The 56,537-nt window shown below is 43.6% G+C and overlaps 2 long non-coding RNA genes across 2 annotated transcripts; one reads left to right on the forward strand and one right to left on the reverse strand.

Moving 5' to 3' along the window:
* Positions 1 to 31,107: 31,107 nt before the first annotated feature.
* On the reverse strand, positions 31,108 to 44,330 carry LOC135176454 (uncharacterized). Its single transcript, XR_010302659.1, has 4 exons — positions 44,165 to 44,330; positions 41,149 to 41,208; positions 40,429 to 40,471; positions 31,108 to 31,251 (listed from the first exon to the last, which is right to left on the reverse strand). It is a non-coding gene; the product is annotated as an uncharacterized LOC135176454 (long non-coding RNA).
* Positions 44,331 to 46,155: 1,825 nt separating this feature from the next.
* On the forward strand, positions 46,156 to 46,882 carry LOC135176455 (uncharacterized). The gene is made up of 3 exons (XR_010302660.1): positions 46,156 to 46,240; positions 46,425 to 46,527; positions 46,670 to 46,882. It is a non-coding gene; the product is annotated as an uncharacterized LOC135176455 (long non-coding RNA).
* Positions 46,883 to 56,537: the final 9,655 nt, after the last annotated feature.

Genomic DNA, 56,537 nt, shown 5'->3' on the forward strand with positions numbered 1-56,537 from the left:
CTGGCAACAAATGCATCTTGGAAAGAGCTAATTAGTAAAATGCTATTATACTAGATTTCAGCAGCATCTATGTCAGAACAGTTCATGCCAGGGAGGGAAAGATAAATAAGTAACTCAGGTTTTCAGAAGATCTACATAGATTGAATGTACCAAATGAAATGTTAACCTTTAAAAAGGGGAACTACACAAAAGTGAGGAATTTAATTGAAAGTCAGCAGGTAAAACCAGTAAAGCACTTGTAGATGACATGTTTGTTTAAAGGCTCTCTACAGCAGGCTCAGCATCAAATAAAAGACATTCAAAGGAAAAGAAAAAGTAAGCCAACACAATTAAACTGTGCTGCACTTCTGAGATGTAAAAATGAATTCTTCAAACAACGTGGAGTTAAGGGAGATGGAAAGGAGCACAAAATCTGACAAAGTGGACTTGAAATGGAAAGGAGCACAAAATCTGACAAAGTGGACATGAATTGGCAATAAAGTACAAGAAAATGAAAAGCAGCTTGCTAAAGGTATAAAAAGGAATGATAGTACTTTTTCAAGCACAGCAAAAGGAGGAGGCTGACAGAGAGTTTGAGGGGCCCACAGATACCTGTATTTAAAAGGAACACTTGGGAGAGAACTACAGATTTTCCCAGGAGAAAGTCTGATGAGGGACTTCAAGACTGGGAGCTGTGGAGAGAAGAGCCATCAGCTGGAAGCTTAGGCCAACATGCAATAACAAAAAGACACTACCAAGATGGGTTCAAAGTTTAGACATTCGTGTAAATATGTTCCCAGATCTCCTCCTTGCCAGAAAATGGGCATGTGTCAGGGGAACAAATCTCACCTCACTGAACACAGGGCCAGTGCAGCCCAGCAGGTTTCCTCACCATGCTGTCTCTGGGTGACACTCAGCAAACAAGGAAGGGCAGTGTGTTGAGGATGCAAATGTGCCATTTCTGATCTGTGTCGCTGAAAGACAAAGCAGGTGGACATTAGGCAGCCCACTGAGGTGATTCATGGGGACTGGTAAGGACTGACATCCTTTACCTGACACAGAACTAACACAAAGGAGAACATTCACCAGCCATGCCCCATTGAGCTCCTCTATGAATTAGGATCATACCCACTTCGTGTGGTTGCTTCACAAATTAATTGGTATGGCCAAAGCTTTGAGAGTCTTACATGCACACACAAAGTATTTAAACAGCTTTTAAGCAGTTCTCTTTTAAATGTGAACAGACACGGTTACGTCAAGGTCTTTTCAATTGGATATGTGACCAAGATGAAAGTGGGGGTCTGGAGCTGATCATCTTCAAAGAGAGAGCACCTGGAGTGGCTGCTCTGTGTGGATGCCAAGCACTACACAGGTGCTGGAGGTTCAAAACATTCCATCTGCTGATTTGTTACACCGACCTTTTTCATCTAAGATGGATCAGGCACAGACTTCCTGCACTGGACAGAACCATGCTGCAGTCATTTTAAGTAGTAGCATGCTCCAGTTGTAACCTTTTAATTTCTGAGTATTTCTGCTTATCCAGTAATTAAGCAATTAACTTTCATTTCTCCCATAAACACCTATCACAAACAATTACATTAGCTGTGTCTTGATAATTTATATTTTTTTTAATGGTAGCTCTCCAAAACTTTGCTTAGAACCATACTGTGCTATTTGAAGGAGAAAGACTTTGTACTTTACCCAGACCCAAGAATAGGATTTTCCTAACACAGCTAGAACTGCAAATAGGTAATATCACAATACCTGACATGCTAATACTAATTGCAACAATTAAGATAACAAGACTTTGAAAATTGCTTCTTTTCTTTAATTTTGGTTATTTGTGATTTCCTAGCCACATAGATCTTCCAGCCTGAAAATCCAAGTGTTCCTTTTCTTCTCCAAGTGTGAGCATACTCTGTCGGAGGGCACTAAAGGGCACTTTCTCAGGGAGGTGTGGTTGGAAACACTTTCTCCTATCTGTCGCATCCAAGCTCCTGAGCCACACTGGTATGGAAGGCAGACAGGACTGATGTTCAGATTCTTTTGAGTGAAGCTGGAAATCCTAGAAAATGCTGTGGATGTGCAGGTGCTTTATTCCTGACATCCCTCCCTGATACATCGCACAATCTAGTCATGCTATATAGTCTAACAAGCTTAAGGTTTAGGTTGCTGTTGCTTTTTCACCCAGACCTTAGGTTAGCATCCGTTGGGCCTTAGGCACTTTGAAGCTCATGCATGCCATTAAATCCAGTTAAATAAAGGCTAAGATCCACCTTGTCTTTATACCATCTTGAGGGCTGAAATAAGTCGATGTTCTCTGTACTCTTCAGCACTCCACAGTGGAGATCAAACATGTTGCATTTCTCATGCTGGGATTAATAATTGACTGTTGGCTAACTGAACCTCTCAGCATCCATGATACCCACACATCCAACAGACTCATTTCCAAATAGTTTAGTCACTTGCATGGTTGCCATTACTGAGGTCTCTGATCAGTCCCATAGTCTCAAGTACATATATACCAATCACATCTCTGTAACTGACAGCTGCACTCTTGCTGTGAGTACAGATTGACATCCTCAGGGCAGAAAAGAGAATATGCCCCACACCATGGCAGACACCTTCCATCTCCTCAGAGTTCTCAGAAGCCAGCAAAATCACAGCACCACCTTTTCTTTCCTGTTTTCCTTCTAGCAAGAGGTGTGGGCCAAATCCCAATGGCATCTGTAAGCATCTTACCGTGGACTTCACAGACCTTCTGCTGAATTCAGCAAACTTGGCTCAAACCTAATTGCTCCTGCCATCCTTCCTGTGTTCCTGGATTTCACAGGGTAATCACTAAAGACAGAAATAAATGCTTTGTTTACCCTGGTAACTGGAGAGTTGCTTTAACCTCTGGCTAAAAACAGGTGCATTTTCCTATCAGGTTCATGAGTCACTCATCCCAGGAAAGACTGGTGAACTTGGAAAGCCCAGCACCCACTGAACAACAGGAAAGGATGACTTTCTAATTGAATGGTGGCAAATTTAATCATCCTGGGAGGCTTTTTTCCTTTTTAAGTTGTGTCAAGTCATTGGTTTAATACAGCTTAGGCCTGTTCTTTGGAAATTCCTTTTCTGTGCAGAATTTTAGCATCATACCCAGTTTGGGATGGAAAACACTCCTGGCATTAGACTCCTATGGGGAATAGCAGGTATAGTGTGTGACTACATAAACAGTGCAGGCAATTAATACCTCTGGAATAGATTTTGTGCTTGGTCCAGAATAATCAGACCTTTCAGCACAGGGACTTAGAACTCTGTGTGTGTGTGTAAAAACAAATTGCTCCCTTGTCACAGAACTGCTTTCACAGAATATAGTGTTGCTTCTCACATACCATCCAGTCACAAACAGCCAAGGAGTTCTTAGAAGGTGACCTTCAAAGATGGCTTCTTTTTGATGAGTTAAAAACACAAGCCCACTTGCAAGATTTTTCCTCTCCAATTTGAACACTAGAAATTCAGGTCTTGTGACTTTGTTTTTGCAGAACCAAAGACTTATGACAACATCTAAGAAGCAGCTCTGGGATTATTTCTCCACTGCAGGGTTAACTCATGCCCTGACTCAAATTAACATCAGTGGCTCTTGTCTGGTGTGCTCCCAGTCTCAACCAGCTTACTTGGTTGGCTGCAGAGGGTAGAACCTGGGACTGAAGCTTGTTTTGCAGTGTGGCTGCAGACAGGAATATTAATTGATAATCACTTGAATTCTGTTGGTTCTCCAGTGTACCTCCTCTGGCTCCTCCTGTGGTAGCCAGGTGGCTCTGAAAGAATCCTCAGCCTCTGAACACCAGAAAAGTCTGGCTTTGTGGTCAGATACAGAAAGATTAGTACAGCATAAACAAAGTCACAGCAAATATGGGCAAATCTCTACTTGAGACTGGGCCAGCTTAACTGTGCAGTGAAAATGAAGTTCAGTGGAGGAAATAGGTTATGTGTTAAATCTCTGATGGTTTTGCTAGTGCCTCACTAAGTTAAGTGTCTTTCAAATAAGGAGAAGCCACCTGGCCATTCCATAGCAGGAATGTTCAAAAGAGTCTTCTCTTCACGATGGTGTCCTTTGAGGAAGATCAGTACACCAGAATGAAGAGGAGGGTTGATATTCTTGGCACTGGAAACAAAACAGGTAAGTATGTGTTTGATGTCATGGAGGAAAATATATATAAATCCCTCCCAACAGAGCTATGCAGAAGAACACGAGCAAAGCATCTCCTTCTCTACAAAAATCAAAAGCTTTCTTCTTTGTTTTATATCATAAACCACAAATAGTTCCAGTTGCTGCCCATTCCCACACATTTCTTCCTCTCCCCCTGCCCTGCCCCTCTTCAGATCACTTTGAATGACACTGGCACTACATACAAAAACACTAAAGTCAATTAATCCACCTACATTATGGCAAGGTTAATTTTCAACCTCTTCTTGCTGCCTCAGGAAGATGTGTTCCTCCAGACAGTGATTAAGTAACAGCTTTCCATTCCTGTTACACATGATCTGGGGGATGCCACATGAAGGCAGAGTCCTGCTTGCAGACCTGCATGCTCACCTCCCTGTCCTGAGCCCATACCAGCACAAGAGAAAGAGGCCAAAGGTCTGCAGAAACCACACGTGTCCAGACGGCTGTAGGGATGGATGTGAGAAGGAAGATGATCTGAGGATGACACGTTCATCTGAGAAAAATGAAGTTAATTTGGGTCACTATGAGTCTGAGAGATCTACAAGATGGGTGTCAGTATCACCACCAGTGCTTACTCACTGTGATGAAAGGCAGTGTCAACAAGTGATCAGAACACTGGTCAGTATCTGTCCACGAGTTCTTCAGGGAGGCAACAGACACCAGGCTTGGAGGGGCAGATGCCAGCACACACAATAAACCTGTTCCTTGCTGTCAGAGAGAGGAACTGTAGAGCATAACATTGCTCACCTCACACAGGGACCCACAGCCTTACAGCTGCACAGAGCTTGCCACGGCATGAAGATGAGCATCCTGTGGGAGCCTGCAGTGTGGGGTGAGCCCAAACAGAAAGGATCCTACTCTTATCTCATGCTTCCTGCAGCATCAGTGCCCAGTCGAACCAGCTTCCTAGACTGCAAGACACTCATCTTAGAAAAGAGTAAAATAACACCCCCCACAAAACATAGAAGACAGAAGTAGATATGTTCTAGCATAGCAAATTTAACCAGCTCATCCAAAGCATTCGAGGAGCACCAGAGTTGTAGATAGTAGGAGAAGGTTGCAAAGATGAGGATTATGAGGGAAGAATATTTTCTCTCTGGTCATGGGTAGCTGCTAAAATCCCTTGCACCACAACAAGAGCCTTTAGGCTGTGCCGAGAAAACAGCTTTTTGAAACTACAGGTATCTAAGCTGAAGTGCGACAGGCAGTGCCTGCCCTTTTCCTTGCTGCCTCCTTTAACTTTTCCATGCAGTGGTACCCTGTGTGCCCATGGCCACAGAGCTGCACCACTACTAGTGCTGGCATAGGAGAGGACAGATTTACACCAGATCCAAGTGCCTGTGTGGTCATTGAAGGAAACACAGAATCAGAGTCACAGAAATATTTAGGCTGGAAAAGACCCTCAGGATCACCAAGTCCAACCAGTATCCCTACTCTACAAGGTTCACCCTAAACCATATCCTCAAGCATCACATCCAAACAACTTTTAAACACATTTGGCATTGGTGACTCAACCACATCCCTGGGCAGCCCATTCCAAAGCCTGACCACTTTGCTGTGAATTTTTTTTTCCTAATAGCTAGTCTAAACCTATCCAGTCACAGCTTGAGGCCATTGCCTCTTGTTCTATCACCATTTACTTGTGAGAAGAGTCTTAGCAGCAATAAGGAAGAAAAAAAATACATCTGGCTGAGAAACAATCTATAAAAAGTGTGAAGTTTTGTAAAGCCTCCTTTTGGAGCTACATCCATGGATTTTTCACTTTAAAAGCAATTTTCTGCTTCTCATTTGAAGAGGAGGTATGAGCAGTTCAGTGAAACACACCTACCTGAGGAAAGCCCCAAGTATAGATATTTTTTCCCATAGGTGCAGTTTAGTACAGAAGAGGATTGGGAAAACGTCTGAAAAAAGTTTCAAAACAATTTGGTGATGCCTGTGCAGTCAGAGAAGCCTCAGCCTCCAGCCCTACTTCCAGCAGCCAAACTCAGGCATGAAGAGTAATGCCAATAGGCAGATAGGGCCAGAAGGTGAGGTTTTAACAATTAACCTGCCTAAACAACAGCAACAGCCACTGCTAGTCAAGCTGTGTGAGAAATCAAGAACAAAATTCAGCAGAGTGGGTGAAACAGAAGCAGTGATGGAAGCACACTCTGACAGAAAAATGACCATATGTTCTACTTCAAAAGAATTATTCAGCTGTCCTTAACAGGGCTAGTAAAGAAGCTCCTTTACATTATTATGTTTGTCTTTGGTTAAAAAAAATCACTCCTGCTGAAAATATCCTTACCTCTAATTTAATCAAGGCTTCTCAGTTTTCCTCACTCCTGAGCCCCATGTGAGTTGACCATCTTTAGGGCAGCCAGTGTAACGCACCATGTGAGCACTAACTCACTTACTTCTGGTTGCCTGCTTTGAGGACAGTGGGCTCAGAAGCCAGCCCAGCCTGCTCTGAATCCATCCACCCCAGACACTAACCCAGCAGTGAGAATCCAGTTCGGCATCCACCACCTTCCCTGTTAAGCTAGCACCCTCTCTTTTAGAATCATAGAATGGTTTAGGTTGGAAGGGACCTCAAAGTTCATCTAGATCCAACCACCCACCATAGGCAGGAACACCTCCCACTAGAACAGGTTGCTCAAGGCCTCATCCAGCCTGGCCTTGAACACCTCCAGGGAGGGAGAATCCACAACCTCCCTGGGCAACCTGTTCCAGTGTTTCACCACTCTCACTGTAAAGAACTTCATCCTAACATCTAGTTGAAATCTCCCCTCTGCCAGTTTAAACCCATTACCCTTGGTCCTGTCATTACAAGACCTTGTAAATAGTCTCTCTCCACCCCTCCTGCAGGCCCCTTCAGATACTGGAAGGCCACTACAAGGTCTTCTCAAAGCCTTCTCTTCTCCAGGCTGAAAAGCCCCACTTCTTGTAACCTGTCATCATAGCAGAGCTGCTGCAGCCCTCTGATCATTTTTGTCGCCTCCTTGGGACTTGCTCCAGCAGTTCCATGTCCTTCTTGTGTTGGGGGCTCCAGAACTGCACACAGTATTCCAGGTGGGGTCTCATAAGAACAGAGTAAAGGGGAAGAATCACATCCCTTGCTCTGCTGGCCACACTTATTTTGATACAGCCCAGGACACAGCTGACTGGAGTTTTAATGGAAGAGAAGAGGGACTGGTCAAAACAGAGTGAAAGGGGAGCTTTCTGCCCTGCCAGTGTAATAGATGGAAGCACCAGGGCATGGGAAAGTGATGGTTCAATGTGTTTTCACAGCAGAGGGGGGAAGAACGTCAGTGATACAGGAAAATGTGCCCTGTAGCTCTTGTGGTACCAGTGCTGTAACACACATGCATTTCTGGGCCACCTAATAATAGCAGAGTATTGATAGATAGAGAGCTGGGACTAGGGTGGACAGTGTGTGGGGAAAGCAGTGACCACAGAGGGAAAGCTGACTGAGGAGGAGTCAGGAATTGATTAATATGAGGAAATTAGGACCATGTAGTCAGCTTCATTATTGACTGGGCAGGCTGGCCAAGGTGACAGCCTGGCTACAGGAGGTATGGGTTGTTCAGCACCACACAGGTGATAGTGTCAGATGAGGGACTGCAGTGTGTTGGGACACGGTGGTTTTTGGATTTGCACTGCTCAATTTAACCCAAAACAGTCCAGAACAGTGCAGTCTCACGCACCCATCAGTTGGTGGGCTGCAATGCAGACCAACCTGATGCTCTGGGATCCAGCCCCCAGCAGAGAGGAGACAGCTCACCTCCTACCCCTCACACAGAATGATGGCCAGGGCCAAGATGTTACACAAGTGCTGACCTGACAGGATTCTCCACCTTTAGCAGGATCCCATCCTTAAGAGGTCCACAGGGTGAGGTCATGACAAAAGGGAGAGAAAATCCCAAGGTGAAGGAGAGAAAATCCCAAGGTGGAGAATCCCTTCCACCCCAGCCAGGAGAAGTGACATGGCCTCTCTGCACACCTGTAAGTGCTGCTTTCTGGGAATTAAATTGCAAGTAAATAAACCAACACATAGGTCAAGGCCTGGTTTGATTTTCCCCAACCTTTTCAAGCACTTGGCAGCAATGAACAGGGATGGGTGGATCTAGTTTTGGTAAGGGATTAGTGAAACTTTACAGTTCTTGTTTATGTGTCAGGTTTTGAGGAGCCAGGGCTAAGCTCAGGCTGTGCACAGCCATCAGCAGTCCATGAGCAAGCCACGACTTAACCACCACAGGGGAGACTGAGTTGGAAAGAAAATCCCTTGTGGATTCTCATAACAGCCACTGGCTGATATGGTCCTGAGGTGACTAATAATAATTTGTACTGATTTGACACTGTGGCTTTACTGGAAAGTTACCTTTTTTTATCCCTTCCTTTTTCACTTGTTTTTAAATTTATTTCCCAGCATGAAGAGGCTCCCTCCCCTTGCTGGGTTGCAGGGAAATACAGAGGAAGATCAAACCAAATAATTTGAATCACAGACTCATAGAATGGTTTAGGTTGGAAGGGACCTCAAAGTTCATCTAGATCCAACCACCCACCATAGGCAGGAACACCTCCCACTAGAACAGGTTGCTCAAGGCCTCATCCAGCCTGGCCTTGAACACCTCCAGGGAGGGAGAATCCACAACCTCCCTGGGCAACCTGTGCCAGTGTCTCACCAACCTCACTGTAAAGAGCCCTTTCCTAACATCTAGTTTGAATCTCCCCTCTGCCAGTTTAAACCCATTACCCTTGGTCCTGTCATTACAAGACCCTGTCAATAGTCCCTCTCCAGCTTTCCTGTAGATCCCCTTCAGATACTGGAAGGCCACTATAAGGTCTCCTCAAAGCTTTCTCGTCTGCAGGCTGAAGAGTTCCAACTCTTGTAGCCTGCCCTCATAGCAGAGGTGCTCCAGCACTCTGATCATCTTTGTGACCCTCCTCTGGACTCACTCCAACAGTTTGATGTCCTTGTATTTGAGTTTACTTCAATACTCTAAATGTCATGGTGATGCTTATGGGAGGGAAGCAGGGAATTTTGATCCATGCTACAGTGTCCTTACTATATCATATTCAGATTTCAAACAGGCCCCACAAGAAGCAGGGCCAGTAGCAGTGAACAAAACACACACTGAAGAGTAAAAATGTAAGCCAGTGTCTGTCAAAACACAGTGTGACTTGGGCTTCAGAATGCCTTGCTCTTGTTCAGCTATGCTAATTATATCACGGTATCACAGTATCACACAGTATCATCAGGGTTGGAAGAGACCTCACAGATCATCAAGTCTAACCCTTTACCACAGAGCTCAAGGCTAGACCATGGCACCAAGTGCCACGTCCAACCTTGCCTTGAACAGCTCCAGGGACGGCGACTCCACCACCTCCCCGGGCAGCCCATTCCAGTGTCCAGTGACTCTCTCAGTATCCTTCCTGGGTCAGTCATTTTTTTTGCTTGGCTTTAAAATACTACTTCCCAGATCTCTGAATGAAACCTAATATGCCTCCTCCCCAAGATTCTTAGAAGAATAATCAGCTTTCAAAACCTCCTACATTTACAGAATCACAGAAACATTCAGGTTGGAAAAGACACTCAGGATCATTAGGTCCAATCAATATCCAGTCAACTCTACAAGGTTCAGCCTTGTGCTGCTTTGAGGCTAATAGAATATTTTAATGAGAGAAAGTAGATAGTTGGTTGTGGAAAGAAAATAATGATGAAGTCTGTATCAGTCATTGATTTGCTGAGATGGATAAAAAGACAGAATGTAAATAGTCTCCCCCACTCTGGTCTGTGTTGCTGGATCTATTTGCTTCCTCTTAACTCCACTCTATTAACTCTCCACTAATAAATAAGTAAGCTTTGTTGATTGATTGTTTTGGTTTCTGGCTGGGAAGGTAAATATAGAAGGGTAGCTTTGAGGCCCTTTTGGGCAGTTTCTTTTCCCAGAAGGGAGTTTGGATTTCTGTGTTATTTCTGATTTGTATATAACTGTAAATACACATAAATCTATTGTGTATATGTGCTTGTGAATTTTGCTTTGTTGTAAATATGGCTTTATCTTACTTCCAAGCCACCTGAGCTAGTCTGGTAAATTCCAATAGTGTGTGTGTGGGAAAGTTCCTAACTCATGTCAACCCTAAACCATATCCCCAAGCACCACATCCAAATGACATTTAAAAACATTCAGGGTTGGTGACTCAGTCACCTCCCTGGGCACTCCAATGCCTGGTCACTCTTTCTTTTCTGTGAAAAAAAAGTTCCTAGCATCTAGTCTAAACCTATCCAGTCACAGCATGAGGCCCTCCACTCTTGTTCTATTCCCTAATTACCTGTGAGAAGAGACCAGCACCAACCTCTCCACAACATCCTTTCAGGTGGCTGTAGACACAATGAGGTCTCCTTTCAGCCTCCTCTTTTTTAAACTAACTGTCCCCAGCTCCTTCAGTCTCTCTTCATAAGATTTATCCTCCAGGCCCTTCCTCAGCTTCATTGTCCTCCTCTGCACTTGCTCCAGCACCTCCACATCCCTCTTGTAGTGAGGTGCCCAGAACTGAGCCCTGAACTCAAGGTGTGGCCTGACCAGTGCTGAGTACAAGGGAAGAATAACATCCCTTGTCCTACTGACTACACTGTTCCTGTCCCCTTGTACTCTGCTCTGGTGAGGCCACATCTTGAGTACTGTGTCCAGTTCTGGACTCCTCAATTCAAAAGAGATGTTGAGATACTGGAATGTGTCCAGAGAAGGGCAACGAAGCTGGTGAGAGTCCTGGAACACAGCCCTACGAGGAGAGGCTGAGGGAGCTGGGGTTGTTTAGCCTGGAAGACAGAAGGCTCAGCGGTGGCCTCGTTGCTGTCTACAACTACCTGAAGGGAGGCTGTAGCCAGGTAGGGGTTGTGTCTTCTCCCAGGCAACCAGCAACAGAACAAGGGGACACAGTCTCAAGTTGTGCCAGGGGAGGTCTAGGCTGTATATTAGGAGGAAGTTCTGCATGGAGAGAGTGATTTGCTGCCCAGGGAGGCAGTGGAGTCATCATCCCTGCAGGCGTTCAAGAAAAGCCTGGATGAGGCACTTAGTGCCATGGTCTAATTGGTTGGATAGGGCTGGGCGATAGGTTGGACTGGATGACCTTGGACGTCTCTTCCAACCTGGTTGATTCTATGATTCTATGACAATCACCTCTCTGCTCCTGCTGGGCACAGCATTTCTAATCCAAGACAGGATGCCATTGGCTTTCTTTGCCACCTGGGCACACTGTTTGCTCATAGTCAGTTGCTTGTCAATTACAACCCCCAAGCCCCTTTCTGCTAGATAGCTTTCCTCCTTCATGCTCCTGTTCCTGCATCAGACCATCCTTCACCAGACCAGAGGCATCAATTACAGGATGATCCCAGAGCACTCATATGATGCCATCAAAAAGCCATCGTTGCCACCTCCACACACCACTTCCTCAGCACCCTGTCCTACAATTCCCTTGTTGCTGGAAGGGAGGAGCAAGAAAACAAATGTGACCTGTACTTCTTCAGGACAGCTCTTGCAGCAGCTCTTTCTGTCAAATTAAGTAAAAGGAACTGGCATCAAGGAGCCTGTTATTCCAGTTCTGCTGGCCACCTGATGACTGAGGCAATTGATCCCAAATGCAAATAGAAATGTTATGAAATGAGTAAGAGTCAGTTGTCCTTTAAAAAAGTTTGCAACCAGAAAACTGCATTTTTTTCTTTCCTTAGTCACAGGGTCAGGAGCAGAAATAAATACATCAGCTGAATTATCCAGAGGTGCTTAGTCTGCAGATTTCTCCAAACAATAGCGAAGGATGAGATTTTTAATAGTTGAAGAAGAGGAATACAATCAAGTTGCCCCCTTCTTCCCCTTTCCTAAGATCAAGTTGTGAATTTTCCAACATGAGTCTTTTCAAGTAGGGTGAAGAGAAATGTTTGGGGTTTTTTTTCCCTTAAATAACAAAAACACAAGGCACCTACAAAGCCTAACACCACAAGCCATCCAAGTCTGGTTTCAAAGTGAGCAGTCCATGTTCAAATGTCTAGTTCAGTAAAATTGCTCCTGAGGAAACCTCTAAGCCACAAATAACTCAATTACAACGTATTCAGACCTGAAGTTGTCAAGATTCATACTGCTTATGGGCATTTGCATTTCTCCCTCCCTCCTTTCCCACTTTGCTATAGCAAATACTTCAGGGAAGTGTTTAAATGCAAGTAGAAATCTACTTTCAGTGTTGACTGTAATTTTCAACTACACAGCACTGAATAGGGAAGGGAGGAGGATCTATCTTGATTTTTTTGTGTGTCTTTGTCCTGAATCACAAAGACCAGATGGGTAATTTCAAGCAGAATGATTTTTATGTCTGAATGGGAAACACACAGAACAAATAAAAGCAAAAGCCAAACCTCCTGTGTAGCAGGTTCCTCCTAGTGCAGTGCTCAGAATGAAACAGGAAAAGCAGCACCCCTGCACCTGCAGACCCCTCAAAGCTTCAGAGTACTGCAATGCAGTGCCTTTTTAAGGGACACTTTTTAGTTTTATAAACCTGTATTTATACAGGTTTATATAGTATATTAGTATTTATAAACCTGTCTGTTCCTTCCCAGATGATATAGGATGAACAAACAGTGAAAAATAAGGCTTTCCCAGTCTGTTTACGTAATGGGGCCAACACTTTTTTTCTTGTTCAGAGACTCTTGTGTGCTTGTCCTTGGTGTGCAACATTATCCCAATTTGGTCTATCTCTTGCCAAATAGCTGTAATAAGGAATAAACATTTCTATATCTTCCTCTACTCCCCAGTGTTTGTTCCTATCCCTTTGCTATAACTTACTTAAACCATTATTCCTACACTTATTCAATCCCAATCCTAACTGACTCACCTGTAAAGATTAGACTATTGTAAAGTGATTATCTCCATTTAATCCTTGTTGTCCTATAGATACAAATTAGCCAACTCAACCTCTGTGTTTAACTTACAGTTTCCTTGCTGGTTGAGGTGTCTGTGACCTCCTTTGCTCTAATGAATCTCTTCCTCTTGCTTCCCTTTCCAAAACTCGCACATCACATCCGCACCTATACATGCCATCTCTTCTTGTCCTGTGCCCTTCCACATTCCGGTCTCCATCTGTGTCTCCTCTCTTAACAAGTACCCAGACTCCACCACCCAGAGACAGCTCTGAGTGTCTCACACACTGACCTCTGGTTGGCACACACTGACCTCTGGTTGGGTTTGTGTCTGTCCGTTCAGTATAACCCAAAGAGCATCCTTGCTGCTGTTCATGCATCCATGAGCTGCTGTTCAGCCCATAACAGAGAGGCCTCTTTTGACTGTTAATTTTTCTTGCAGATCTGCATACTTAAGAAATAACGACCAGCCCAATGCTGTCTCCTTTTCTGTAGCTCTTCCTCCGTCGTGTACTACGTGTCACGTCTTGGATTGCAAACTGAGACATTGCTCTGTGAGATGTCTTTGTTTCCAGTTTTGTAGTTTGATGTGATGAGCCTCCAACCTTGACTTTAGTCTGAATGAGGAGATAAAAAGTAATCAATAACAAAGAAACCATAATAGATTTCCAGATGCTTACTGAGTATATCTGAAGGACATAGGCTGCACAACAGAATCCCTGTGGTTGCTTGCAACCAGTGGATTTAATACTCCCATGCCTTCGCTAAGGCTGGAAGCAAACAGCCTCTCCATGGCACTGCCCTGTTCTCCACCCACCAACTGTACTTTCCAAAAATAATGGGCAGAGAGTGAAAACGAAAGGGTTAATTTCTCTCTGTCTCTGGGCTTAACCTTTCCAGGCTATTCAGTTTCCTTTCAGACTCCAGCCCATCGGAGGCATGCCAGTTGAAGGATAGAATTACACACTGGGCATGCTTCCTGTACTTAGTGGGTGGATAGAGCACAACTTCCGCACTAATAATGTCAAGGTAATTAGGACATCCTGCAAAACCTGTAACAGAGAAGAAATAGCCATTGTTTATTGTCATTTCTGTTGCTGAGGTGGTGGGCTCCTCTCATAACTCTTCTTACCTTTCATTCTGAGTCCATCTCTAGTTCAGCAGACAAAATCGGGTGAAGAACCCTATGATTTGCAGTATGGACTTGGGCTAAAATCTAATGTGCTTCCCCCCCCCCCCCCCAGCTTCACAAGTCCTCCCAGCCCTATCTAAGGGCCCGAGGCAGTCATTGAAACCTGCATGCAAACTCATGCACGCCTCTCAGCCACCAGGCTGCAGAAGCACGTCTTTAGTTCATCAGTGAGTTAGTTTATGCAGCATGACACATTCCCAACAACGTGGGATCAAGATCACATCCTGCACACCCCCTTCTTCCACAAAGCACACACTAGTCTGGTGGTGAGGACCACAACTGGGAAGATGAGGGAGAGCTCTGGAAAGGCATCTCCACTCTTGAGAAGAGCTCTGTCTGCAACAGCTTCCTACTGGAAGCTTGTCCCGGCTTCTGCTGGAAAGAAATTCTTCTTGTTTGACTCTTGAAAGAAAAGGCACCAGCACTGACCCAATGTTACAAAGCCCAGCAGCCCCCTCCCAGTACACAGAGGCCACAGAGTGGTGTAAGATTTAAATAATTCTGCTCAGTGTTTCCTCCTGGCTCTCTTCAAAAGCTTTTTTCTTTGATGTAAGCTTTAGTGGATGTGATTCGGAGGAGTGGAGCTCTTCCTCTGCCCTTTGGCAAGCCATATTTTGGAGAGAAGCAACAAATTTTCCGTGGGGCCAGTGAATCTATGCTGAAAGAAAAAAGCAGATGAGCTTTGAGGAATGGGAATATTTCTTAGACCTGTTTCAAAATATTTTTAACAGCAGACAACTGACTCTACAGGTCTGCCACGAACTGCCTCTCCTCTAACTAAAAATATGCTAACGATGCTATGATTGCATGGGCACGATACTGGAAACAGTTGGCTGTGCAGCCCAGGTCCCCAGCGCTAGGGCTCTGCATTCATCGAAGGGGATGGATGAGGAAATGAGACACCTGTAGGACAATGCACAAGCCTGTGCCTCTCAAAACAAGACAAAATCCTTTGCTTGTCTTTTCTGGCTGCAGTCATCGCAGCCTGTGCATGCACACAGATGCCAGCACAACACGTCCCATATCACAGGAAGTGTCTACATGGTCAGATGCAGAGAGTCATATGGTAGCTCATCTTTGCCAGGGAACTGAGGGCTGCTGAGTTCCTGAGCCATTTAGATGCATTAGCAAGGTCCATCTCAGGATCACTTAAGGCTTGGCAAGGGAACGTGACTGTGCAGACATATCCTTGACCAGGGCTGCTAGGTACTAACTCATGTGTACATTGCTCAGCTGAACAGGCCTTATGTCCATAATGGAAAGCAGATAATGATCTGCTGAATTATTGCTCTTTCCTTTCCTAAGGTTTCCTGTCTGCTGGGTGCTGATGTTTTTAAGCACTTCAAGGAAAGCAACATCGATTTTTCCTCAGGTGGAGGATTTCAGGATGCCGTGTGTCCCTTCTTTGCTCTGCCAAACATGTTTCTGAGAGCCATAGGTTTGCACACATTGCAAGCACAGCCTGCAACAACATCCTGGAGAGAATTGTGATTCTAATTAGCAACATAGTCCTTCTAAAGGTGTTTCTATTAAGCTTGCACATAAGGGCAGTCTGCAAGGAAATTTCCCTTCTCTCTCACATGGCACAAGCTGTTTCCATCTTCAAAAGATACCGACAATAATGCCGAGCCTAAATTGTTATGTGCAGTGCTGCTGGGCTTGTGGGGACAGCCACATGTTGTACAACCCCTGTCTGAAGGGGCTTGTGTGTAATGAAATCCTGCACTTGCTTTTCAGAACTGCTAGATTTTCCAGTTGCTCTTGTGATTGTTACCAAATTCAGCCTGTAAAAGAAAGCTGTGAGGGAGAGGCAAGGAAAAAGAATCTCGGGTCCTGACACAATTAAAGAGGATGCTGAAAGGGTCTGAAAAAATGAGGTAGTGAAAATAAGTAACACCATAAGTCGACACATGATTGCTAGCAACCATAAGTTAATGGTTGTCTGTAACAATGCTTTTCACTCTACAAAAATCATCAGCATGTAAAGGCTGGTGGTCTCTACTTAAAATTTACTAACATAATTATACTGCTAAGAATAGCTCTGTTTGGACACACATTTCAAAACCAGAACATTCACACAGGCTGGAAATACTGGTGCAGCATCAAGTGTAATTATTCTGCTAAACTTGCCTTCCCTAGGGAAAAAAAAAGCATCTTGTCTGGTTCATTCTATGTATTGAAGCAGTCTCCAACCAGCAGATAAAAGAGGGAGCACAGGCAGCCAAGAGACAGGTCCCACAGCCTGTGTGCTTCCCTATCTACCAGGCAAGGACTGAAATGCTGAGAATTGCAGGAAAATTCACCTTTCCACAGAAGTTTGGAAGGAAGGGGTTGGTGGCCTAAGTGACTAAGTAACAGCAGCGCCATTGGTCTAGCTCACTGTTTCCTTTTCACTGCTACAACATGGGAACAAAGCTGTGGGATAACTGGGGGTGGGAGAACTGCAATGGTTGGTCTGGACAGTGCCTTTCCCTCAGAGACTGAGAATTTCTTACACAAAGCAGCCTGTCCCTGAGAGCTTTCTGGAGGAGTGCAGGCTAGCAGAGGTTAATAACTGACTCTAATTCTTCTGCCTGGGAGTGGGTTGAACTGAGGCAGAGGCTGCAGAAATTCCTGCTGACAGGTTCAGAAGGGTCACCTAGTGATAGCCTTAAGCTCTACCCAAACTCCCTGTTTGCCAAATGCTAGGCCACTGAAAAGGCAGGGACTATATGGGGCTGCTCAGCTGCAGGATTTTAGACTCAGTATTCTTCTGAAAGGGAGGATTCCAGCCATTAGAATTGGGCACTGCAATCCTGAAGGTCATCTGCGAGCAGTCCATGACCATACCCTGCCTCAGCACTTTGCTCAACTCAGCCTCCAGTGACATAAGTTTCATGGGTTTCAACCACTTCCTTCGCAATGCTGCCTCACAGATATCCCCAGGAGGAATGCCATTTCCTTTTGCTAAGCTTTTCATGCTATTTCTAGTCAGGCCAAGCAGTTATTGCCCTGTCCAACTTAGTCAGCTTCTGAAGACAAACAGCTACTGGGAGATGCAGGTGCCAGAAAGTGCTCTTAGGAGTGCATTAGGACATGAACACTTAATTGCTACAGGCCTTCAAGTCCCAAGCATGTTGCACCAAATCCAGTAGCAATGAAAGAAATGCTCTCTTTTGCTCTAGAGTCTTTGCTCTACTCTTTACTACTTGTTTGAAGGAGAGGACTTTTGAAATGAAGCAATGCTGTCATGGTCTGGATATAGACCAGAGTCAGTTCTGCTCTGCCTTTGGTCAACACTCTAACAGAAAGAAGCAGCTGACCAAGACTCACGTTCTTCAGATGCTGGCCCATCTGTGCTTGGAGCTCTGTCTGCTCACAGGAGCCTGGAGATGTCAGATAGGTATAAGGAAGAGCTTCAGGTGGAGGGAATTTTGGAGCAGCTTTGCTGTCTGCCCACAACTGCTGGAAAAGAGACTGGGGTAGGACACAGCAAGAGACAGAGGCCTATAAAATAATACTGATCATAGTCACTACTGCAAAATACTCTGAATTTATCAGAGGAAACCCTTGAGGAGAGAAATGAGTCACTGGAGAGCCACACAGCAGGTTACAGACGTCACCCAGCTCTGGGGGAGAAAACAAATTCCCTTCATTGTGCAGTGCCATGCAACCAATACATCTGCATCTGGGGACAAGCATCGTGTCAGGAAAAAGCATACAGAAGAGATGATTGGTGATGAGGAAACAGACTGACATGCCTTTCAAAGACCCTTCTGGAGAGGCCCTCTCATATTTTGTGTGGTTTTATGGGTTCCCAAATGGTGTGCATGGCCTTGGGAAGCTGCCTGATGGAGGAGAACAGCTGAAGCACAAAGAAACTATATGGGCCTTCACTGAGTGGCTGAGACAAGTGGAGATAAACTTTGCTGAAGCTCAACTGCCAGGTGGCATTGGGACATTCATCAGGCAATCAAAGGTTGCAAAAAATGTACATGTTTACATGTACAAAAATAATAATTTAATACACTCAGAACAGAGGTGAAGCTTTGTATAGCTCCAGTTGGTGAGAAAACCTCTAAAAGTGCTCTTCTTACAAAACCAGCCACAGAAGAAGCATTTCCCATCTCAGTTATCAGTCTGCAAACATTGCAGAGCTTGGGCTTTGCTTATGAGACACCATGGAAGTCAGAACTGAGGTAAGTCTATTAATTCTCCTAAATCATGCCTCCTGGCTCTTCAAAGAAAACAGCAGTTTCACTAAAGACATCATTGCCAGTGAAACTTCTCACACAGAAGAGAAGCAGAACCAGTTGACCCTGTAGAGGACATCCTGTACAGACATCCTAACAGACCCTTACCCCAGCTCAAGAGACACATTCAGTGATACAAACTCACCACCTCCCAAGTAGAGACAACTTCTCCCATCTCTGCATGGGAGATTCATGAAATCATGTCTGCACTGAAAACAGGATGGGCTGTTGGCTTGGGGTCTTATTTTACCCTTAGATTACTCTCAAACAATCAATCCTTTGACTCGCTCCTAAGGCAGCCCCACGTCAGGACACAAGTATGTTCCAGCGCCATCTAGCCAACCTGCCTTAGAAACACAGCAGCACCTGGAGCACGAAAGCCAGTGCAGAAGTTGGTCCTTAAAAGCACCAACCTCTCACCACCAAAGTCAATACCAAAGGTTACAGTGCCAGCTCTCGTCTCCATGTACACTTTGGTTTGGTTAAGTTTGCGACAGTCTTCTTGAATGAAGTTGGCATTCTTAACACAAGTTCAGTGCTGTCTGAAGACTGAGCTTCATACACCTTTGCTACCAGAAGGAAAAAGCTATCATGTCTTCAACTTTCATTTCAGGTTTTGCAGTTCCTTTAAATGAGAAGCAAGAAGTGAAACCTTAGGATGAGGATGCAATGTAGATCTATGTTCAGCCCAGTAATGTGGCTTGACCTACATCAAAGCTGGATCTTAGTGAGAGGAAAGACTTTGCAAACAACTCCAAGCAGGAAACCCAGCCAGTGCTGAGAGGTAAGATGGCTGGGACAGGCATGGAAGGAGAACCAGAGCTAACACAGACTAGCTGCTTTCATGAAAGCATTTGTTTTCACAATGAGTTTAAGCCAATACGAATCCCATTCCTTCCTGCCATACACTGCCATCTGCTCCCTTGTGCGAGTACCACTCATCACAGGGTTAGCTGCACTACCAGACAGGCCTGCTGGTCCAGTTGAAAACCAAGATCCTATAACGTAGAAGTCTTCAGACACATAGAAACTAATCCTTCCCACCTCAAGTGTCAGCACCAAGAAGGGAGGTAGCAGAAAGATATAGCCAGATGTTCAGAGGAGGATAGGACAACTTCTTTTGGTCACAGTGCAAATCTAAGGCCTAAATCCACACCCCTAGCACTCCACAAAAATGATTTAATTTGTAGCAGCTAGTTAGAGTTCAAGCTCAGCATCCACACTGAGCACACTCAACTCAACAGTGGAATTCCATCTGCAACGTTAGAAGTTGACAGAGAGGAAACCAGAAACATAACAGTGCTGTAACAGTAAGGTGACATGTCTGAATGCTGACCTCTTTTACTGAAGGTTAATTCTACACCCACCACATAGAATAATAAAAATAAATATTTGATTAGTCAATTGCAAAATATCCTCCTTTGTGTGTATTAACTAACCCCAGCACTGGTATGATACAAATAAAAACAAATTCCAAGGCAGAAAGGTTTACTTCTAAAAAATTAACTGAGCCTATACTATTTGGAGCTTATATATATATATATATATATATATATATATATATATATATAAATACACATAAAAAATAAGTCAATACACTGCACTATTCCTTCTGGCCTCATGTGGATGAAAGCCACTAAATTTTAGCAGAAGTTTTGTGACAGTAGATTTTTCCTTTGTAGTAAACACCACAGTGCATACCAGCATGGGCAGTTCTGTAAATTGAAGCACTGAACGTCCCTGTAATGAGTTTCTCAGATTACAAATCTGTGAGTGCCTAATTTTAGAGAACGTGGGAGTGGAACCCTTATTCCTATTGCCCTACTGCCTGAAGTCAAATAATCTCATGAGTGTTCAGTATTTCTGAGAAGAAATATCAGCCTTGGTTCACTGGTCACCAGAAACTGCAGAGGACTGTAGCCTAAAGCCGCATGTCAAGAGTTGTGCATCTTGCTTCCAAAATGAGCAGCTCATCCTCTGTAGAAGGGAAAGCTGTTGCTACTTTTTCCTGCCTTTTGAAACAGTAAAGAAATACTGTAAGCAGTTCAGAGGCTTCAGCCTGATGCTTTCTACCTATAGGGTTTCTGTCCAGCACCATAATAAGCACCATCTGAATGTGGAGTGTCCTTCTAACAAATAATGCCAACCCTAACAGGATGGTCTCACCCAATAGGGAGGCAGCTTAGGCAGGAGCTGTTGAGACATTTCCCCTCAAGCCTCAATTACAGATGCCAGTCAGTGCAAAGGGCACAGGCAGTTCCTGATAGTGTGGAAATGCAGCTCCCAACTGCCAAGTCATGGGAGAGTGACTTGAAATGTCCAGCTTTGCTGGTCCCTAGGGCCACAATTTCCTCACTGCAGCATGTGAAGGCTGCTTTTGCCAAACCTCTCTCCAGGGAGGTAAGGTAACAGTTCAACTTTCACTCCTTGCTCAACTCACCCTGTCCAGAAGACTCATTGGACTGTCAGAAAGCAGTGGTTTGATATTACTTATGTTGTAACCCATCACACATTTAAGGATTTGGCCTTTCAATTTGTAAATGTTTTTAAATTTTTACCTGAAAAGATTTTAGTGTAAATACTGGAAAAGCAAAAGGCTCCAAACATCAGTCCAGGCCTATCTCCTGGCCAGGACTTGGTGAAGAAACAGCCAACAGAACTCAGTATTTCCAGTTTTTCAGATTCAAATGCTGACAACAAATCTTCCCCCCCTCCTGATGTTACATGAACTTTAATACAAATGTCTCAATAGGCACAAAAACCTTAAAAGCTTAATTGCAGATCTTCCTGTGTCACTTCTGCATCACCTGTGCCTGCACTAACCGTGGTAGGACTCTTCTCATCCCTGGGTTTCTGAATGAAAACAAGGATGTATTTCTGAGGGATATGCTTTTAGAAAAGATCAATCAAAAAGCCAGAAGTTATTGAGCTCAGTGCAAAGATAAGCAAAATTTTCTCTAAAAGTATGTTTCAATTCTGAACAGTAGTGGATCATTTCTGTGTTATAAACCAAGCTAATGGGGACACAAATGAGTTGCTTCTGAGAGTGATCCAAGTACATGCCACTGGAGGATAAGTGCTGTACTCCTGACTTTGCCCTGAATATTGAGTCAATCTGGTCTGTGACACTAAAAGAGCCAGAAAATCTTTCCTGGTCACCCAGTTAGTTATCAGCCTCCCCAGGTCCTCACTTGAAGTTGAAAAATGGCAAATGAAGGAGGGATTTAATGTCACACCATAATCAGGCAGAAGTTTATTGAAGAGGCACTTACAAGTAGGCTACATCAATGCAAGTCCGTTAGGGGCAGTTATTTGAAAGTTCAGCAAGCTGATGCAGAGAAGGGCTGCTGTTTGGGTAGATGCTCTCTGTTTAGCAGACAGATACAGAAGAATTGGCCTGGCAGCAACCTTTCCTCTATAATAACACCACAGTGACAGGAAATGCACGCTGTTCTCTGGCATTGTATTTCTAAGTCTGGCATCTTGCTTCCCTCAAACAATTTTTGATGTGTATGTAGCTGCACTGAAGCATTATTACATTTTGAAAGCCTAGTTTGCAGCTTTTTCTGCTGCAGTCAAAGATGAGCAGGTTTTTTTTTGCTTTGTAAAGAGCAGTATATTATTACTTTGTCACTGGGAAAAAATGAGAAATTTCTTCTTGGGCAGAAAGGAGCTGTGGAGGGAGAGAGAGAGGCAATAGAAGTCTGCAGCTTGTTACGGGATTAATGGAGATGCTGCATGGTTTTTGTCAGTAGCTGTACAGCTGTTATACAATATTTTTGGTCAAGGGCCATCTCAGCCTCACCAGACTCTTTTGACCCAACAGTTTTTGGGGTTTTTTGGAAAGTAGGAGAGGATTTGAAAATATCTGATATCTAAGGGTAACGGAACAAAACACAAAGATTATGCAGTTAATGCTGCAACTCACATAAAAGGCTTCTAAACACAGCCCTTGAAAAAAGGATTTCATCACCAACTCTTCCCTGGCTATGTATGGTAGAAGTACAACTGATTGCTGTGATAGCTGATAACCCTAACAAGGACCCAGACAGATAATACTTTCTGTTAACCAGCCCCACCAGTCCCACTGGTGGAGCCCCACCTGTACCCAGTAGAGAGACACAACCTGCAGAGCAGGAAAGGAATAAACATTCTGTTACAGAAAATATTCCCTTACTAGAACAACAGCACAGTGGCAAGAAGCTTTACAACCCTCCTGGTTGGAAAGAAGGGTTGTAAAGGAAACCACACACATAACCAATGTAGGTACACTAGTACCACATTCCTCTGTCACCTATGAGAGGACACCAGGCTGGGTAAGATGGGCACCTTGCAGGGAGGCCTGTGATTTGACACATCAGATAACAGACTACTGGATAGCAGGAATTCTGATCTCAGTATCTGCCAGACACCAGAGATAAAAATGCCCCTGCACTGCATAATAACTACATCATTATGTACATCCTATCTGTTTACCTGGGGGGGGGGGGGGAAGGAATTACTTCTGTTGTGAAATATCTTTCCTGCTTCAAAATTGTCACTGTTCCAAGAAATGCTGAAAAGCCAATGGAGATGTCCCTGTTGGTGCTCAACTTCCTTGAAGCTGCTTTGATGTGGTAACTGACTGTCACTGCATCAAAAGATGGCTACTATCTTTGCTTGTCCATGCAGGCAAACTAAGGACATGGTACTGCAATTTTGGGCTTGCTGAGCAGATTCCATAGAATCACAGAATGTCAGGGTCTGGAAGGGACCTTGAAAGCTCATCCAGTCACACTTCCCTGCCAGAGCAGGATCACCTCTACCAGATCACACAGGAACACATCCAGATGGGTCTTGAATATCTCCAGAGAGGAAGACTCCACAACCTCCCTGGGCAGCCTGTTCCAGTGTTCTGTCACCCCTGCTGTGAAAAATTTTTCCTCATGTTTACATGGAACTTAAGTCAGTGTCAAATAGCTGCAGCATTAGTATCAAATGATACTATTCAAATAATCCTAGGATACACCTAAAGCAGCTGCTTTCTTGAGCAGTGCCTTTTGATTGCATCTTCAACTCAACCCAGCACACTCACTGTTGTTTCTGCTCTCATATTTGAAGGTGGATCACAGGATGTCAGGGGCTGGGACTCAAAGAGATCATTGAGTCCACCCCCCCTGCCAGAGCAGGACCATACAATCTAGCTCAGGTCACAGAGGAATGCATTTAGATGGGCCTTGAAAGTTTCCAGAGAAGGAGATTCCACAACCTCTCTGGGGAGCCTGTTCCAGTGCTCTGTGACCCTTATAGTAAAGAAATTCCCCCTCATGTTGAGGTGGAACCTCCTGTGCTGCAGCAGGACAAGGATCTGTTGCTCCTTGTCCTATCACAGGGAGCAAGTGAGAAGGGCCTGTCACCCCTCTCTTGACAACCATCCCTCAGATATTTGTAAACATTTATTAGATCCCCTCTCAGTCTTCTCTTTTCCAGACTAAAAAGCCCCAGGTCCCTCAGCCTCTCTTCATAAGGCCTAAGTCCCCCAGTCATCCAGCAGATCCCTGTCCCCCTTAAACTGGGGAGCCCCAACCTGAACACAGTACTCAAGATGAGGTCTCACCAGGGCAGAGTAGAGGAGGAGGAGGAGAACCTCCCTTGATCTGCTGGACAATCTTCTTAATACACACCAGGATCCCATTGGCCTTCTTGGCCACAAGGGCCCATTGCTGTCCTATGGATAGCTTGTTGTCCACCAGGATTCCCAGGTCCCTCTCCACAGGGCTGCTCTCCAGCAGATCACCTCCCAGCCTGTACTGGTGCAGTTTATCATTCCTTCCCAGATGCAGGACTCTGCACATGTCCTTTTTGAACCTCATTTGGTTCCTCTCTACTCATCTCTCAGTCTGTCCAAGTCTTGCTGGATGGCTGCACAGCCTTCAGCTGTATCAGCCAAGCCTCCAGGTTGGTGTTATCAGCAAACTTGCTGAGCAGACTCTGTCTGTCTGTCTATCCTGTCATCAATGTCATTGATGATGATGTGGAGCAGCACCGGGCCCAGCACTGATCCCTGGGGACTCCACTAGTTACAGCTCTCTGGCTGGACCTGGCAACATCAATCACTGCTAATGAGTGTAGGGTGCAGTATCATCAGGGACTCCTCAGCCCCCAGAAGAATCAGCCAACACCAGGAAAGAGAGGAAGTGGGGAAAACTCATTACACCCTATGGCACTGAACCTTGAGATTGCACCATGTGAACAAGAACAGCCTTTGTGCCTGCCTGGGGACTTGCAATTTCAATTTTTCACATTTATGAGCTGTGGCCAAATTTAGTTTCAATCTATGACATTCCTCTGTGATATTTGTTCCCAGCTATATTCTTGGTTCATCCTAAATTAGCCTATGGCCCAATCTAGGCTGCAACAGTCAAGGACCCAATTGCAACTTGTGTTGCAATCAGGTCTGGGAACAAATGATTTCCGTTTTGTGGTGTTGGTGGGAACTGTGCCCATACAAACTTGAACCCAGAGAAAGCCAGATGGTCCCATCAACTCCCTTGATGGAAGAGAGGAGCGGAGCTGGCAGAGTTGCTTTTGCACTGTTGTGCTGGACTATTATAAGAGCAATTTTCTTTCCCTGTCCTTTAACCCAAGCCCACATACACATTTCTGGTGGGTGGCACATCTGGCTCTCAAACTTATTGTTTCTCTGACTGACAGTTGGCAGAGGTTGGTGGCTGATTTTCATGACAAAAAGGCTTTTGTTTGGTGCTCCTTTCCAGCTAGCTGAAGAGAAGCAAAGACATTCAGTAATATTCAATGAATGTAGTGCAGCTCTTTCCAGGGATATTTTATTTTTGAGCCTTTTCTGTAACAAAAATAGCTTTTCCACTGAAGTCTACACATTTCTTGAGAATTCTATGTATGTTATTGGTGTTACTCCCCCAGAATAAACATAGATATTTTTTATTTTAGCCTATCTGCTGAGAAGACTCCTGGAAAAAAAACTCAAAAATGAACTGATTAAATCCAAGTCTCAACCTCAGATTCCCCCTAACCAATCTAAGCAAATTCAGCTTAGGTCTGAATCCTATATATGTGAACCAAGCTAACCTCCTCATAGTGCTCTGGAATAGGAAATGCCTGTCTGCGCTATATGAAAGCTTATTTCAGTCTTGCACAGAAATAAATCTGTTTGCCCAAGGTCACAAGAATATTCTGGCAGAGGCAAAAATAAAGATCTTGATCTCTTGTCTCCCAGTCTGCCCTTTAGGCAACTCAGACCAAGTAAGTACCCTGGGGAAGGAGATACGCAAGCACCACGCCAAATTTGGAGCAAGAGGGGAAGAGAATTTGACATTGTAACAGCACAAATGTTCTCTTCCTCATGGGAACTGTATCTCCAAGGTCCCTTCCAGCACATGCTGGAGCTCAAAGAAAAGGCTGATCTTTGTTCTTGTACCTTGCACGCACTGGGAGTCCACAGACAAGCTGTAAAACCAGAGCACCAACATTTCCCATCCCTTTGCTGAAGTCTCAGGAGAGTTCACATCTGACACAAATTATTCCGCTTGCTCCAGATGGTTTCCAAATATGTTATCAGCAAATATTTAAGGTGTGTTTTTCCTTTTTAGTAAAGGTTTTTCTTTGTGGCTTGAAGAAATGCCCATTAATGAATGGATAAGAGAAGAAATCAACAGAGTCAGAAAGATCTGAGATTTGCTACCACACTGCACTTCTCAAATCACTTGAAGACTTTGTGTGGAACAACGCTTCAGAACACTAAAATGCAGTAAACCAAAGCTCAACTCCAGGCTTTAGCTGACCAGCAGTGTCTCCTTGGGTCTTCCAGCTCACCTACTCCACCAGCTGACACCCCAGGTTCTCTAACTGGTGACACTACAGTGACTCCCTGTGCTGCCCTGCTCTGACACGGGCTGGTGTTGAAGAGGAGGCTGCCTTCATGAGAAAGGCCAAACAGAAGTGCTTCCCACCTTTCAGACTCAGAGGGAAAACCATCTCCACAGAACACCTGGCCTCAGGTTTCTGTGACAGCTGCCAACTCCAGCCCATGAATCCCAAGCACAAACACAGGCCAAGCAGAGAATGGATAGAGAGCAGTCCTGAGGAGGACTGTGGGTTGCTGGGCAATAAGAATGAGCTGGCAATGTGCACCTGTAGCCCAGAAAGCCAACCAGGCTTGGGCTGCATCAAAAGAAGCATGGCCAGCAGCTTGAGGGATGCAATTCTCCACCTCTACTCCACTTTGGAGAGACCTCACCTGGAGTACTGTGTGCAGCCCTGGACCCCCCAGCACAAGGACATGGAACTGTTAGAGTGGATCCAGAGAAGGGCTCCAAAGATGATCAGAGGGCTGAAGCACCTCTTCTATGGACACAGGCTGAGAAAGTTTGTTCAGCCTGGAAAAGAGAAGGCTCTGGAAAGACTTTATAGTAGTCTTCCAGTATTTGAAGCAGGTCTACAAAATATTTGGAGAAGGACTTCTTACAAAGGCACACATGTAGTGGGAGGATGAGGGGTAATGGCTTCAAACTGGAACAAGCTAGGTTTAGATTAGACAGACTCACAGACATTAAGAAGAAATTCTTCACAAGTGTGGTGATGCACTAGAACACATTGCCAAGAGAAGTTGTGGAGGCTGGAACCCTGGAATCCAGGGTTAGATGGAGCCTTAAGCAACCTGGTCTAGTAGGAGGTGTCCCTGCCCGTGGCAAGGAGTTGGAACTAGGTAATTTTTAAGGTCCCATCTAATCCCAACCATTCTATGAGTCTAACTTGTGCTGAGGCCCTTGCACTGAGGTCCTTGCACTGGGCTGACTCCACCACGGTGGCAGTACCTGGAAATTAGATTTTTTTTTCAATTCCCCCTGAGAAAACAAAATGACTGAGTAGCATCTGGCTGCGGAGATGAAGAGCATGCTGATTAACTTTAACAATACATGCCAGTCTAGAAGCACTTTTTGACAAAGGAGTGACAGCACACAGGTTTTTCAAGTCTGAATTTGGGAGGAGCTGAGTGTGTGCAGTGGGAGGAAATGAGTCTGTAAATGTGAAAAAGCCATGTGAACTGTTACTGACACCATGCTGTCAGGTGACTGATCAAGCATGTCCAGGGCTTGCCTGGACCACTGCTGTTGCAGAGTGCCTAGAAAGACCTGTCATGGGCTGAGCAACCCCATGCTTCTCACCATGGTGTGAATACAGGACAAGGAATGTCCTTATGCAAAGTGCTTAGCAGAGGGTACCTCATCTGATGGCACCATCAAGCCACTCACCTCGAGTTGCTTGTTCAGGTTAGGAAAAAAAAACAAATCCATCTGTAAAAGCCTGTCAAGAAAAGACTCAGAGCCCTCCTACATGGTATGGGTAAGAAAATAAACATAGGTTATGTTGCATTGGCCTCTGAGGCTAAGTCCTCATAATAATGCCTGGGCCTGCTTAACTTAGTAGGCATTAATGCTGACAAAAGTTCAGGGTTCATCAGTCAAGCTAATTTGTTGAACATTACCCTGCTGTTGCTTATCTGGGATAATCTTTCCTGCTGGAGGAGGGAAGAGGCAGGCTAATGCTCTTGGTCTCCCTTTGCATGAACTAGTTTTATCTTCCAGCCAGTGCTCCTGCTCTGTTACAACGCTCTGTTCAGAGGTGGCCACAAAGAGGGAAAAGCATTTATCAGTGTCCTTTTCATTATCTTTCATGATGAGCTAAAGAGACAAGGAGGGCTTTTTTTTTGTCATTACAAATACTGCATCTGTGCAGTTGCAGCAGCAGTGCTGGAGGGCTGATAGGTTTTGAAAAGCCTCTGTGCAGCTTGGTTTTGATAACCCTGATTTTCATTTGTTTTCCCAATACACACTTGGGAGAAAAAGCTGTGTGGGAGACAAGCCCGCCTCTTCCATCAAGAGCTGAGAAAACTTTTACTCATTGATTCACTTGTGAAATTCTCCAGCAAAACCAACTGCTTGAAGCCTTGGAAAAACATGCAGAATTTGCAGGATTAGACAGAATCTGAAAAGAACTCTTCCCTTGACAAAGCTTTCAATGAAGGCAGAGTAAATGGTGAAAGCAGATCACTCTAGCAGGAACCATCAATGTGAATGGAGTATGGGAAAGGCTGAGGGACTGCACATGCACTGAAGCATATGGTTACCAATTTGCTGGACATATGTTGCATTCCCCACAGGGCACAGGAGGACTTTTGGATTAGAGGGTGTAAATCATTGGTTATCACCATAGAATTAAGTCCTTTTCTAGATGTACAGAGTCTAAATATATATATCCTTTCTCTCCCTGGAGATTACTTCCCCTAGTTGTAGCTCAAAACCCACCAGTCACACTGTGCATTGCTTTTAAAAAAGAAAATGAAAATAACTGTTCAGACAGACCTTCTTCCCCTCAGCACAATACTTTTTGGAGGTTGGGAGGGACAGAAAAAGAGTGGAAAGTAGAAAGGCAGAAAAAAAAAATATCTTGAGACATTTTATCCCCTAATTTCCAGAGGGAGCCATGGATCACAGATGTGCTTTTACACCACAGCAGCACCTAATTATTTTTCAGGACTGTTGCAATACATGTTTAGGAATCTCTGAATAATAGAACCATATGGTAACATTGTCAGAAGGAGAAAATAGGAACCCAGTAGGCTGGGGGGATGGAGGGAGACTGCATTGAAAAGTGCTGGCTGTAAATAGAAAACAATTTGTCAAACAAAGAATGAGGAAAAAGCAGGAATGTGAATTGAAGATAAGGATTTTCTTCACCAGAGAAGATTCCAAAGAGCTTCATTCTTTGTTTTCCAGTTTGTTTTTTTTTTTTTGCTACAGTCATTCCCAGAACATCTGTCCTGTGAGACTGGGTATGGTGCTGTCACAAGCTTTTTGGAGGGCTGAGCTGGAGCTTGGACAGTTGCTTTACACCAGGGTGGGAAGCCTGGACATGACATGCACAAGGAGTTCTGGACATGCCATTGGTTGTGTGAGATCTGACACTGCTGTGAAAGCTCCTCCTGGTGTCCTGAAAGCAGCTACAAGGACACAAGACACATTGCTGTTGTGGTTTGAAGGGTTCCAGGTTATCCCAGATTTCCTAAAAAAGGTACAGAGACCAAGATCTGTCCCAGGGGACAAACTGGACACCCCCAGATACTGTAATTTTGTTATTCTAATCCCACAGTCCTGCAAATGCTTTAAAAGCAAGCAGCAAGGTCAATTCGTTCTCTTTTTCCCCCTTTTCCTTTCAGCTCTCTGGAGGGATCCTTATCGAGGTAACCATGCAGGAGTACCCCATGGGCCATGGCCTTCAAGGCTGCTGCTACAGTGAATTTTGGCCTGTTTGGGGCCTAAAATGGAAGATAATGGAGGTGGGGAGAAAATGAGCACTGGGGTTTTATGGTTTGGCTTGGCTGAGGGAAAGGTTTTCATAGAATCAGTCAGGGTTGGTAGGGACCACAAGGATCATCTAGTTCCAACCTCCCCTGCCAAGGGCAAGGACACCTCACGCTAGATCAGGCTGTCTAGAGCCTCATCCAGCCTGGCCTTAAACACATCCAGGGATGGGGTTTCCACCACCTCCCTCGGCAGCCTGTTCCAGGGTCTCACCATCCTCACGGTGAAGAACTTCTTCCTAACATCCAGCCTGAAGCTACCCGTTTCTAGCTTTGTTCCATTCCCCCTAGTCCTATCACTATCTGACATCCTAAAAAGTCCCTCCCCAGCTTTCTTGTCAGCCCCCTTAAGACATTGAAAGGCCACAATGAGGTCACCTCAGAGTCTTCCCCTCTCCAGACTGAACAGCCCCAACTCCCTCGGTCTCTCCTCATAGGAGAGGTGCTCCAGCCCTCTGATCATCCTCATGACCCTTCTCTGGACACATTCCAGTACATCCTGTTGTAACAGGGGATCCAGAACTGGACAGACTACTCCAGGTGGGGTCTCACCAGTGTGGAGTTTTGGGGGAATTCTTATGCATCCTGTGTTTGTAATAGGTGTTAGGGATTCATCTTTTCCTGCACATTTTAAAATCCAACTTTTCTGTGTTTTCTTCTCCAATTCAGTGACAGCATTATTATTTTACTGCCCTTTTTCCTTAAAAAGAGTAAAATAGAATAATCTAAGTCTGTTGTGCTTTTAAACAAAAAACTATGACATTTGCCATGGAAGCTTTTCACTTGGGGCAGTGTCTGTGTGTGTGGAAGTTATCCAAGCAGTCCTGGTGTCTCCAGCAGATTAGACTCTAATCTGCCTCAGCAGATGGACAAGGAAACACTAAAAGTGTGTGCAGACGGACATAAGGGCTTCTTTTCTCGGTGGTTCAGGACTGGCAGCTAAGGTAACTTTCCCAGACAAACCCACAGTGCAGCAAACAACACAGGAGAGAGGAGCAAACATGCAAGAGGAGGCTTTTTCCACCACACAGCTTGGGGTGAGATGACTCCACGCACTACTCATCTGCGTGGGCGTTGCAGCGCAGCAAATCCACCCAGCTGAAATCAAGGCATCAGAAAGTGACTGAAGCTATGCACAGTGGTGGAAAAAGCCTCTCTTGAACAAAAGGATGCTACCACAGGGATCACGAAGTCCCCGGCAAGAGGCAAGGGCAGCTGTAATTGTGTAAAGTGCTCTTTATTCATGGCCCTTCACTGAAGCTGTGTTCTTGATTGTGCCTCTCAAAAAAACTTCAGGGCCACTTCTTTCTTGTCCTCAACAAGATGCAATTCCCTCTCTCACGCTGAAGTGTGCATTTAATCATTCTGGAAAGTACCAACAAGTTTAATTGGCCCAATGAGCTAATTTTCAATCTTCATTTTAGTATCACTTCAAACACGATTTATGAACAAGAAGTATAAACGCTAATAATTTTAAGGTCACAAATTTCCAAGGGATCCAGAAAGCCTCACTGCAGCTATATTCTTCTGCATATATAACTTAGGTCACAAATAATAATTGTTAATTATCTGCCGACTGCTCAGAGAGCATCAGGTAGTCAGGTCTCCAGAGGGCATTCGCTGCAACCACAGCTGACTGCAGCAATACAATTGGAAACTGCTTCCCACCCGCAGGCCTATAACACTACTGAAGGATTGGAAAGAAGGAAATACAAATACCTATTCTCCTCCTCTCAAAAGCCCCAAACCTAAAGAGACTCCAAAGCTAAGAGACCTGATGACTTAGCCTTGGGCAAAACCAAAAATCACCACTCAGTCTGTTAGAAAATAACTGCAGATGATGTTAAGATATTTAAGCAAGGACGATGGCAACATAAGTAGAAGTTTCAACAGAGTAAGAACACACACTTCATGCTTATTAATTCTATTCTCTTTAGCCAGCTATAGAAGAACTAGTCTGGGCACAGGTGGCAATTTCCCTGAACACCAGGAAACTTTGTACAGGCAGGTCTACTCTGCTAAGACTCAGTTTACTGCTGACAATTAGAGCAGTGTAATGTTGGCACTGACCTGTTACTAATCTTGGGCAGTGTAAATCACTCTGAATTGTTTCAGGTGCTGGCTAAGAAAGGTAGTGACCATGTGGTAGCCAGCCCTAAACTCAAGTGTTTCTCACCATGAAGATGCAGACTTATTCTTCCAAACACTTTCCAATTTGACATTATTTTTCTGCTTTTACTTACCATTGCCAGCTTGATCTCCATGCCCCTTCTGGCTCCCTTTAGAAACTAACATTTCCTTGATTTCTCTTTTTCACCTAAATTTGGGGATTATTTTCTTTCCAGATTCAGAAATCTACCCAAACCAAACTTCAATGTTGGTTTCTGAGCAGGCTTTTAAACCTCTTTAATTAATTCATGTTACCTTTTGTCAGCACTGGTTGTCAAGAACCTCTCCAAACTTGCCATCTTTTAAAGTATTTTGTTAATCTCTTTATCTTGGGGCACAGAGGAACATTTTAAATCCCTAGCTTGACAACAAAAGAGACCAGCATGTTGCTCAAATACCAACACATTGCACAGGAAACACATTCCCTATAGAGATTCCTAGATGATAAGAGTGGAGGTTGCGTGTGACAGAACAAACTCTTGTTTTCTTTATGATTCATGAAGGATTTGCATCTGCAACAGACATCCAACATAACAATAATTACATGCTTATGTTCTTAACAAGCCACACCACCAAGAAAGACTTCCCAGATGCATTTACCACAAAAAGGTTCAAGCAGCAGCTTCTGCTGCTGTGCTTATATACCTGACCTAGAGACACTGCCTCCAGACTAAGAGAAGAGTCCAATTTTTCATGCCTTATCACTTATTCTTTTATGAGGAGGTCACAGCAAGAGCCAACCCAGAGGATATTTTTCTGCAGATATCCATGGGAATGAAAAAAATAAAACAGAGTATCATAGAAAATAAAACACATGTATAAAGACTTGTCACTCCAGACACAATGGGACAGTAAAACAAGCCAGCACTGTAGACTGTAAGTAGAGAAATTCATTGGGTACTTTGTCTTATTTAGGTTTCCCTATCTGCTTGCAGAGATAGCCTTGCTCTCTCAAGAGCCAGTACACATGTGCTTTAAACTGTGCAGCTGTAATACAGCCACCTTCAGATAAAATGCAAGGCTTTCTGGACAGACAGCAGTCAGAGGAAGCCTTCTTAATGATGATATGAATTTCTTTTTTTTAATTGTGAAGGTGACAGCCATTGGAATGGGCTGCCCAGGGAGGTGGTGGAGTCGCCGTCCCTGGGGGTGTTCAAGAGAAGACTGGATGAGGCACTCGGTGCCATGGTCTAGTTGTCTGGATAGGGCTGGGGGATAGGTTGGACTGGATGATCTTGGAGGTCTCTCCCAACCTGTCGGATTCTATGATTCTAAGTGGATTCAATTAATTCAGTCAGTGACTTTCTATTAGCTGTCCTTGGCCTACACTTGCTATCAAAATTTTCTGGGTAAGAACAGCCTCCTCAAAGCTGAGGCTGGGGGCTTGTACATCCTCCCTGGTCCTGGAATCCAACCATTCCTGAACCCACGCTTGTCCAGCACCTTTTGTGTCCCAAGGAGATAATTTGAGGCTCAATTTAAAAAAAAATACATAGCCACATAAAACTCTGGGATGTATTTTCAGTTTCTGCCTTAGTGACAGTCAGTAGTGGGGTATGCAGCAATGGATTCACATTCCCTGCATGTCAGCTCCACTCAGAAACCTTCCAGAGTTTCTTTTTTGTCATACCCCTGCCCGACCTGACAGAAAATAACATAGCATGAAATAAGGTAATATGAATGAAGAGCTTGAGAAATATTACACCAAATACCAATGAAATTTGTACCACTAAGTGCTTTTCTTACCTCTTGTATTCTTAAGAGCACAGGGAGGGACAAATGCGGTATTTGACTCTAGGAAGGGCCTTAAAAGCAAATCCATCCAGATCCCTCAGTCCAGGAACTTGAAAGTTGTGCTTTGTTTTGGAAAATTTACAGCAAAGTTTACAGTAAAATGAGAGAGGATCTTGGTGCTAACCAGGGCCTTTCCTGCACTGTCACTGTTCAGTGGAGACTCCCCACAGATGACTCAAGGAGCTATGAAACAGTTGCTTGTTACAACCTTAATTTTCTTCCCCTTACACTAAACCTGAATCTGCTCTCCCCAGAATAAGGTCAGAGCTGTGCCCTTCTCTTGCTTTCACTTCCTCCCCTAACTCCTATTTAGAATACTGCTGTTAAAGCATGATGGCTTAAAAAGTTCTCTTCATTTGTACCCATAAAGACACCCACATTTCAGGGCATCAGATGGGAAGTGATGTTGCTACACATAGCTTCCAACCGTTTATCTCAACTCTCCACTTCTTTGGTTGGATCACAGGGTATGGAGCACCCAAGAAAGAAGGCTAGTTATATTTCTGGTCTGAGTTACCACGTTGTTATTAGTAGTCTTTTGCTGAGGAACTGCTAATTCCTGTAACCTTACTGTCACAATGATACTGTCTTCCTGAAAGACAGCCAGCCAAGAACAGAAAGACATAAAATGAATAGAACCAACTTGCTTAGCATTACCCCCAAGACGTACTTCAAAAGTACAGAAATGTTCATAAGTTCCTGCAGCAAGACCTAGCTATGGCTAACCAAAGCTGTTTTGTAATGACAATAAAGGGTAAAATTACAATCAATTTTCCACTGATTCCACAGTACTGCAGTACCATCATATTCATATCTTTGTAAAGAAACCTTAGATAATTATTTTTAACTAATTAATTTTTCTACAGAAATACTGTGCACACTGGAGTGTGTCCAGCCGATAGAGGGAGGTTCTCCTCTCCCTCTACTCTGCCCTACTGAGGCTCCACCTAGAATATTGCATTCAGTTCTGGGCTACCTCGTTCAAGAAGGACAGGGATCTACTTGAGAGAGTCCAAGAGAAGGCTACAAGGGCGATTAAGGGACAGGAGCACAGGCTGAGAGACATGGGGCTTTTCAGTCTGGAGAGGAGAAGACTGAGAGGGGGAGTCTAATAAATATATATAAATATCTGAGGGATGGGGGTCAAGAAGAAGGGGACAAACTCTTCTCACTTGCACCCTGTGACAGGACAAGGCACAATGGATATAAGCTACACCACAGGAAGTTCCACCACAACATGAGAAAGAATTTCTTTACTGTAAGGGTCACAGAGCACAGGAACAGGCTCCCCAGGGAGGTTGTGCAGTCTCCTCCTCTGGAGAGTTTCAAGACCTGTCTGAATGCATTCCTGTGTGACTTACACTAGATTCTGTGGTCCTGCTCTGGCAGGGTAATTGGACTCAAAGATCTTCAGAAGTCCCTTCTGATCTCTAACATCCTGTAATGTCCATAAGATGACAAATAACACAAGGTGTGACACTGTTACTTTCTTGATTTCATAGAAATGTGTCTATAATAGTTTGTTGAGACACAGAAAACATCAGACCTTGCAATAGGCAAACTTTCTCATTTTCTCTCTCTCTATGAGGTGGTTTTCTAACTCAGGCTAACTTAACATCTTCCTGCTTCCTGCTTTTTAGCTTGATTACAGTTCTCACATATACCTTTAAGCTCCTGACTTACCTTGAACTTAACATACCTCTTTTTGGCGTTCCATTTCAACCTGCTTTCCCACCCCGATACTTGAGACTCATTCACAGAGTGAAAATACATCTCTTTCTTTTTGATGCTAGCCATTCATGGTGTTCATATTGTTCATCCGTCTCTGTCAGGGTTGACTCATCTCTGTGACGTCCACTATTATCTGTCCTGTCATTTCCAATTCGTGCCTTACGGCATTATGATGTGTTCTCCCTTCCACACTGATGGACAGATATGGCTTGAAAGAGATGTGTGACAGAAAACAAAGGGCTTTCCTACTGATCTTGTCAGCTACCTTACTCCTTGAGGACACATTTTTTCATCAGAACTCCCACCAGAACCAGAGAAGATCTTCATTCCCCCAAATCTCAGCCTTTCTTTAGCTTAATCACTTTTTGTTAATTAGCTACATGCCCGTTCAGAGCTGTCCTATGCACCTTTTTGTACTTGTGTAGCTTTAACAGTTAAAGCTGAGACATCTCTCTACGAAATGTGGGTAAACATTAGGCTTTAAAAAGGTGCTCAGATGTCAGGAGTAAGTCTTGCTGACGTAAGGACCTCTGTTTCCATTTAACTGCACCTGTCATCAGGAGGCTCACACCATCCAGACATGCCCACATGCACAGTATCACAGTATCATCAGGGTTGGAAGAGACCTCACAGATCATCAAGTCCAACCCTCTACCACAGAGCTCAAGGCTAGACCATGGCACCAACTGCCACGTCCAATCTTGCCTTGAACAGCTCCAGGGACGGTGACTCCACCACCTCCCCGGGCAGCCCATTCCAGTGTCCAATGACTCTCTCAGTGAAGAACTTTCTCCTCACCTCGAGCCTAAATCTCCCCTGGCACAGCCTGAGGCTGTGTCCTCTCGTTCTGGCGCTGGCCACCTGAGAGAAGAGAGCAACCTCCTCCTGGCACAAAGATCTGACCACACTGGCACCGCTGCTGATTTCAGATGTGGCACAAACCTACAACACACACTACTAATGGCCCTGGATCCCTCCTGCAGCAGGGTTGATGTGGGTGTCTTTTGCCCCTCACAGCAGGAGGTTTTAGGGGTAGTTGACCTAATCAAAGAACATAATAAATAGCTACACTGAGATGATTGACTGAAGGTGCCTGTGCCAGTCATTGCCCTTGGTAGGTTCAAGTGGTTTGGCAGCAATCAGGTTAATACCCAGCCTCGTGTGACTGTTACCAGAGAGCAGAGTTACATGACAGGTTCTGCATTAAGGAACAGCAATACACTAAGACAAGGAGTTCTTTCACACGAGGAAGAAGTACCACCTGTTCTCTACTCATTTAACAGACTGGAATGAGTAGTGAGGGTAGGATGTGATAAAAAGGCAGTATTTAGGGACACAGAAGAGACAAATCAAATTATTGACAAGAGTAATCTAAGAACAAATATCATGCCTAGGAACTAACAAGAAAACCCCACATTTTACATTCTCACCTACTGTTGTCCTGCAATCACCCTACGGCCTCATTCTGCTGCCATCAACAGTGACCTGTGTAGATCTTAGCAGTGCTGCTAGCTCAGCATTCTGCTCCCTGATTTCCCACTTCAGTGCAACAAGTACTTCATGCTCTGATCATAACTCAGCAAGGAGGTCTGTTGCTCCTGCCAACACTTCTGATAGAGAAGTCTTTCACAGCTCTCCTGGAAAGCATATCTGAGAGACATCCTGGATATCATACCCACAGGTATAATACTGGAAGGACTTTCTGATAAAACTATGGTGACCTACAAAGGAAGCCTGAAGGCATCATCCCAACTTCTCAATGGCCTGTAATACTGAGAAGGTAAATTATGGCACATTAACATCATGTTTGCCATTTCCTATGAGCTATAGCAGTAGTAGCCTCCTAAAGCTCAGGACAGCAGTAGAGGGAAACATCAATAACACCTGGTCTACTCTCATGAAGGCTGCAGACCTCTGTGACAGCAGGTCTGAGTGGAGGGAGTTTCTGACCTCCCATCTCATACAGCGAGAGAGAGACACACAGCCTGTTCTCTGCCCAGCTTGAGCTGAACTGAGTTTCAGCCACACATCTGTGTTCTGCTCCAGGTCTGGAGAGGTGCTTGCTGTTTAGGAAATCTGCAGGCAAGGGATCCAGCAGCCTTTGGAGACTGGTCAGCAACACCCATTCATACAACAGGACTGATCCAAGACAGACCATGTTTGGGAAGTGGAAAGCTTCACTCAGCAGCAGTTGATGCAATGCCTCTGGAAAGCAAGATGGGCAGAGAGCTCTGATGCATCCTCTCTGTGTCACATGAACTGGAGATGGAGGATATTCATACAAATGCGGGAAAAAGCAGAACAGAGGGAGGAAGGAACAAGCAGACGGGGAGGAGGAGGTGCTGAAAACCGGCAGGGGAACAGCTCTTTCTGGGAGAGAGTAGAAAAGATTTTGCGTTGAGGAAAGCTGGAGTCAGTTATTTTTGTACAGATTTTAAAGTTCACCGAACCCAGCTCTGGAAGTTGCACGTTGTGTTTTTGGCTGGCAATATCAACATACCATATGGACAAGGCTCAGTTTGAGCTTTACAATATTGTTTGGATTTGATATTGACGTATTTTCGTCACCGAACCTGCCTTGGATTGTATGTGCTTTTCTTCTGATGCACGGTGGGTGAAAACAAAAAAAAAAGCAAAAAGCAACAAAAGAAATGCAAAGGGAAACTCCTGTATTTTGAATTAGGCTAGAAATCCATTGACTTTATCTCTAACAGCATCTACCAGACATGGTAGATTTCAGACAAGAGGTAGAGGCAAGGAATACTATACTACTGTAGATATCCTGGAGGCTGCTTCTCCATCTGTTTGTCCCATTATTATTGGACTGCTTCCCTGTTTTAGGGATTTGCTAAATTAAAGGGGTAAAGGGGAGAACAGTCTAAAGATAGTCCCCACATTTACTGGTATGATAACAAATGAATGTCAACAGCTCCTGCCTACCATGCTCTGAGAAGATCTCGAGCAGAAATCAATCTGGAACAAAAACCTGGAATGGATGAAAGCATAGAGGCTGAAGGGAGTGAAGCATACAGGGAAATGATCTAGAGGTCTGAGACACAGCAGCTGACACCACTTCCTAGTTTTTCTACTTGTAAAGCTTTTCACTTGTAGTGTCTTCATGTTCCTGATGAAATTGTGCAAGCTGAACTTGGAAAAGCTCAGGACTTTTGTCACTCCTGACCACTGATCATAGCTGCCAAAGGCAAGACTGTCAGGTAGATAAATTCTATGCAGCTAACCTGCTGACCTGATCACAGTGCTTGGTATTGTAGCCTGGAGATGCTGTCTAAGCTGAGGAGAGCTGCAATGGCCTTTCAGCCCAGCCCAGCTAACACCTCAGTTGAGCTGCTGAGAAAAAGCAGGAACTGTCAGAGGGTGGGTGCAAGTTTCCAGCCACAAGAACCACTGTCAAGAGAGAAGGGTGACTGACTTTGCAGAACCATCATAGTGTAAGGACATAAGTTGATTACAAGGACAGTTGTCCATGGGTACTATGAGAATCCCAAGCAGCATCCTCTGAGCTGCATGGAGCTGCAAGAAAACAGGGGAGAAAAACAGCATCAGGAGAACAAAGCCAGCACTTTGGTACCTGAACCTGGTTTGGGGATTTTTTGAGTTTGTTTATTTTTGTAATAATGTATGAAGCTTGCAACATTTTATGACATGAATACTGCTGGCTGCATTCTTGTGCTTGTGTTCTCATCCTCAACAGGGTCTCTCATTGCTACCGTAATAGGAAATCCAACATCCAACAGTATCCAGCAAACACTCTGGGTTAGATTTGAACCCAAGAAGTGTGCAGTCTAAGATTTTGCATTTTAGGAACTTCCATTCAGCCACTGTCCCTATGTCCCTAGTTGATACTTTCTTTTTTTTTTCTACAACCTGCATGTTAGTAAACTGCTAATTACCATCCACAGCAATAAATGAAGCAGTAGTAAAAAGTCCTCCTACAGATCTCTTCCTACTCCTTGCAAGCCCATGATGCACCAAACTGTGTATTTACATTTTCAGAGATTGCTTGCCTGAAATGTAATTGAAGACATACAGATCATCTGTTTACAGTAACAAATTGCAGTCATTTCAGTAGAGGCTTTTGTGACAATTTCCCTCCTAACGTGGCTATTTTTGATTGCAGTTCAAACAAGAAATACACTGGGGACGTGATTATAAAGCTTGCAAAGATGTTAAAACGAAGAAGGAATATTGCAGTAATCCTTGCTATACATATAAGAAAAGCTACACTGAAAAGAGAGCCTCTTTTCCCTTCCCAGAACTGCAGATGAGGAAGTTATGAGTACAGGAGTGCAGCACTGTACTCTGCGATACCAAACCTCTGTTGAGCTGTGATAGCCACAATCCTGCTCCAAACTCTCTCTTTAGTAGCTCTCCAGCAGCAAGTCCTACATTTCCTTCCCTTGTCATATCCATCTATTCCTGAGCTGCTTTACAGGCTACAGAGTACATCTATCTTCCAGGCAGCAGCAGGAGCCACACAACACAAGCTCAAATAGCTGCTTGATTCACCTTGTGAGATTTTCTGCTGGTGGTTATAACCTCTGCTCTTCATTTATTAGAGCCCGCTGATACAGGGTGGCCAGCATTCTGCCACAGTGACAGAAATATGAGAATCTTTCACTTATCTCCTGTCACCATGACTTGCAGAACACATGGTGTTGGTAAAGATTTAGAAAGGAGTGTGGACAAGAAAGGCAGTCATCCAGTATGGTTTGAATCAGAAGCTCTGTGGGGAAACAGCTTGCTCATTACACTGAGCACTGGCAGAGAAGCTCAAGAGACCAGTGACTGATGCAGAACCAGGTCTCTAATCTCTCTGCAGATACTCACTGTAGAGAAAACCTCCACTGCATCCTGTGTTTCCAGGCTTTTCCTGTGCAAGTGAGAAAAGGGAAAGGGAAAAGGTGTAGACTCATTTTTAAGTCACAGTTAAAACCTGAAACTATAACTTAGAGCAAAGTAATACCAAAACAAGAGAACCAGTGTCCTTGATGGTACTACTGTGCTGGTTTGAGGCTAATTAGAATATTTTAATGAGAGAAATTAGATCATTGGCTGTAAAGGGAAAATAATAGTGATGTCTGTATCACTCACTGGTTCTGCCAAGGGACATAAAACCAAGAAACAGTAACAAAGTTTCTCAGTCTCTGCCTGGCTGCAGCTTGCTTCGTTAACTCCTTTGTCTGGACCTGTATAACTCAATCTAATTTTTCTTCTAACTCCTTATCTGCATCTCACCCCTGCATGTATCTCTTCTGAGATAAGGGAGGAGGTGGGAAGAAAGAGGGGAGTTAGTTCAGAGCCCTCCTGAGCAGTTCTGCTGTTCAGGAGGTGGGTTTTGAATTTCTGAATTACTTTTAACTTGCATATAATTGTATATAGTTGTAAATATCCATATATATTGTGTATATGTGCTTGTAAATTTGTGCTACGCTGTAAATACAGCTTACTTCTTAACTTCCAGCCAGCTGAGTTAGTCCAGTGAATCATGTGTGTAACTCTCAAACTACCACAACTACATAGACTTTGGCTGATGTGACTGATACCTACCTGCTGCTGAGTATCTAAACTCTGCTGATGCTTCTGAATATTTTTCCACTTCTGCTTGGGCTGGAGTTGGAAGTTTAGAAAACACAAAAAAATTGCTGCTGAAAACAAACTGTCATTGTGCCCTCACTTCTAGTAGTAAGAGCATTTGTGCAACATGTAACTCAGCACTGCCATCTCATAATCTTTAAAGGTACTTTGTCCAAAGACATTTGAGCCAACTCATGTCTGCCAAAACAAAGCATGGTGCTATACCACCTTCTGACCAGTTCAGCTAAACTCTGTTGCTTTTTGTTTTCTCCTGCATTTTCAGAATAGCCATTGATTTATTCTAAGTTTTAAAAGAAATCAGAGCAAAAATTATTTGCACAAAGAACAGGTTTGGAAATCAGAAGTCACAGCAAAGTGCAGGAAACCTTGAAAATATTAAAAGTCATTTTGAAACTCTAATTCTCCTTGAATTTCACTAAATGCTTAGTTGCATCTCTTGATCCTCACTCCCTGTAAATTCTCACAGAGTTTCTGACCAGAGATAACCTGACTATGAGATGTGTTTAGGTCCACTAAGCAACTGCTATCTGCAATGGCTACCTTACATTTGGAGGAACCCTAGAAGCACTAGTTTAGTTTAACTGATGTGGTTAATCTCTCTCTGCAAACTCCTCATCTGCTGGAGTCAAAAGAAATCAGCTTCAAAGGGGCCAAACCAATTTTGTGTGTGCATTAATGATGAACGTCACATTCACTGCAATGGCACTTTCCTCCCTGCACAGATATGTGAATGTAAAACCCTCTCTGTTGCCTTTAGTAACTATGAAAAGGGAGAAACTGGCTAAACCAGCTTCAAGATCTTAAAAATAGGCCACAGTCCAAGCCCTATTAACAGATTAATGCTGCTAGCAAAATTCTTTTTTCTCATGACAAGAAAGACTATGAAGCATTGATGAAATTATGTAGATTAGTAGGAAACAGCAAGTATTACTCAACTACTCTAATCCATCAAAGTAGCCCCATTACTCCTGCAATTCTGTTGATCAAGCAGAGACAACTGGAAAACACAGCTGACCTTGAACACACATGCATAACTATCAATTAAGTTACCAAATGTACATAAAAAGTAATATTTTTGTAGGCAGAAGGTTTCAGTGTAAAAGTAGTCTGACAAGACTGGGGGAAAGACAGTAAATTGTGACACCTGTATCAGAAAAAAATAGGCCTTCATGACATTCAGCTTTCAAGCAGCAACATTTTATATGCAGATGAGATGCAAACTGAAAGTATCTATCAAAAGTCTGGAATTGTCCCATTTATATAAAGCAGATTAACTGGCCCAGAGGAATTCAAGTCAGTAAGAGGATAAAGCAGCCTTGCAAAACTGACTATAATTTTCAGAGTGGTAGATCTCAGTTATATTTTTTAGTTTCTTTTCCCCATCTCTGCCCTTCTGACCAGAAAGAAAATGCTGATCTTCAAGAGAAAAAGGCAGGTTAATTTCCCTGCATTTATCTGAACCCACTCAGCATGTGGGAGGATGGATGGTTCTGTGGTTAGGTCAACTGAGAGTCAGATTCTGTTCCTGGCTTCCTCTCTAACTGTGGGTGCCTAAAAATTCTAAATCGTTCCTCTGATAAAGGAGAGGAATTTCATTCATCCTGTGCAGGCATGGTGATACTGGGCCATCAGCCTATGACAAAATCTCTATGTGCAAAACATCTGTGTCTTGAAGGTTCAACTACCAGTGTGTTTAAGCCACAAAATTTACTCTATATCTCACACACCACTCATACTCAGGTGTGCTGTTGCAAAGACAGAGGCCAATGCACACAGTGGGATACAATGCGAGTTGCACTGCTCTGCCACAGTGAGTCCTGAAGTTTTCATTTTGCCCTCGTACAGAAAAAAATACATTACTCAAGTGAAAAGAGCATCAAATGGAGACAGCAGCCTGGCAGACAAAGCATCAATGTCCACAACCAGTGATGCCCATTATGAACATAGGAATCAACAGGCTGTGAAGCATGCATTGCTTCAGCTGCTTTTCTACCCATACTGCCCACTGACATTTCAGTTTCCAATCTCTCACCTATTTATATTGTGTGTACAAGAGTGTGTGAGCTGGTGGCAAGTTTTGCTATCTGCCTTGCTGAAGTTGAAAGGAAAGCAGACATTCTCCCGCAACAAATCAATGGAGAGAGAGAAGGTCTTAAAATAACCCAGTACCTGACAGAGCCAGAAAACTCTCCTTTGCCTGCCCCTATTTCTGTAGCACACCTCTAAAGAGACAGCTGTGCTCCAGTCCACTGCAGAGTTCATTAGGAAGCTGCTGCATGATGCATCGGATGTAGGTGTGTGTAGGAAGCCAAGTTCATAGTTTCACAAAGCATTTTCCAAATGCTTTTCCAAGCATATGTAGCATCATTTGCATCAGCTGTTGAAACCTTTGCATTCAGAGCTCTACTCTGACTACTTCTGAGCTACACAAGAAAAAAAATCCATTAAAACTTCATAAATATCTCTGTTAGAGAAATCTAAGTCAATTCTGCACGAGCAAAACGATCCAAACTGACTGACATTGCTATGAGCTGAATTCTCTGGTTTACTTACAAAGCGATCCAAGGGCAAAGGCAAAGCCAATTTTCCTCCTACACAATATACGTCAACTTGAGGAACCTTCTAGGAAAGGCAGGAAAGAAAGCACCCATTCATTCACTAATTTTCTGTCCTACAGCTACCAGCTAAGGAAATAGAGTTGAGGAGGGGGGAGGGAAAATAAAAACCCTGTGTGAGGAAGACCTCTGCCTATTACAGAGGATGATGAAGGCCATTAATTATTTTTTTAGGTGATTTGTATAAGAACTAATACAAATAAAATGAAACCACAAAGAAAGAAAAAAAAACACAACAACAATAACAAAAAAAGCAGGAGACTTTCTAACATGAAATGGACACAAACATCTACCTATCCTGTATTTAAATTGTTCCTTCAAGAGAGATGGGGAACAGCACAAAGAAAACTTACATAGCTGCTTGAGTCACGTGAACCTTTCCAGTAGCAGGAACACTTCAACCTCCAGATACATTAGGAGGGAAGTGACATTTATAACCCTACTGAATAGAGAAATAAAGAAAAGCAATGAAGAGATCACTTGTTTCCACTGCCTGCCTTCCTTCCTCCCTCGCCTCCTCCTAACTCATATACCCTCCAGGAAGAAAGATTTGAGTCTCTTTTGACTTTTCAGAACAGCTGGTCTGTTTCTAACAAATGAGATACCCAGAAGGTTTAGGAGTGATCAAGCAGCTGAAGAGACCCAGCTGACCTCAGGCCATTGCCTCCCTTCTTCTGGAGAAACCCAACCCTTCCTAAATGCCAAAGTTGAGGCATGTCCCCACAGCAGTTCAGGGAAATCTCTGTTTTACGGGATGTATCTTGCTAATGCTTTTCACCTTTGCTCCAGCCTTGCTCCCCATTTCATCTGAGGAATGCAGAAGCAACTGAGCCACTGCTGTTTTGACCATTACACCACTGACAACTAAGAGCCTTACACACAAGGGACTATGATTTTAGGTAGAAATGTTAGGTTTTTTTTCCCCTACAAGCAGTATTTTCTTGCTTCTGTGGAGATTTGTCGATTGCTTAGTTATTCAAGCAGTGTTAGGTTTTCTCTAAGGAAAGGGCAGTAAGAATTTCAGATCAGAACAAGAGCTGACGCATTTCCAAACCAGATTAATGAAAAATGCTTTCACGTCAAGCCTTGCAATGAGCTGGAAGAGCACCACCACCACCACCACCACCATTTTGCGTAGCCAGGAAAGGCTTCCAGAGTTAACAGACAGAGTAATACTGACAGCAGGCTATCTGCATCACTGTGCCACGTTAGCAGTACTGCAAAATGAGAGCTATGAAAAGTGCCAGGGCAAGCAGAGGGACATTGTGTTCATTAAGGGTCGCAGATGGTAGTTAAAGCTCGTCAGCAAAATGCTGTGCGCATCCATGAGCAGCTCAGTTCAAATAGCAGACACAAACCACTACAGGAAGCACACATTCCTCAAGACCAAAGCACTGGTCTCAGCTAAGACTAAGGGACCAAAAGCTACTAATGAATGAGCAGATGGGTCTTTGAATGATGCTACTCACTCGGTGTCAAAGGTGATGCAGAGTCTGCAGCAATACTTGTCAGAAACATTGTCCAGCAGACCGAATGACAACAGGAGATCCTTTAACTATTATTGACAGCAGCCACTTTTTGTAAGAGTTCCTAAGTTTCTTGAAATTGCCCTCAGACTGTCCAGAGAAGCTGCTCTTTGAAATGCTTCATTGTGAAGCTCCCAACCATATATCTACCATCACTCTCTCTGCATCCCAGTGGACAACTTAGTGATCATTATATCAAAACACTGAACTCTATATCCAGCTTCTATTAGAGAGGAGCTCCAAATGGCAAATTTAGATCTTCATGCTGCTATAAGTGGGCAGATATTGAAATGCAAGGTCTGAGTCCTGTCTCACTTTTCCAGCAAATGTGTGAAAATGCTAGCTGAAGAGAGTTAAGCAGAAGCAGTCTTTAATTCAAACATGTGCTGCCACTGTGATCTGAAAAGTGTCCCCTTCCCAGGAGGGGGGAAGCATTACTGTCCAATCAAAGGCTGTCACTCACAAGCCAAGTGCAATTAGCCAGAGGCATGTTGCTACTGATAATAACAATAATGAGTCTCAGGCAGAGACACCTTCCCTGGCAGGCTGCTGTTTGGGCTTGAAAAACAGTTTTGGAATAAATAAAACAAAACCAGAAGCCATCACATTACTGATTTTTCACCTCCTACTCAAGCACTCCATAGAGATTCACTCTGGGCTCTGTCAAAAGCGAGCAATTACTCCCAATCAGAGCTATCTGGCATGGAGGGAGTGACTTAGTACATTCCTTGGGGTGGGTGGGTATTTTTAAACTAATTCAGATAAAGGAGCTAGCGTGCCGAGTGGGAGAGGACTACTCATTTCCAAGATTACCTCCCAGCCCTCCTTCCACTCCAATTCCTTGATTTTTAACGTACTCCCACTGCTTTATGACTGGTGCATTACACATAACCAGCTCCTGAGGTGACTGCTCCTGGGCAATAGGAGAAAATTGCTCACATTCCAATGTTGGGCGAGTTGGTTTTTTTCTTTTCTTCTTTTTTCCCCCCCCTTTTAATTTATTTATTGCATATGCAAAATGTTTGTTACACTGCACTGCCACAAACCCACATTCTTATCTCTCACCTCCCCTCAAATAACAATTCAGAAAGGTAACTGAGGATGCCAGGAAGAAAGAAGCCAGATGATAGCACGTTGCAGAAAGATCTGGCCACAGCCTGTGCTCAGCTTTTCACAGCTGGTTTCAAAAGGTACCAAGCTTGTGACCAATTATGTCAGGTGATATTTCTGACATCTCTGGCCAAGGCCTCCAAGCCACTATCTGGGCACATAGTAACTTCTCCCACTTCTGCAAAGCCAGCATTTGTAATTTTGGTCCCTTTCACTTCCCAGAGGATGAAGTAAGTCAAGAGAAAGCCTGTGCTGGCAAGCGAGGACCATCCTGGGCATGGTGATGGTACAGACAGCTTGTTCCAAAAGACATCCAAGACCTACAGCCCCTCCCCTTCCATTTCCAGGTACCTCAAACCCGATACTCTCTGCCTGGGTGCACTAGAGTGTGTGTAAAGTGATGTTGTATCTCTAATAGTCTTGTAAGAATTTGATAGGGCTTTGTAAAAAGCTTTTTTCTTAGAAAGTACTAAAGAGTAGTGTTGCACAAAGTGACTTACAAGTTCTTTTTGTAATCATTACTACAATCCAGGAAAAGAAACATAAGGGAAATATTTCAATCTTATTCCCTAATAAGGCACTCCCCTATGAAGCAGAGTAGGTCAATTATGCTGTTATTGCTGTCAAACTCTCAGCCTAGGTGGCACAGAGGTGTTTTCCTGGAAGGTAATTTACTAGACTTATTTTTATTGAACCCAAATGTTTCCCTTCCTTCTGAGTGCATATTCTCCAGAACAGTTTTCCAGAAAGAAGTATTTGCCCCAGATTGTTGAATGATAGTATTATTAAACTCTCTTTTTAGCTTTATCTGTGCTAGACAGCTGGCAGCTATGGATGTCTGTGCCACCCAGGTAGGGATGTTTTCAGAGACTGCTATTAGCAGCACACTGCACTATGAGAGCCTGCAATGTAACAGGCTTGGGTTATTTAGTATAGAGTATCTCTTGCATGGAAGAATGTCCCTTGCCAGCAAAATGTTGCTTGCTGAACACCAGCTGCATAAGAAAAAAATAAATTACAGTGGCACATCCAACTCTCAGTGTTCACTGCAGGGAAACCTTGGCAGCAGATTTCTCCTGTGAGATACATAATACGGTCTTCAAATACTTTATCACTAGTAGTAGACAGCTGGAAGTCAGCAGCTATAATATGCTTCAAGATACAACACTGGCACCCTAGAAATGGGTATTGCTAAACAGTTGTTATAATTTCCCACATTATGAATCACACTGGTTTTCTCTGATACAACTTACACACCAAGCAGGTGGGGTAGCTGGCCAAAGAAAGCAAATCTTAGCTCTGTACAATTCCACAATGAAGGTAATTAGTCACATCCTTGCTCTTATCATTTAAAACAATGCAGAAGAAAGGAAGCACCTACCGACCACTGTAAGTTTATTTAGATTAAAGATAGATAAGACTTAATAGTATTTTTTGAACAATTCAATGTTCAAAATGAATCCAGAATAAAAGCAGGACTGCTGTGATTTACCTTCTTCAAAGATGTACCTTCCAAGTAAAACAAGTTAAACTGAAGGTGGGATCCGTTCTCAAAAAGACAAAATTATTATTAAATATTAAAAAAATAAATTGGCATGGAATATTGTGCAGATAAATCCTCAGATTTGCAGGGGAAAGATCACAACTCTGCACTATGAAAAAAGAGAGGAACAATTATTTCTCAGGTAGCATGTCAGAATAAATATGGAAATGCAGGGAAAGTTGAGGGCAATATAATGGAGAAGAAGAAATGCTTTTAAATTTGGCTATGCATATGAAAACAAAACTTACTCACTTCTCTCAACCTAAACCACGCTGAGTTTTTCTGTTATATAAATTTAGGCTTCCAATCCAGAGTCAGACCTACATTAGCATCACAACACTGAGTCACTTGGCTGACTGACGCAGACATACTGAGTTCTCCAGCTGAAGAACTTAATTTTTTCCCTGTTAAAAACATAAACAGAATCTTTCTGGGTTTGTTTTGTTTTGTTTTCCTTTTTAAAACATATTGCTCCTTTTTAGGAATCACAGAATCATAGAATCAACCTGGTTGGAAGAGACCTCCCAAGATCATCCAGTCCAACCTAGCACCCAGCCCTAGCCAGTCAACTAGACCATGGCACTAAGTGCCTCATCCAGGCTTTTCTTGAACACCTCCAGGGACGGTGACTCCACCACCTCCCTGCGCAGCCCATTCCAATGCCAATCACTCTCTCTGTGAAGAACTTCTTCCTAACATCCAGCCTGTACTTCCCCCAGCACAACTTGAGACTGTGTCCCCTTGTTCTCTTGCTTGTTGTCTAGGAGAAGAGACCAACCCCCACCTGCCTACAACCTCCCTTCAGGTAGTTGTAGACAGCAATGAGTTCACCCCTGAGCCTCCTCTTCTCCAGGCTAAACACTGAAAGCTTTCAAATGGTGTAGTCAAAGTGTTGTAACATAGAAACTAAATGCTCTTCTTGGACAATAGCTAACCTGCAACATGTTACCTTCAACCTGTTACCTTCTCTGACAACCACATTAATTGAAAGCTTGAAACTTTTTTTAAACCACTTTGTATAATTTCCACAAGTAGAAACCTATCCCATGAACTATGCTCATGGGAAAAATCGCTACTAAAGGACTGTGATGCCCAGCCACTGTTACCAGTCTTAGTGTGGAAGAGGAAGAAACAATCCCTGTTTTGCAAATATTTCTGGAATTCTTGAAGCCTGGAAGTTAATCAGCTGTAAAAGGCTAAGTAATAGTGAAGATACTAACAATATTTTCTAACTCAAGAACTCCTGACCGCTGTTGCCACAATGATGTCTGTGATCATATATTGCAAATGAAGAGGATTTAATGAAAAAATGAAACATAGTTGCATATCTCACCACCATTAGGCACTATTAATAAGCAGAGTAGCTTATTGTCTTCTCTGCAGATGAGAGAAAATTTCGATTAAAAAGTGACTTGCCCATAAATCAGAGCTTTTCAAAGCAACATTTGACATGTGCAAGCAGAGGAGTAAGACAGGAACTCAGTGAGCGAGCAGCAGGTTGAAGCGCGCACAGTAACGTGCTACATACTGGACCAAATGTGTGCATCACACAGAGATTCAGCACAGCTAATGACATCTTTTCTTGCCAGGCATTAAGATCCCATTAACTGGTGAGTCATTCTACCATCTGCAAAAAGCAGGTCCTTCCTCCTCCCTTCCCCACATCTCAGGACAAGTAAAGATGAAGCCTGAAAACAACTTTGAGCTCTTTTAATTTGTCCTTATGAGCAGTTTCATTGATTCCCTTGGTGATATCACTGGTGGTATCTCCAGTATTCTCTCAACAATATTTACTACAGTGTAATGTAACACACAAAGAGAAACAGGTTTCCCAGCTGCACACACATCAGCATGCAAAACGACAACCAGAACTGACACCTCTGACAGCTGCATTGAGAAATATATGGGTTTGCATCCATTGCCATTAAGCAAAATGGCATCCATTTGAGAGCCAAGATTGAAGAAATAAAATCTTACAACAGAGCATTAAGCTGGGAGGCTAACAACTGAAAATGAATCTAGCTGCCTGTTAAGCCCCTGTCATTTCACAGCTTCCAGACACCAATGGAATCTTCTGGCAGATAGCTTCACCTGCAGGTCAATACATACCACACAAGTTTTGTTTATTTTGGTGGTTAAGTGCTCTGATGCCATACAAAAACCTAGACAAAAAGTGAACTCACATCACCCGTCTATCTCAAGCTGCTAGTTGATAACCACATGCCAGGAACTGCTTCTCTTACTCCTCCCAAGGAGGCCAATCAGCCACTCGTCAGAATGGCCAGAGCCAGGGCTCTTCCAGTAATGAGTTATTCGTTCCAGAGTTACTGTGAATGTGGTTCTCCAAGATTTTCCTTAGTAACAGTCCACATGCCATATCATTCCCAGCAGAGCTGGCATGGCTGTTTAAACACTGGCAACCAGACTTGGTAACTCATCCAGATGAGAAAACATTCTTTTTTGCTGTGCTAGCATCATGGGGAACTTAGCATGAAAGCTGGTTGCAACATTAGAAGACTCTGATGTCTGCCCATCTCAGAGCTCAGAACTGTTGGAACTATGTGGCAAAATTAGCTTCTGCCTCCACTTTTCAGTGCCTCAGTATGGACTTTTTCTGACACAGCTCAGAAAGTTAAAACAATTCAGTGGTTCAGTTGTTCAAAGTGATATATTTAGGATTGCCAGTGATAAATGCACTGGCTGCAAGATGATCTCAGGATCTGCTGTAAAAAGCAAAACCACAGCCAAAGATCTGTTTTACAAAGGAGTATGTTTGATTTTGTGGGTTTTGTGGGGGTGTGTGTGTTTTGTTTTGCTTCAAACTAATTTCCAAAACAGTTAAAGCTGCAGTTCTAACTCTCTGTTTTAGGCACTATCTCCTCTCTCATCAGGTTGTTGGTTTTTTTTCGTTTGGTGGGGTTTTTTGTTGTTGTTGTTGGGAGGGTGGTGGCGTTTGGGGGGTTTTGTTTGTTTATTTTTTTAAACACTCATCAGATCAAAATGAGAGTGTCCAATTTGGACAGTTTGATTTTACAGACATTTGAAGAGACTTTTTTAGACTTGCAAACAGCAGCCCACAAATGGCTAAAACTTAGGACTGCTCCCTCCCCATGCCTAATCAAGAACAAGGAGGGACTGGGCCCAGCCATTCTCCCATCTTACTCTGTTAATCACACCCAGGCTCCAATCTCTATAAAGGACATACGGGGGTTGGATTAGACGACCTTTAAAGGTCCCTTCCTACTCAAAACTATTCTATGAGAATAGCATCACAGTACTTAACACCTAGTTTTTCTAGTCACTTCCCTTAAGTCCCATATTTGAACAAATGAAAATGAAAAAAAGAAGGAGGAGGCTTAGATTGCAGCTGCGCCAGTTTCAAGGGCTTCAATGAATCAAGCGTGACAGTGGCACCTGAAGGATCATTTCTCTCAAGAGCGACTTTTGCAGACTTTGTGGTTTTGGCCCTTGATGTGTTTTTCTGTACAGAGACAACTAACTAACTTAGCAAGCTGCAGATATTGTTTAGCTAATGTGTAATCTTGCCCATGCCTCATTATGGCATGAAGTATCTCATCTCTTCTTCAGTTTACATTATAAAGAATGCATCTGTGAGTTTTATTGTTTTGGCTTTAAAGAGAACATCATTAAGTGCTGTGCCAAGAAATGAAACCTGATTAAGGCATTATTTTAAAACTATTTTAAGATCCTCTAAAACAAACATCCAACTGACAGCTTTCAGTAGATGTTCTTTACAAGGCAACCAGTGACAGAATCAGAGGACACAGCCTCAAACTGTGTGAGGGCAGGTTTAAGCTGGATGTTAGGAAGAAGTTCTTCACAAAAGAGTGCTTGGCATTGGAATGGGCTGCCCAGGGAGGTGCTGGAGTCACTGTGCCTGAAGGTGTTTAAAAGGAGACTGGATGAGGCACTTAGTGCTATGGTTCAGTTAATTAGAAGGTGCTAGGTGCTAGGTTGGACTCTTCCAACCTGTTTAATTCTGTGACTCTGTGAAAATCATAGAGGTAAAACATTTTTACCCTGCAAGAAGAAAATAATTACCAATTCATTAAGACTAGCTTGATATATGTTCACTCAACAAAGAAATGCAGATTCTCACAGTTGTCTTAAGCAGCAATTACAAATGAGTTATTTAGATGTACTATCCATTCCTTGGTAAGAGTTATGGAAGTTATTTTACTGTCAGCAGCACACTGACAGTCTCCTGAGAATGGGCAGTACTGGGCTACTGTGAGCTATGCTCAGAGAAAAATTGCATACTAATCCCCAAGCCTTTACTGCACTCTTCAGAACCCTGGTGTTTCTGCAGCTGCTCAGGCAACTTAGATGCTGCCGTTCTTTCCAATAGAATGACCATCTCAGCGCTGCACCTTATGGCAGTCACTACTGGAGAAGCCTCTTTGTCATTGGTGTGCCACGGACATCACTTCTTTATAGGATTCCTCTTTCCTGTCCCTGCCTGTTCTAAACTACCTTCAGCTTGCATGCTTCTTCTTCTAGTTTCCTAACTCTCTTCTCACTGTGGCACCTCATAGCAGGTGAAGGAATCTGGGGGGCGCAGGCATTGTGGAGAGGTTGGTGCTGGTCTCTTCTCACAGGTAAATAGTGATAGAACAAGAGGGAATGGCCTTTAGCTGTAACTGGGTAAGTTTAAACTGGACATCAGGATTTTTTTTTCCACAGAAAGAGTGGTCAGGCATTGGAATGGGCTGCCCAGGGAGGTGGTTGAGTCACCAACCCTCGATGTGTTTAAAAGTCGTTTGGATGTGGTGCTTGGGGATATGGTTTAGGGTAAACCTTACAGAGTAGCAATAATGGTTGGACTTGGTGTTCCTGAGGGTCTTTTCCAACCAGAATGTTTCTGTGATTCTGTGACATCTCATTGTTCTCTCTGCAGTCAGAACTTCCCTCAAATCACTGTTTTGCTGACTGCACAGCACTTAAGTTGACGCCTCAGTATTGGACTCATAGCATTCTAGAATTACAGAGGGGCAAAAAGAATATGAGTAGCAAGAGGAAGTGTAAATATGGCATATTTAAAGCAGGTCTCTCTCTCTTCTTGCATCAGGTAGATGTTAGTAACCCAACAAGACTTCTCATTTAAAAAGAAAAAAAAATTGAAAAAAAAATACTATTAAAAAAACTTCTGTTAGAAGCACTGCAAAGAGTGAGCAAGCAAACAACTTTCTGCACAATTGCTTGAGGCAGCTCTCCCTCTGGAAAAAGTTTTATTTTTCTCTTTGTGATTTATCCACCACTCAAATCTCTATGTCCTCCCCACCCCTTGGTGGCAGCCAGTTCACACAGAGTTGCAACTGCAATGTAATTGTCACTGATGCATCTCACAAAGCTTTATAATGTCACCATAATTTTTCACTCTGACCAACTCTCTTCCCCCTATGCCTCCCACATGGCAAGAACTGAAACAAAAGAGTTGTCAGTCACCTAACTTCACATTTGCAATGAGTGGCTACAGCCAGAGCTGAATCAGAGTCTTTTGAAATTGAGTCATTTTGTCTATTTTGCTCTAATGTGATAAGCTAGAGGGGATAGAAATTCTATATATTATTACACAAAATTATTTCAAAACATGGAGCTAAGATAAAAGCAGAGTCCAGGGAGGGCTAATCTGTGCCTGCCAGCCCACACTTTAATCACATGCCGATTACTTTGTTAGTCATCAGTTCATCAGTGCTCTCAACCCACTCCTGCTCCTCCTGCAGTAAACTTTAATTAACCAAAGAAACACTGGAGTTACTCACTGAGAAACAGAAAAATGGAAGAGCTGAATGCCTCTCATCATAGGTGAGAGTGAATCAGTTTGGAAGCAGAGGAAAAGCCAACTCTTTAAATCAAAGTGGCAGGAATACCTGTGAGCTAGTGTTCTGAAAAATCCAAAAGGAAGATTTTTGCACTGTTGCACTTCTGTGTTTCTTTCCCTGGCACATGTCTCAAGGCAGCAGCTGGTCCTTTACAATACATTAAACTGAGAAAAAAAAAATACAAACAGAACAATGCATGAGTCACCTGCGTGGAGAGTTCGCTAAGATCACTGCTCTTCATCTGCTTTGTATTATCCTTACTCTGATGGAACAACTGCTAGCTAAAAGCCAGAAACAAGCAAGTCACATAACAGCAATGTTTGCACTTTAGGCTGAGCCTTCAGTTCTTTCTAATTTTAGTGAGCTAGCACCACCCCTACATGCCATGCCGATTACCACAACAGTAACAGCATCTGTCATGCTACCAGCAAGTAACATCTGAGGTGTTATGGTCTTGTTATGCTCTTAGGGATAATGATTAACCACTGATGGAAAGGAAACCACTGCAGTAAAGGACGACCCCACTGTACAACTAGATGAGCAAGTTGTCACGACTTGCCAAAGAGAATCCGTGGCAGAGCTAAGTGTTATCCTTCTGGATCTATCCTTGCACCAGCACTAGCACTCTTCCCTGCCACATCAAGCCAGGCAGCATGAGCTCTGGAAGATGATGAAAGGAAAATAAGGTCCTGGCTCTTCAGCTGGGTACACTTACATATCAGTTCTGGAGTGTGTTGAACCTGCTAGATTACTTCAGCTATGAGGTAAGGATTAGAGAAACAAAACAGTCTGGCAGGTCCCACACTTTCACAACAGCAGCCAGTACTCTGAGTCATACAGAAGAGCAGAGCTTCAGATGAAAGCTGCCTATTAGTCTTGCATGCTCATAAGAGATTCTGCATAGCATCCTGCACCCAGTATCCACCTGGCATATTTGCATAACCTGCAATATTAAAGTAAAAAGAGGATTATGAAAACAATGACTCAGGCAGTATCCAGCTCCAAATGGATATGCTGGTACTACCTGGCCCTAAGAGAACCAGCTATAGAGAGATTTGTCACTTCCTTGGCCTCATTGTCCTTTCACTCATCTCCTAACCTCTGCATTACCCCATTAATGCCTGTCCCAGCTTCTCTTTCTTCTCACCAGAATCTAGATTTTGCCCATCCACAGCACTCTGCCATGACAACACTTTCTTTTTCTCCCACTCATGATATGCCTCTCTTCATGTCAGCAGGTCTGCTTCAGCCACAACAGACATAAAGCAGCTAGACCAGGATCCTTCTTTTGACTGCAGCTACTAGAAGACACATGAGAAAGACAAAAATAATCAGCCTCTCTTTCCTCCACCTGTGGACCCTCCACCCACTTCTTCTGCCCCTCACCTTGCTGTCAGTCAGCACTCGTTCAAGTGCCTGATCATGTCAGGATACAAAAGATCCTAATAGCTAGGTTTGAGAGGAACAAGAACAACACATTAGTGGAGCTTGCCATCTGGACAGTGCTTGATGTAGAGCTGTCACTCAGTGCCACATTCACATGCCAAATCACATCTCTCATTAGAGAGATGCCTTTGCGCATGGGCTGTCTTCACAGCTGAGACTGGGCAAATCTCACAGAATTTTTCTCCACTTTTATACACTCTCTCTCATCTCAGGCAGTGCTGTACACGCAGTGTCCCTGATCTGGCACTTCAAGATGCTACTGCTGCATTCCAGATAGCAAAACAAGCACCAAAGGTAGTGAGAGATTGCTCCTCCCATGCACACTGGGAGATTTTTTCTTGCCATTAAAGCTCCTATTCCCCTTAACTTCAATTTTGCTGCAGCAAACTGCTATCTCTCTGCCCTAATCAAAAAAATACAGTGGTAAGTGTCCTTAACTACCTCTGTATTTCATGGCTAAGAGAAAGAGACAATGGCTGTTGTGTTGGCACAGGAAGCATCCAGCAACTTGCTGACCTGGCACAGCGCTCAGCTGTAATGCAGAACTGTGTTCCCATGCAACTCATTGTTAGGTTTTAATTGCAAGCACTGTAGAAAAGGCTAAGGAATTGGGAGGGAGGTTATGGGAAGCAGAGCATGATATGGAATGCTGTTCTGCAGTTCAGAGAACAGCTGAGGAAAGACAGCAGAGGCTGCCTGGGTGAATAGAGAAGGCTGAAACTAGCACTGTGCCACAGCCTGTCTCCAAGTACAAGACTGGATTTGCCATGGAAATCAAATTAGATAGCTGTTTTTATGGCCACTGTAAAAGGTACAGAAATCACATCAGTAATAAAAGAGTAATAAATCACATAAACATTGTGGGAGTGCAATTGGGAGCAAAGGGAAGCCTCAGCACAATGTTTGCAGGAGAAAGTTGAAGTCCTTAACTAGAAAGGGGTGGGTTTGGAGCTGAAGGAGCCAATGTCTTCATCAGCATTCACTTTGATTACTAACATGGAGATGTGCAAGTCAAGTGATTCAATACTAACATGTAAATCAAACATGAACTGAATTCAAAACTGAATTTCAGGAAATTCACATACCAATGCAAAACAAGCATATCACAAAGAACTGCTAATTTGTTAAGTTCAAACCCTCTTTTTGGTGTAAGGTGCAAAACTCAGCTATAGCTATGTCTTACAGTTTAATATATATAAAGAAGTGTCATCTCCTCTAGAGGGGGAGTTTTGATAGTTGAATAATTACTGACACATTG

The sequence above is a fragment of the Pogoniulus pusillus genome, chromosome 6 (genome assembly GCF_015220805.1).
Source record: "Pogoniulus pusillus isolate bPogPus1 chromosome 6, bPogPus1.pri, whole genome shotgun sequence".
In the NCBI taxonomy this organism is placed as follows: domain Eukaryota; kingdom Metazoa; phylum Chordata; class Aves; order Piciformes; family Lybiidae; genus Pogoniulus; species Pogoniulus pusillus.